The sequence below is a fragment of the Lontra canadensis genome, unplaced genomic scaffold (genome assembly GCF_010015895.1).
Source record: "Lontra canadensis isolate GAN:19392208 unplaced genomic scaffold, GSC_riverotter_1.0 scaffold25, whole genome shotgun sequence".
NCBI classification, from domain to species: domain Eukaryota; kingdom Metazoa; phylum Chordata; class Mammalia; order Carnivora; family Mustelidae; genus Lontra; species Lontra canadensis.
This window is the reverse complement of record NW_022631019.1, coordinates 21,004,420-21,075,152: the sequence shown is the minus strand read 5'-3', so window position 1 is coordinate 21,075,152 and position 70,733 is coordinate 21,004,420. Positions and strand designations below refer to the sequence as shown.

Here is a 70,733-nt window from a genome sequence, read left to right as displayed (position 1 = left end):
CCACATATGCGCAAGCGCAAGTCGAACTTGCTCGAGAGTCCAGGGGTTCCCGGCCCCTGCAGTATCCACGTGGGGAATGAGGCAGCTAGTGCCCGGGACCGAGGTGAGGCCCTTTCCACCCAGAGGACGCCCAGGTAGGAGGCTGAGATTTGAAAGCCTCAAGGAAAACCGAGGCTTCTGCCAGCTGACTGCCCACTAATGCACTTCGTGACCTTGGGTAAGCCACTCAGCTTCTCTGGGCCACAGTTTCCCCATCTACTAACTTGATGGTCTCTAGGTGCCATTCACACCCTGACATTCGTGGAGGCCTTACCTCTCCTGGCAATTGTGTAAGGCCTGAAAGCTAGAATGTTATGGCCACGCCAAGATTTCACCTGTCTTTTGCATTTAAGGACCTTCCAGTTCCACCTCGGCACCCTCAAAATCATAAAGGCCTAGCTTCCAAGATCTGCGCCCCAGCTGAATTTAGGGTTGCTCTGACAGTTGCCTGATGTGCCTTTATTTCCTTTCAGAAGTTTCAGAGGCCCCTTGACCCTTCGTACTCCCTGCCAGGCTGGACTCTGAAAAGGCTGGGACCCCACACAGCAGAATGAAGGCTCATGTTTTAAGCACGGTCCCTATACGGTAAAAAAGGTTCTGATATTCCCATTCTAGAGATGAAGACACTCAGGCAGAGAGGTTTAGACCTGCCAGGATAAGAAGCCAGGCCATCTGACATCAGAACCTGCCTATGCCAGCTTCACTGTCTCCTGGTATCTGATCCCAGCCCCCTCCCATCCACAGCTCAGCCTCTAGAAACAGACACCTGGGGTTCAGTTCCCAGCCTCCAGCCCTCCCTCACTGTTTGGACTTCTCTGTGTCTGTTTCTAACCCCATAAAAGGGGATAATGATAGTTCTACCTCCTAAGAGTTACTGTAAGAATTAAATCAGTTAAGATATGTAAAAGGTCTTAGAACAGTGCCTAGTTCATAGCGAGAGCTACATAAGTGTTCATTATTACTGCTATTCAGAGACTAAAATATGGACTGAGAGGTGTGGAGCAGGCTGACCTAATAATATGTTTGTTAAGCTCTCAATTGTTGTCAGCACTGAGCTGAGCACATTGCATGAATTATCTGTTTGAAACATCCTAAGCAAACCACTTGAGGACTACCTGACTACCCTGTCTAAAACAGCCTCCACCCACATACCCTTGCCCTGCCTTTTTTTTTTTTTTTAAGATTTTATTGTTAAGTAATCTCTGCACCCAATATGGGGCTCAAACTCACAACCTCAGGACCAAGAGTCACATGCTCTACCAACTTAGCCAGCCAAGCACCAACCCCCTTTTATTTTGAGATTTTATTTTTACCTTGCCCTGCTTTAATTTGCTTCATAGTCCTCACTTCTACCTGAATTTCTATATATTTATTTATTGCTCCTCTCAATACATTGTTGCATTTTAGATCCACTAAATGACAAGCTCGAGAGGACAGGGATTTTGCCCCTCTTATTCATCTTCCAAAACAGTGCAGCATTGGTGGTATAGTGGTGAGCATAGCTGCCTTCCATCTTCCAGAACAATGCATACTCAATAAATGTTTGTTGGGCAAGTGAACAAATTATCCCCATTTTACATATAAGGAAGCTGAAGCTTAGTAAGGTCAGGTCAGGTCATTCTGTATACTTGACATGAAGCATCTACTCTTGAATATTCTGGTTCCCTGCCTCAGGTTTTCCAATTAAGCCATACATTTGATTCAGGGAGCTCCATCCTACCGTGTCTGTGCCTCACAGGCTTCCTCCATATCAGACCTGGAAATCTGGTACCATGAAGGATAAATCCTGAAGATCAGTCACTGCCCTGACCACTTTGTTATCCAGCAAATTTAGATTCATAAAAACCAATAGTCTCTATCCCATGAAGTGCAGCCAAAGACACATCATATTTAAAAAGTCTTGCTTGCGGGGCACCTGGGTGGCTCAGTGGGTTGAGCCTCTGCCTTCGGCTCAGGTCATGATCCTAGGGCATCGGGCTCTCTGCTCAGCAGGGAGCCTGCTTCTCCCTCTCTCTCTGCCTGCCTCTCTGCCTACTTATGATCACTCTCTCTGTGTCAAATAAATAAATAAAATCTTTAAAAAAATAAAAATTAAAAAAGTTAAAAGCCTTGTTTGCATGAATGGAGTACGTAGTACTTAGCAATCATCACCCTGAAAAAAAGTAGCGGTCTCAGACTAAGAAAAAAATAGCTAAACTAAGGCAGGTATAAACCACTCCTAATCAGAGTGCTCAGCAACACCACACCAAAAACTGTTGGCCCAGGCTTTTACAATCACAAAGACCTGAATTCCAGTCTTTGCTTTCAATTCTTAGCCTGGAGATGAAAGGGCTTTGTAAACTCTAAAGTACTATGCATATATGACTGGTTTTGTTATTAAGTTACACACTGTCACCTGTGAGGCAAAGTGCTCTACCCAGAGTGTAGCTGGACCCACCACATAGTAGGGAGTGGGGGGATAAGTAATGCCCAGTCTGAAGGCAGAGAAGCTTCCCAAACTACCAGTAGTCATGTGCCCAGCTGCCCTCTCAGAAGAGGACTCTGCATACAGACATCCAGTTCCAGTTCCCGCTGCAGAAGGCAGCCCCTGGGTCCCAAGGGTAAAGATCCCAAACACCATCCCTGAGGCTAATTTTCTAGGCAGAAACTCAGCTCCCTGCCTGCTTCATGCTCACATCTGGGTGGCGGTTGTACCATACTCCAAGCCCCAGGTTGGGGTCTCCAGGGGCCATCTCTATCCCGCCTGCCAGCTGAGCCCTCCACTGCCTCCTCCAAGACCCCTCCTGTTCCTTCCTGGGGAATACAGGCTCTGCTAGCTGCCTGTCAGCCCCTGGAGCGGTCAAGGGCACTAAGAAAAAAAAAAAAAGAAGAAAGAAAGAAAGGAAAGAAAAAAGACGGCTTGAAAGGGTCCTAATCCTTTCCTATTACAAACTGAGCTCAAACACCAGCTGCACAGAAGAGGGTGAAATTAGGTGGTGACCAGGGGGGGAAGGCCAGGGATGGTAGCTGGGGCCTCCGATGACCTGGAAGAGATGAGGTTGGGAGACAGCGGGGGTAGAGAGGGGGAAACAGTTGGAGCCTGAACCATTCCCAAATCTGGGACGTGGGCGGATTAGGGACACAGCTGGCCTTACGCCCCAGTGATGGGGCTCATGGAAAACATTTGTCTGTTGTGCAGGGTGGCAAGAGATGAAGAGGGTTTTGAAAAGCTGGGCCCGCCAGCAAAGTGTTCTGAACAGTCACTATTGAATAAAAATCAATCTTTGTAACAGAAGTACATGAAGATTAGAATTGTCTTTCCAACCTGCCCATGGTCATGAAGCTGCAGCCATTTTAGACCTTTTAAACACAAATGATAAACAGGCTATGATAAGGAAAATTACTATTCATACAATGGTATGTCCTTCTAGGCAATTATTTTTAGTAGTAGTACTTGAATTGTTCACAGAAAATATAGTTAAATAAGGGCCGCCTGGCTGGCTCGGTCAATGGAGCATGCGACTCTTGGTCTCAGGGTTGTGAGTTTGAGCCCCAGGTTGGGTGTAGCGATTACTTAACAATAAAAAAAAAAAAGAAAATATAGTTAAATAAGAGAAAAAGATTTAAATCATCCTAAAATCATCAATCAGAAATAACTACCACCAATATTTTGGAGGTGGACTTCCCTTCTAATACCTTCTCTTATACGTACACTTTTTTTATGTATATTAAATTTAGTCATACAAAATTGCTGATCGTATAAGTTAAAAATGGTCAAGCAACAGATACTGTGTATAGTTCAACCTGATGCTTTTTTCAAACTTAAATCATACTGTTTTGGAACTGAGTTTTTCCACCTAATAATATATTGTGACATTTGCATCACCATTTTTAGTAGTGCCCTCAAGCGGATATACCATAATTTAGTTAACCTAGATGTCCAATATTTAGGTTTACTGTTCCATCTTTATCTTGTTTACTCAACAAACATCCTTTTATCTAAGCATACCTATGATTACTTTTTTTAGGATGCACTGATTGCAGTGTTGTTGGTTTTTTTTTTTTTTTCAATTATTGCACACAAGGCTGCCTGTTCTGGTCATTTCTGAGATAAAGGCCAAAGAAATCAGCATATGCAGTGATTTTATACAATACCTTGTCTTTGTATTTGAAAACACAGAGCATGCTTTGACCTCTGCAACACAATGCACTTTGCTTGCAAAATTGCATTGAGCTGGGTCCTAAAGCACACTAAGACCAAAAAATGTGACTGAAATACATACTTTGGAGTTGGCAAGTGATGTCCTTTCTGCTGTGAAGACACTCCAAGAAACGAGGAGCAGAAGGGAAGGAAGTTGAAACTGTAAGAGGACCGCATAGACGGTAGCTAAGACACTCCTCTAGGCCTCTAGATTCACAAAATGTTAAAACTGGATAGGCCCTTGGAGATCATCAAGCCCAAGCTGCAAACTCTTAAAAAGATTGGGAAATGGGTGCAGAAACCGGAAGGGACTTGTGCAAGGTCACATAGCAGAGAGTGGCAGAGCCCAAACTTGAACGCAAGTCTTCTGAACCACACTACTGGAGGCGGCGTCTGTTCCCTGCCTTCCCTGTGAGCCCGCTTACATCTCCCTTTCAAAGCTGCAGGCCAACCTAAATTCTACAGCCAGAAAAACCTAGAAATGTCTAGGCTGGAAGAGCCAGTTATTAGAGATAACTTAAGGGCCAAGTTATTAGAGATAACTTGTTAATAAGAATAATGACAATGGCATTTATTAGGTATTTACTAAATGCAGGGTACACACTAAGTACTTTATATGCATTTATTGTGTTAAGCCTCATAAAGATCCTACAAAGTAATATTACCTTCAACTGCAGTTGAAAAACCAGAGCCCAGAAATGTGAGGTGATTTGCCCAACATCACACAGCTTAAACCAGGTCTGTCTGATACCACTGTCCTCTGCGACTTTCACATCACTCTCAGAAAAGCAGTTTAGAAATGATCTGAATGAGCAACCCCAACCTCTGTCCCAAGACCCCAGGGAAAGGCTGTTGTGGCTGCTTCTGACTATAGCCCTAGGACATTCAAAGAGGGGACACAAGGATCTGGCCTGCCATGACCCTCCCAAACCCCCTTCTCTCGCCAGCTGGAGTGAGCCTAATGACTCTGATCCAGCAAAGCCTCCAGATCACTCAAGCTTAACCCATTAATTCTCTCTCCCCAGGTATCCTCTAGGTCTAGAGGGTTTCCCAAGAAACATGGGGAGAGTCTCAGTGCCAGCAGCTAGCTGAGCCCTTTCTAAAACTGGAAAAGTCAGCCTGGCCCCACCCTCACCAAGGAGAGGCAGAGGAGGAGCCACAGGGAAGCAGGTGGGAGGACTGAGCTCTTCCTCCATACAAGAGGCACTGGGGGTCTTGAATGAACATGATGAGTCCTCAACAATAAGCCATTGGTAATGGTAATGGTAATGGTAATGAATCATTACCATCATCCCAATAAATGGGTGATGGCAAGAAGAGGTCAAAGGAATGTGGGCTTTTGAGGCACCTGGGCTCAAATCAAAGTTCCACCACTGAGATGCTGTGTGAGTCTACCCCAAGTCCCTTCTCCTCTCTTCCTTGTCTATACTATGTGGAAAACATGTGCTAAACACTGCGTTACCAGGGACTTTTTATATACAGCACGTCAGGAAACCTTCACAATAGTCCCTTGACTATAACTCCCATTTTACACATGAGGAAGCAAAACACTTACCCAGGATCACCCAGCTAGTAAGTGTCCAAGTTCAGATGCAAATCCACATCTGCCGGGCTTTACTGCTAGCACTCTTCTTACGGTTTACAGATTGCCTGCATTTCCACAGTGGTCATTGTACTCATACCAGCAAAGATGTACAGTGTACTCGCTAGGTGCCTCGGTACCTCACTTGCCTTTTATTTAATTTTCACAACAACCCCATGGAGTGGGTACTATTTAAACCTCATTTTACAGCTTTGGGGCTGAAGTCAGAGAGATGAGGCAGTTTACCCAGGGTCATGTAGCTTGGGAGGGGTATAGTTGAGAAGCCGAGCTTGTCTGACTCCAGAACCCTCTCCTTTGCCCACTACACTAACCCACCTCTCTTTCCAAGGAGGCCAAGTAAGTGTCTCTATCTCTGAAAGAGGAGAGAGCCAAGGACTAGCAAGAGGTAGTGAGTTGTCCATGGCAGCCCAACAATTGAGCAGCTAAGCAGGGACTGAAACCCAGGCCCTCGAGTCTTAAACCCAGGGTTACTTCCCCCACCCATACTACTGAATCCTGGGCATCAGAAAATGTCCTTGTCAACTGGATATTTGGAAACCTTATACCTAGGTCCCCCAGGGGGACTGGGGAACGCCTCCCATACCAGGCCAGGCAGAGAGTGCTGAGGGTATGGAGGAGAAACTTGGCAGGATACTACCTGGGGAAGACAGTGGTTGAGGTGGTTACCCAGGTGTCTGGAGCTTTGGAAACCTCTGCCTTTGTCTGTCTAAGCCATGCACCCCTAGCTGGGAAGGGGGTAGTTACAGAGGAAGCTGCACACGAGGCCTGGGTTTCCCCGGCTGGCACAGCTCTCTGCTGTGATTTCTGCTGAAAAACAAAAAGTTCAATCCTCTGGGCCTACTTGCTAATTACCAGTAATGACATAATAACCATTGTGGGCCCAACAGCCAAACAGCCCCAACTAGAAATTCTGCATAGCTCAGGCTCAGGAACAAAAGATTTGGGCACTCCAACTGAAACTGATGCCCTGGCAGAAAATATCAGAAGCAAAAGGGCTTTAGGGTTGACCCAGCCAAAGTATTATCTGGCCAATGGAGAGGATGATGGCTCCTCATACAATTACTTATTGAGAATTATTTATCTGCATCGTATAATGCCAGACCCAGAGAGAAGCTGCTTCATTTTTTTCATTAAGTCACTCCACAAATATTTATTTAGCACCTATTATGAGCCAAACACTCTTCTAGGTACAGGGGATGTAACACTGAACAAGACAGACAAAAATCACTGTCACCACCAAGCTTACCATCCCAATGGTGGGGGATAAATGATAAACAAATGTTCACTAAAATACAGTATGTCAAAGAATGATAAGTGCTTAAAAAAAAAATGATAGGTGCTATGGAGAGAGAAAAAAAAAAAAAATTGGCCTGGAGGGAAGATGGGGAATGGTCATATTGTGGCAGGAAAGGGTGTTACCATTTTAAGTTAGATAGGAAGGGCCTTACTGAGAAGGTGGACATTTAAACAAAAAAAAAAAAATTAAGGACATGAGAGAGCAAGTCACGAAAGTATTTGGGGGTAGAGAGTTCCAAGCTGAGTGAACAGCAAGTGCAAGAGCCCTGGGGTGGAGGTATGCCTGGTGTATTCAAGGACTTGCCTGAGATCATAGACCCAGTCATTAACAGAGCTGGGAGAGGAAAGGAATCATACGCAGACTGATGACCCGCTGTGTACCTGAACTCTCTTAAGCCTTAGGACAACTCGGGAGGTAAACATTATGCTCACCATCTCACCATTTCCCAGGTGAGAGGGTGAGACCCAAAGAAGAGAAGTAACTGATCCACATCACACAGCTGGAATGGGCAGCCTGCTGGGGCCTCCCTGCTTCTCTTCTCTGTGTCCTCCCCATGCAAATCCTAAGTATCTGTTGAGCGAATAAATGAATGAACGAATGAATTTCTCAAGCCCTGCCCTCTCAATGACCTGTTTGCAGGCCAGCCTTCTAGTCTTTACTAATTATAGAATAATAACTACCACAATAACTCCAATGTGCCAGCTGTGGCCTGAGGATTTTACCCAAATTGCCTAACTTAGCCCCCCTCAGGTAATCGTAAGAGAAGGTGCTAATATTTTTCCCATTTTATTAGTAAGAAAACTAATGCTCACAGAGGTAGAACTCCCTAGGGATCCCACAGTTGGTAAATGGTGAAGCTGGGATTTAAACTGAGGTCTGTCGGCTCCCAAATCCCTTCTTTTAATCCTGTAATATTAGTAGAAACCTCTGACATCAGTCCATCGCTTTCCTTTTATAAACCAGAAAACAGAGGCTCAGCTAGGGCAGACTAAGAGCTGGGGGAGGGGTGTGGCCCTCCAGCCCCCAGTCTGGCATCCCTGCTACTCCACCCCAGGGGGGCCGTGGACCAGGTTTTCTCTTCTAGGCCTGCCTATTTCAGCACCTCCGCAGAAGTCTTCGTGTGTTGCCCCAGCTCCCAGAGGAGAGTTCCAGGGAGCTCAGCCTCCACCTCCGCCCCTCTGCCTAGGCCTGGGTAATGCAAGTCCCTTTCGACTCTGCCTTCCCAAAGAGCTTGCAAGTGGCATGAACCAGAGGTGGGCGGAAGAGAAACTCTGTCCTCCTCCTGTGGTTCCTGGAAGAGAGACGATGCAGGCTAGGTGCCAGGAGCGTAGGATGGGCTGGGGGCAGGGGCCAAAACCAGGCCAAGGGTGAGGATAGGGTGTCCCAGCCAACCAGAGAGGGGAGCAGGGAGGAGGGTAAAAGATGAAACCGGTTCACTGGGTGTCGTTTGTTCAACAAGAAACTGTATCAAGTCCCTAGACTGGGAAGACGCAGGAAGAAGGTTCTTAGAGGCAGCATTTATAACAGCATTAATGATACGGACCAACCACTAAGCCCCACAGTGCTCAGCACCGGACTAAGTGCTCTAACTACATCATTGCCAGTCCTCAGCAATATCAGCCCCATTTTTTTTTAAGATATTATTTATTTATTTGAGAGAAAGACAATGAGAGAGAGCATGAGCAAGGAGAAGGTCAGAGGGAGAAGCAGACTCCCCATGGAGTTGGAAGCCCGATGTGGGACTCAATCCCGGGACTCCGGGATCATGACCTGAGCCGAAGGCAGTCGTCCAACCAACTGAGCCACCCAGGCGTCCCAATATCAGCCCCATTTTACAGCAGAGGAAACCGAGGCTCGGAAAAGTGAAGGGACAGCCAAGGTCCCTGCATCATACCCATTCGTAGGGTAGTGCCAAAAGGGTCTGGAGACCTGGGTTCCTGCTGTGTGACCTTATGCCATGAGCCAGCCACTCTGATTTGAGGCTCCTGCATCTGTACCACAAGGGACTTGGTCAGCAGTCCCTACTGTAAACTCCAGGAGGCTCAGAGATCCATTTCTGCCCAGACTATGGGGCCTCCAACAGATACGGGACATCATACTTACTCTTCTCCCTGTCACCCAGAAGAAAATAAAAAAAAAAAAAGGCCCAGCTATTTGCTTCCAGGGGAAAAAAATAAAGCCACAGATTTTCAAAATATTTGTCCCTGTTTCAAGGCTGCTGCTGGCTTTGGCCTCCAGCCTGGAAGGGGCCCCGGGGCTGGGGGAGTTGGGGGGAGCCCAGGCCTTAAGACTGAGAGTCTTTGGGCCCGAGGCCAAGGGGGACAAGGGGCAGATGGGGGCGAGCTGGGCAGTGGGCCAGGACCCCTCTGGAGATTTGGGCTTGTTTCTTAATCCTTTCCTCCCTTTGTTGACCAGCCGGCTGTCAGGAGAGGCGGGGGAAGCAAGCGGGTGGGGCCAAAGAGACTGCGGAATCCAAATACTAAGAACTGAACTGGAGCCCCTTTTTATGGTTGTCCATTACATGGAGACACTGGACAAGGCCACTGGGGGGATTATCCCATTGAAACCACCACCCCTGCCTGGGTGGAGAGCCTGCTGTCCCCATTTTACTGAGGAGAAAAGTGGTGCAGAGAGGGCAGTGACGAGAGCCAGGCACACAGCTCACAAGTGGTAGACCTGGCAGGGAGCCCAGGTTGTTGACTCCCCAGAGAGGCAGCCACTGGGACTGACTAGAGATGGGGAATAGGGTGGATAGGGCCCTAAGCAGTCCTAGGAGAGCAGGGAGTTATGAGGATGATCACCTCCAACATGACCGTCCCCAAAACCCTGAAAGATCTGGGCCCTGCTGCCCTGCCCAGCCTCCTCTCCCATCACGGCCTTACCAGCTGTACCAAACCATAGTACATATGGACGTGCCCTGAGCACATTATGGGCATTTAAGCCTTCACACATACTGTTCGACATGCTTATGAAGCTGTTCCCTCCACTGCCCACCTAGAGAGCCCTTATTCATCCTTCAAATCCCAGTTCAAATATCTGATGCCCAGAAAGAGTTAACCACCCACTCAGCTGGGCTCACGCAGAAGTGCTTCATGCTTCCTGAGTGGCGGGAACCCCCTCAGAACCCAGCACAAAGTCAATGCTCAATAAATATTTGTTGTCCCTAGACATTGCATTTTATCACTGAATCTGTGAGGCAAGCAAAACAGGTTTTCTTGTCCTCTCTCTTGAGGCACAGAAAAGGAGGGCAGGAGAGAGGGAGTGACTTCCCAAAGTCACGCATTCGGTGACACTGGTGGAGCTAGAAGCCAGGCCTTCTCTGCCCCACAAGCCCCTGCCTGGCCCCTGGCCTCAAAGAGCTCTCTCATCCCTGCTGCACCAGCCAGGGTCACCACAAGTGACACCCAAGGCAGGAGTGGGGGGCATGGGCCCTGGTGGCCTGAGGTCTTGCCCCAGTATCCAGCTCAGATGTTACTGCTGCCTGGGGAAACTGAGGCAGAAGGTGACAAAGACTGACAAGTGGCTTTACCCCCCAATCCAGCTCCAGATCTGGCTTCTCCTGGACATGTGCCTCAGCCAGAGACCCCAGCGGGCCCCGGAACCCCACAGACCCTAAGACCTCACTCTCACCGCTTGCGTCTCCTGCCTCCCCTCTGCAGTCCAGGATCACATCCTGCTGGCTCAGGTCCTAAACCTCACATCCACCCAGTACTCCCCATCTCATGGCTCCATCCAGGCTGCCTCTCAGTGTCGCTCTCCTGCAGAGTTGCCCCTGACTCTCCCCTCCCATTCATCCTCCACACCAAACCATCCTCCCAAAATATAAGCCTGACCACATCGTTCCCCTATTTTGGGGAACCCAGGGGAAGCCCCTGATGGCTCCTCACGGGCTCTGGGATGAGTCCCCCTAGCTCTCCTGAGCCTGTCTCTCTAGCTGCATCCTGAACGCCGGTCATGACTCTGTACCTTGGCAAAACAGTTCCTTCCACTAAGAATGCCCTTTCTCCTGGGCTTTGCCTAAGGAGATAGTCCCAGTTCACACTTCAGTGCCTTGATCAAAGGTGGAGGTGTTAGTTCTGTGTCCTCCCCACCCAGCTAGACTCTGAACTGGGGCAAGATGGGGAGGCAGAGACCCCACAGATTCATTTCGGTGCCCCATGCCCAGCACAGGGCCTGGCAGGGGTCAGGGGGTGGGTATGAGGGAAAGCGGATGGCTAGGAAAGGGAGGTACCTTCTTACTTCCAAGAGGCCTCCTCTGTCCCTTTACCCTAATGATGTCTTTCAGAACCTGTCAGACTAGCTTGCTACCTGCCTGTCCCCAGCAGGCCCCTCCCAGACCCGGTCTCCATTGTCCCAAGAGGGGCTATCTTTGTAAACCTAAAAGAACACTCAAAACTATGATAATAACAATAATTACTATCATTGGGTACCCATCACGTACCTCATTGAATTATTTAATCCTCATAAGAACTCCAAGAGGTACACAGGTTCTTTTATTATGCCCATTTTATAGATAAGGAAGCTAAGACTCCAAGAGGTTAAATATTTTGCCCAGGGTCACAGAACTAGTAAGCAATAGATTAAGAATTCAAAGCCAGGTCTGACTCTCAACCAATATGCGATGGGGCCTTCTCCTGCTTCCTGTTGTTCCTTCTCTTCGAGACTCTTTGAGCACCAGCCTGGGGGGGTGGGTGGTAAACGGGGTGTGTGTGTGTGTGTGTGTGTGTGTGTGTGTGTGTGTGCGCGCACAGGAAACAGTCCTGTAGCCCTCACCTGCCCTTTGCTGAGCCCTGGAGATAGAGCAGACTCAGGCACCATCTCTGCCCCCTTGGGGGAGATAAGAGAGTTTTACACTAAGAATTAGGGCCCTGGGGTGAGCAGACTTGGGTCTGAGCTCTGGGTCTACCCCTAAATAACTGTGTGACTCTGGGTAACTCACCTGATTTACTCAGTACCAGTTCCCATGCCTGGAAAGCAAGGACCATAATGCCTGGACTACCAAGGAGGACAAGATGAGATAATGCAGCTAAAAGAGTATATAAGGGCACTTGGGTGGTACAGTGGGTTAAACCTCTGCCTTCAGCTCAGGTCCTGATCTCAGGGTCCTGGGATCGAGCCCCACATCGCATCGGGCTCTCTGCTCAGCAGGAGCCTGCTTCCCTCCACCTCTCTGCCTCTCTCTCTGCCTACTTGTGATCTCTCTCACTCTCTGTCAAATAAATAAATAAAATCTTTAAAAAAAAAATCACACATCTTCCAAACTTGAAAAAAAAAACTAATAAAAGAGCATATAACAACCCAGCCAGCACACAAGACACATCCGATAACAATAACACATATGGTGAATAGGTACTCCCGGGATCCCGAGGCCAAGAATCTCCAGGCCCCTCCCTTGAAGCCTTCTCAGCCAGACCCAAAAGTAATAGTGATAATAATGCTTGATCCACCCATTTGCTTGTTAAATAAATCTTCCAGGGAAGTGTCCTTCAGTGACCGTATGTTGGAGGTGAGGCAACCGAGGCCCAGAGAAGGTAGGTTACTGAATCAAGTCTGCCAGCAAAAGACTGGGACTTCCACCTCCACTGAGCTGTGGCCGCACTGGGCAGAGCCCAGTCCTTAGCCCAGGGCCCTAGCCAGGCTGCTGGAGAGTCTGGGGCTCCTGACTCCCGGATTCTAGTCCCAACTGGGTGGGAAGTTAAAATAGGAGAAAGGAGCCAAAAAGAGGGACACTTAACTTGGCCCCCTCCCAGAATGAGCTCAGGACTGGGAGGAAACCAACAATTACCAAGTGGGGCCCTGCACCGGGCACTTTGCACTGGCTCCTTCCCACAGCCTGTGGGAGAGATGTTATGATAGGCATGTTGCAGACAAGGTCTCCAAGACAAAGAAGTCAATGGCTTGTCCGAGGTCACACAGTGAGGAAAGTGGCAGTACTGGGAGGCAGAGTCCCTCCTCAACCCTCCCACCTTCAGCCCCAGACCTCCCCAGGTGCCCCTCTCTCCTGGGGAAACCTAGAGGCCCCAAAGCTCCCTCCCCATCTCTAAGCAGAGGCCCTGAGTCGCTGGTTGGATGGGTGTGGTACTCAGCCCCACCCTCCGTTCAGAGGACCCAGAGCTCACTTAACAGAGCCCTCCCCCTGAGGAACTCCCAGTCTAGTGAGCAAAGAGAGAACGCCTGTTCTCTGAGCCCCTCTGATGGTGGTCACTTTGTGTCACTGATCCCTTTAACCCAACACAAAGCACAGTGATGGGGCATAGGGACAGGGAATAAATAAATACATTCGCTCATTCAGAAATGTTCAGAGTTGCTACTACACGCCCCTGTATCCTAGGTGCTGGAGATACAGCAGAGAACAGACACACAAAATCCCTGGCCTCCTGGGGCTTACGTGAAGAAAAGAACAAACATCCTGTGTCAGGCATATGCTGAGATTCCCATGTTAGAGAGGCGAAACCGACCTACGAAGAGCCCCCCAGCTACAAGGAGCGGAATACGGATTCCTGACCAGTCTGGCCCCAGAGACCTTCGCATTGGTCCCCTGTCTCAAAAATCACCACCCAGTGTGCTAAGGATGTGGGAAGAAGTCAGCTGGTTATGGTAGGATCCAAACATCACAGAATGCCCTCCTTCAGTTCTTACCCCCCCACACACCCACCGCTAGGCTCCCTGGACCCCTCCCAGTGACCTCAGTGATGCAGGACAGGCATTCAAATCAAGGTCACGGCCCGTGAGGCAGTCATTTAGGCAAACCAGTACTCACCCAGCAGCAGCCAGTGGGGTCATCCAGCCCATCGGGGAGAAGCGGGGGAGCCATCACCGCAGGGACACATGGATGGAAGCAAAGGACAGCAGTGAGACATGAGCACAACCAACAAGGACACTATCTAGGGCCCCTCTTCATCCCGGGCAGGGGGAAACATCCTGCCCAGCCCCTGCCTCCCAGGCTTGGCTAGGGCAGACACCCTTTTAGCGGGCAATCTGATCACGTGATAGCATACCCAGGGCTCCTCCCAGACCCAGCCCCTGGGAGGCCGGGGGAACCCTGCAGACAAATATTCACTGAGTGCCTACTGTGTGCTACGTGTTGGGTCTTCTGTCTGTTCACGTCTGTCTTCTTCAGATGGTGTCCCCTGCCCGCACAGAGAACAGGGAGGGGGCAGGCGTGTGACTCTTGCCTGAGTTACAACTGTGACGAGTGCTTCAATGAGGAAGCTTATGAACCCAGGTTCAAACCCTGGCTCTTACTCACTAGCGTTGTGACCTGGGGCCTGTCTTCCTAATGTCTCTGCGCCTCAAATTAGTCATCTGTAAAATGGGGATATTTTAGTGCCCACCTCCAGGGTTGTCAGGAGGATTAAATGAAATAATATGTAGAAAACATTTTGCACAATGCTTGGCACAGGGTAAACTGTGCCAATAAACTGGTCATAACTGGCAGCTGCGGTCATTACAAGGAGCTGTAGGCCTGGGTTCTGGAGGGACCTGGTGGGGGTCAGGCTACCACCTACCTGACAAGGCAGGGATTAAAACTCTGGGCCCAGTGCCCGGCCCGTGTAACCTGTCAGTAAATGGTGGTGGTACTCTTGGGCTGTTCTCCAGCTCATCCCCGGGGTACAGCCTCTCAACCGAGGGGCTGTCAGAAGTGCCCTCTCCCCACAAACACGCATCCAGAATTGCAACTTTGGACTGAAAAATAACCAGCATTCCCACCTGATACTACAACTGTCTCACCTCCTTTGACCTTCACAATGACCCAGGAAGTGGACAAAGGCAAAATTCTTACTACTCCCATTTTACAGATGAGGACAGTGAGGTGAAAGGACTCCTCTCTGTGTGCACGTGGCTGTGTCCCTTCAGATCTCCAAGCCTAGTTAAGTGGAGCAGCCAGGATTCCAACAGACATCTGCCTGAATTTTGTTCTCCGGGCCTTCCCTTGGTTTTTTTTTTTTTTTTTCCCCCAGTGCCTGTACTACTAGCAGGACAGCCCCAGACAAGACTCTGAACCTCTCCAGCACCAGTCCTTTCATCTGAAATACTTATCTAATGGTCAGCCCAGGATCCAAGCTGTTTCTGACCCAAATTCTTCTTCCACGGGCTCAGCTGCTGCTACCCTGACCCTCCCTCTAACCTTTTACCTCATTACCAACTTCAGCCACAAATCCATTGGCCAAGCAATGTCTGCACTCAACTACTAAAACCCGCATTTTATAGATGGAAAAACTGAGGTCCAAAAGTGAGCCATACATCCAAGGTCCCCTTTCAGTACCCAGATCATTTCCTTGGGCAGTCAGGTAGGGCTGACTGAGGAAACCCCAAGTAAGGCCCTGACCTGCTCTTCCTCCCCCACATACACCAGGCCTGTGGGTGCCTGCACAGTCTGACCCCCAGCTCCCCAGAATAAATATCCCAGAGCTCCGAGCTCACCCAGTAAGGGCCAGGCAGGTTCCAGAGGTAAAGTGGGGGGTATCGTGGGAGCCGCAGGACATACCAGGTGGTTACTTTCCCTTTCAGCTGAGTCTTCTGGGCTTTGGGGTCAGACAGAGCTTGGTTCAAATCCCAGCCCAGCCACTTCCCAGCTATGTCACTCTGGTCAAGTAGAATCACTTCCCTAAATTCCTGAGAAACAGGAATAATACCTAGTCCCTCATGGGATTATAAGGATATTAGTTAATGCTGCATATTAAAGGCTTAGCATAGAGCACAGTGCATAGTAAATGTGGCTCTAATTATGATTAGAGAACACGGGCCAAGAACAGGACATGAGGGCCCATCACACTCCACCTTGCCCTTGCCCCATTCTTCCCCCTTCCCTTCATGGCAGGTAAACCAGGTCCTGGAGGCTCTAATGATGGGTGCTGAAAGACCCTTCGAGGCTCTAGGCTCATCTGACCTTCTCATTTCACAGAAAGAGAAACTGAGGCCCAGGAAGAAAAGCGATGGGCCCACAGACTATACGGGAGTAGAACACTGCCCCCTTTACTAAATAAACATCAGAATCCCAGGCCCCAGGAAAAACCTGCCTGCCCCACCCCCACCAGGGGACTATCATAAAGATCCATTCTACAAGCCTCCAACCAATATCAGGCCTCCATGACCTTTATGGGGAGCCCTTTGTGGGTACCCCTGTTGACCTCTGCGGCTAGCAGACCTATACATGGTGCTCAGGAAGGGCTTAGCGACAAACCCATGCAGTTCCTCTTCGGCTCCACAGAGCAGCTCTGCTCAGGCTCCCCTCAACCCCACCCCAGGTGGCTCCTTCCAGCTCCCTTCCTCACTGCTTCCCTGGCCTCTGTCTCACCCCGCAGTCTGGGTCCCATCAGCTGGGCACAACCGCAGCCAGCAGAGCTGGGGGCCTCCGGAGGCCTGTACAGCGTCAGCATCTTCCCAGCCAGGCTGGGATAGTCCTGCCCAGCAAAGCCAGCCAGGCTCCTGGCCAGGGTCCACTCTGCAGAGTGGGTGCTGGCCCTGCCCTTCCAGGGGCCCCACCCCCACCCGTCTAGCGGGTGTGGCGGCCTGGGCTTCCTGGGAGCTTCTACAGGCACCTGCAACCTATAGGAGGGAGGCCAGCCTGGTCTAGGCTGTGCAGGGATGGGCTGATTGGGAGACAGACGGGTGTGCCACCGCTTCTCCTCACTGACTATCGCCACCCCCGTGCAGGTGTTCCAACTGCCCCTCACATTGCTGGGTCCTGGCAGGCTCTGCCTGGCTCCTAATACACAGGGGAAACCTCAGGGCATTCTCACCCCGTTCCCTTCTTAAAATACTCCCACTGGCCTGCTTCCAGGCCAGCTATCATTCTGGTCACTGCACACTTATTACCTCATCTGATTCTGCTAATGCCTGTCAGGTCTGGATTATGGACTGAGGAAGAGCTGCGGACTCAGAGAGGGGGAGTGACTCATGCAAGGTCACACAGCAAAGTGCCAGGGCCAAGATTTAAACCCAGTTCTGCTGCAGGCAAAGCCTGCAGGGCACCCAAAGTTCCCTTTCCTTCCCCCTCTCTGTTCCCTAAAGCTTCTGGATCCCCTTCCTCCCAAACCTTCCACCCTTCTCTGCCAAGTCTCTCCTTCCACAGTCCCAGTCAGAATTAATCTTTCCCACCTCGTGGCTGCTGTTAACTGCTTGTTCACCCAATCCCAACAGCAGCAGGGCACAGGAGTTATCTCGGAGGTGTCTGTCTCACTGGCACTCAGAGGGGCCTTGATGGCAGGGGGCGACCCCAGTACATGCTCCTCAGACCTGAGGAGGTCACCTCTATCTCCACCCTCCCTCTACCCCCACACAAATGTCCTCTGACCTCCTCCTGTTGATCCCCTCCCCATCCCCAGCCTCCTGCCCAGGCCTGTAACTGGGGTGAAGGTAGGGAGCCTGCTGAAACCTCAGGGGCTGGGTGCCAATGCTCTGGCCCCTCCCGCTCCCCTTCAGTCGCTGAGTATCTGACCCAGACCTGACACCAGGCGGCTCTCACAGGGACTCCCAGCTGCCTTAAGCACCAGGCCTGTTCAGGCATTCCCCAAGCCTCTTCCTTCTGGAGAAAAGGGTTCCAGAAGCAGAGAAGGGGCTGCCTTCAGCCCTAGTCCGTGAACTTGAGGGGTCACATTGAGCCGATCCTACCCCGGGGAAGCTGTGGGCCTTGAAATAACACCCTCTCCTCACCAACCCTCAGGAATAGTCCTACCCTCCCCCCTTCTAGGGCAAGCTTAGGCTGGGGTCTGTTTGGACAAGTCCCCACCTCCAATTTGCTAAAGGGGAGAACTCAGGTTCTACCAAAAAGAGGTGAGGTCCTCTGGAAAGTGTAGGTTAGGACGAGAACACTCCCGAGGAAAGACTGAGGATGAGAGAGACAGGACCGCAGAGAGAGGAGAGATGAGGGACACGGGGAATCGGGGAATGAGAGCAAGCAGGAATCTGAGACCGATATACAGGGGAGACCAGAGACCGAGGAAAGTCCCCCGAGACCAAGACTAGAAGGGAGCGTGCCGGGCTGGGGCGGCGACAGGAGGGCAACCCAGCTCACGGGTCCCTCAGTTCCGAAACTCAAAGTCAGTTACGTAAGGGCCGGGAGCGGGGTTCCAGGCCCGGGGGGCCCCCCTCCCGCTGCGCGCCGCCCGCTCTCCCGCTCCGGCCAGCGCTGCGGCGGGCCGGGCAGGAGCCTACGGCCGGACAGGGCGGGGCTGGTGGGGGGGCACCTGGGGACGCAGCACTCTGCAGAGACCCGCCCGCGGAGACCGAACCCAGGACCCCCGCCCCACACAGGCCGGGACCGCCAGGGACCGCCAGCCGCAAGCGTCCAGCCGCGGACCCGAGTTCCCGAACCCCTCTCCTCTCGCCCGCGCCCCTCCCCGCACCCTGAACTTCCAGACGTCCAGGCCCCTGTGGACCCCAGTTCGGACCTTGGAAACCGGGACCCTTAAAGCCCCCTTCCCTGACCCTTAGACCCCGGTCTCGCCCCTACCGGGACCGCACAGGCCCTTGGGAGTAGGTCCATCTGTCCCTCACCCCGTTCCTCCCGGGGACCCGGGATCGCCCCCAGAGAGTCCAGGCTCACCTGGGCCAGACGGGGCGGGGACCTGGCCGGGCCGGGCCGGGCCGCGTTCTCGCTCTGCGCCGCTCTCGCCCTTTAAGAGGTTCCTGCCACTTTGCCCCGCCGGGGGCCTCCACCTGCACTGACAGGGCAACTCTGGAGTGAGGCCCCGCCCCCGTCCCGGGAGGCTTCCTGATTGGCAAAGGCAACTGCCAATCGGCGGGGCGGAGAAGAGGACGGTGCGGAGAAGTGCGAGCGTCGCAACCGGGAAAGGGCTGGGGCTGCAGGTGCGGTCTCCGAGCTCTGAGCGGCCCCGTGTTGACCCGAGGGTCAGGGGAGGATTGGGTAGGGAGCTCGTGGATTGGGTGGTGTGGTGTCTGACGTCACACGGTAAAAGTATGATGCAACTTGCCACGTGGTGCTGCTCCTAACCTAAGGGCTGGAAGGGTGGTAGGAAAGTTGGTTCTAGTGACCCATGGTGAGACTCATCTGCATCACCTGCCCCTCCCCATTTAGTCCTGTGTGACCCTGAGCAAGTCAGTTCCACGAATCTGAGTTTCCTCAACTATAAATCTTACAACACTTTCCTGAGAATTAGTGATACATGTTAAGTCCCAGGCGCAGGTTTGGTACACAATAGGTGCCCTTCAGTAAATATGGTTATTGTTCCTCCCATCCCCATCTTGCCACTCTTGTCACAGACTTTCTCCCTTCTATGGTCCATCCCACCAACACTGGAAGGGGCTTACATCATCATTGGTCCAAACCCCCTCCCCTTGCTACCTAATTTTGGGGCAAATGGCGGGGGGTGGGGGGGGGGGACTGAGGCCCAGTAAAGGCAAGTGACTTCTGGGAGTTCAGTGGTCTTCCCTATTAGATGGGTCCTGGAGTCAAACTGCCTGTGTCTCAATCCCCAGCGTTGCCCTTGATTTGAACAAGCCAGGTCCTCTGCTGTAAAATGGAGTCAATAAAAGTACTTTACTCGTGGCACCTGGGTGGCTCAGTTGGTTCAGCGTTTGACTCTCGGTTGCTCTCAGGGTCGTGGGTTTGAAGCCGGCGTGAAGCCCCTGCGTGGGGCTCCCGGCTCTAGGTGAGTCTGCTTGAAATTCTCTCCCTTGTCCCTTGTCTCTCTCTCAAATAAATAAACAGATCTTTAAAAAAAAAAAAAAAAAAAGTCTTCTCCTCAAGGATTGTTGTGAGAATTTAATGAAACGATCCATGTAAAGTTTTAAGAACAGTGTCAGTCTCAAAACCTCCAAAAAGTGTTAGGACTTATGATTATTGATGTTAATATTATACAAGGTCATAAATTAATGTATTGCCCCCACCAAATTCACTGCAACTTCCAAATCAGGTCTTGTTTTAGACTTCAGGACCGGGGTACCTTCCCTCAAGAAGCTCACAGTCTAGCAGAGGGTCTGACTGAGCCCCTAGATCTAGGGGATGCTTCCTGATACGCGGTACGGGGGGGGGGGGTGCTTCACAGCACCAGAGAAGCTTTAGTTCCTTTAACCAGAAATCTAGACACTTGAGACCCCTCGGTCCCTAACCGTGTAGACTACATGGGGAAAGCGGTCACACGCATGCAGTCTCCCAAGCCTACTGACACACCTTTCACCTGCTTCCAGTTTCACCTGCCCACCAGGTAATAATGGCCAGGGGCTAAGTGCTCAGGCTTTGGAAGCAGTTGAGTCTGGGCTCTGCGTTTTACAACACTTTGTGCCTTTGGGTAAGTCACTTTCCCTCGGGGGTAAAATGGGAGTAATAATGGCCCAAACTTCATATAGAGCTGTTGCGAAAATTAAATCAGAGAATGAAAATACATATGCAAATACCCAGTAATGCATCCAGTGTTATTTTTTAATTGCTCCCACATGTATTCAGGCAACCCAGGAGAGAGCAGGCTGTGAATGCCTAGACTCAGTGACTGCAAAGGGGTTTCCTCTCTCCATCCCCGCGCTCTGACGCTCCGCCCCTGTCAAGGGGGCGGGGCGAGGAGAATCCCCGCGGAGTCACTGGAGGCTCCCGCGAAGCCCGGCCGTAGGCCCCGCCCCTCCCCGATTGGGGAGGGCTCGAAGCTCCAGCTTCTAGGGACGAGCTGCCGTGCGGGTGACTCAGCAGCACCCGCGCCTGCCCCGGCCTGATAAGTGTGTGTGTGTGTGTGTGTGTGTGTCGGTGAATGTGTGTGTTGGGGTGGCCAGGGAGGGCTCCGCGTTTCTGAGTTTGTGCATGCGGAGTACCTGTGGGGTTGTGTTTGTGATCTTGATTTTGTGTGTGAGTCTTCTCTGTGTGTGTGCATGTGTGTGTGGGGGGGGGGTCGGGGCGTGCATCTGTGTCATGGTGTGCCCCTGTTGGTAAGTTTGCATAAAGGGCGTGACTCTGTGTGACCCTCTTTGTGTCTTATATACATGTTCCCCCCTTCTATGCCCACGCCCCCTCCCCAATCCCCTGGGGACCTAGAGAGCGCTGTCCTGCTCCAGGGGCCTCTCTGCCTAGGCAGTCTCTGTGTTTCTTGTTGAGGTGACTTCTGCACTTATGTGGGTGAACCTGGCCTTGTCGGTCACTGGCCTGGGGAGTGGGGGGTGAGGAGAAGAGAGTTGGGTGCTGTCACTGCCTGGACTTCAGCACCACCAACCCGCACCCCCCCTCACCGTCCCAGTACCTCTGCCTCTGAAGCTGTCACCTCCCTTCCCAGAGTGTAGGGAGTAGTTTGTTACCTGAGCAGCTACCTGTGGGGGAGACCTCTGGAAGGGATGACTCGCATTTGGTAATTGCTGTTATTTTATTCTCTCATTTGACCTCGCTGAATCCTTAACGGCCAAGAGAATTCTAAAGAGGGTCTGAGACCTGAGAGAATGGAATTGACAACCCAAGGTCATGCAGCTGAAGAGCAATGGAAGCCGTGAAGGTGACAGACAGAGGGCAGATCTCCTCCCTAAGCTGAGCACCCAGTTTGCCTGGAGCCTGTGGGACGCTGATAAGCTTCTGGGGCAGGGGAAGGAACCTGTTTATGTGCCCCTCCTCCTCTGAGTTTCCTGGGCCTCCGGCCAACTCCTTATCCTGCCAGTGCCTGAACAGGGCCACCAGCTTGGATTGGGTGATTGGGTCTTGAGTTGGGTGATAAAAAGAGGCAGGGGGATGAGCTGGGGGCTAGGGTGAGGGGCCAAGGCCAATGTGGGAGCATCTGTTACTTCAAAACTTTACTGAGCACCTTCTTAGAAACAGGCCAATACACTGCTCTGTCTAAAAGGGGAAGAGAGTCACAAGACCAGGCCTCATGGAATGGTGGAGACGCAAGCTCAGGCTTGAACCAAGGGGTGTGGCTGGATCTGCTGCCGGTTTCAGTCATGACTCCACCATGTAAGGCAGGGCGTGGGACCTGGCCAGTCCTATTTCTCCCCTAGCCTGTCTCCGTGTCAGTCAAATGAGGTAATGGTGCAACCCTGCCTGCTTTCCTGACTCCAAGACACGGAAAGGCAAAGCCATTTGTAAACAGAGTTGTTCTCCAGACATAATGGACGGTCCTGGTGTGATCTGTGGCCTCCTATGAGAAAGGCCTTAAAGAAACAGTATACCCCAAGCCCAGAGAGGAAAAAGGGTCCCAACTGGGGGATTAGAGAAGGCTGCCTGGAGGAGGTGGCCTACCAGCTAGACTTTTAAGGGTGAGTTTACTAGGTGGAAATGGAAGAGGGTGTTCCAGGTGGAGAAACAGCCTGTAATAGGGCCTGGATGGTGAAGTTGTGCCCTGGGAACAAAAGCTGGTTTGGTATATTTGGCCCAGAGTGAATGCCACGTTCAGATGGGGGCAGATGCGGGGGATGGTGGCAGACTTGAGGATAGCCAGGAGGCCTTTAAGGTAAAGACAGCCATGTCCTGGCTGGGTGTGGCAATCCTTTGATGGGGGGAAGCTGAGAGGAGAAGGAGAATTGGCAGTCCTTGGCTCAAGGACCCCCACTCCTACCCCAGGACAATCCATCTGAAGCCTGGGCCAGAGGCAGAGCCCCAGGGTGACATCAAGGTGGCCACGAGGCTGCAGAGTTCCCCTTCCAAGAGAAGGATGGAGGAAAAGCCGGTAGATGCCCTGGTCCGGGGAGGGACCCAGGCATGGACGCAGAGGGTGCTCACCAATGAACACATAAGGGCTCTGGAAGGCCCTGCTGCCTATGAGTTCCTCTGGGTTTGCTCAAGTGTGGGAAGGGGGCCGCTCCCGCCGGGAGAGAAGGCTCCATTTCCAGAAGCCCCCATTGAACCAGCTGTGGTTGCTAATGATTCGCTTATTATGTATCTGCTAGGAGCTTTACTAACCTGTACCCACGAGATATCCCTATTATATGGTTGAGTCAAACAAAGCTTGGAGAGGCAAAGTGTTTGCTCACGAGTACACAGCCAATAAGTGACGAGGCCAGAACTGCCTGTTTCCTGAGACAGCAGGAAAGAGCTAAAGAAGGTGTTTGGGACCCACTGAGATTCTGGCTCTTCGAGGCCCGGAGCTGTGGGGCCTCCGGGGAAAAGGAAGCACGGTGTCTGCTGCCACCTCGTGGTCCTAGAGCCACTGGGACAGAGGCACAGAGCCCAGCTCTCTGGGCTTCCTGAGGGGGCAGCTGCTCTGGGCAGCACAGAGTCAGCAGGGAGTTAGTGAAAGGGGGGGCTGGCTGCTCAGGTGGGACCGTCCTGGATTCTGAGACCCTAGGCAAGTCTATCCTCCTTGTTTCTCAATTCTCAGTGCCTTCAGGACTCAGGGAGGTCATTTTTACTCCTATGGAGACCTTCCACAGCCTTTATCTATCTTTGAAACTGAGAAAACGGAGGATCCTGGTAGATTCAGGCTTGTGGGGCCTAAAGCTTATCTAGGGGCCTCTTTAACAAAAAGAGTGAAAGGGCACCTGGCTGGCTCGGTCAGTAGAGCATGCAACTCTTGATCTCAGGGTTGTGAGTTCAAGGTCCATGTAGGGCATAGAGCTTACTTAGGGGGGGAAAAAAAAAGAAGAATGAAGGGTTAAAAATAGAAAATGCCTGTAGCCATTCAAAGCTGTAGGATATGAGTGGGAAGGAAAGGAAGTCAGAGTGGGAAGATCTCAGCCAATGAAAGTTAATATATTTTACATTTGCAAATTTTACAGAAATATATGACCCTGTGAACCCAAAGTCAGGATCCTTCTAGGGCGTATGGTAGTGTGAAGTTTTGACTGATGTCTAAGCCTCCCAGTGAGTCTGGTATAAGGTCCCCTATGGGAGATTTGGGGATTCAGAAGCCGGTGCAGGATCTGGGTTCATGACCCCCTCCCACCCCTACACTGCCCCAGGCAGCCTTCCCTGCCCGCCCTTACCTTCCTGGGCAGTGCCAGCACTGTGTGGTCAGTACCAAGCTGTTGGCTGAGTCCCTGCTGTGCCATCAGTCTGATGTCACCCACATGTGGTCACCAGGTGGACACATCCTGAGCCCCTCCTCTTGTAGCCAGGCCTGCGGGATGGGGGTGGGAAGACAACAAGAGGACTCAGACCCAATCCCAGCTCTCTTCTAGCTCATCATCTGGGTATCAAGTAAGATCTGGACCGAGTCTTAAAACTTTTAGGCCTGGGGCGCCTGGGTGGCTCAGTGGGTTAAGCCTCTGCCTTCAGCTCAGGTCATGATCTCGGGGTCCTGGGATCGAGCCCCGCATCAGGCTCTCTGCTTTGTGGGGAGCCTGCTTCCCCCAGCTCTCTCTGCCTGCCTCTCTGCCTACTTGTGATCTCTCTCTCTGTCTGTCAAATAAATAAAATCTTTACCAAAAAAAAAAAAAAACCTTTTAGGCCTAACAATAACTTAGAGATCAACTAGTCCAAGTGATTGTCGGGCTCACTTAACCACAGAAGCCCAAAGAGGGAAACAGAGGGAAGCAGGGCTCTTCTGAGTAAAGCAGTGGGCATGAGGGGATGTGTGGGGTGTCCTCTGCTTGGCCTCCCCCCCGGCCTTCCCCTGTTTGGCCTCCACCAGCCCTTCTAAGGAACCATGAGTTGGAGAAACTGTTGATGTTCAAGCTCTTTGCTTTAACCGAGGCCCAAGAGTAAGAGATTTGACTGAGGTCACAAAACAAGTTCATGGCCGATTCAGATGTAGGTCTGCCTGACTGTAGGTTCAAGGCTGTCTTTGCTCCATCTCCATACTGGACAGTTAGGGTGGGAATCATCCCTTCCCACCCCGACTCATATCCCCTGCTGTCACTCTGGATTCCCATCCACTCAGCACAGCTGGCAAAGAGAAGTTCAGAGGGGTCCCGGGGCCCCGGGGTAGGAGAGCAAGGAAGGGGCCCTTTTGGAGCTGCAACATTGGATTGAGGGCAGAGACTAGACTTTCCTCTGCTTGTGCACTGCTCGTCCTCAGTCTGAGCCCAGAGCCTGCCACACTGTGAATAAATACTAGCTGAAGGAATGAATTTGAAGCCATAGGGGAACCTTCCTGAGCAGAGAAACCATCCCTCCAGGTAGACTTCATCCACCTCTGGGCACTTCTCCTGGTCCTCTAGGGATGAGATCTGAGCTGGACCTCTCCAGCTTAGTAAAGATTTTCAGCTTTGCTGTATCTTCCTTTTCTTTCTCTTCAGAGCAACAGAGGACACTAAGTGTGTCCCAAAGTGTGACTTTGGGCAAGTCATTTGCCCTGAGCCTCCATCTCCTGATATGTTAAAAATACCTTACTTTAGGGGCACCTGGGTGGCTCAGTGGGTTAAGCCTCTGCCTTCGGCTGGGGTCATGATCTCAGGATCCTGGGATCGAGCCCCGCATTGGGCTCTCTGCTCAGCAGGGAGCCTGCTTCCCCCTCTCTCTCTGCCTGCCTCCCTGTCAAATAAATAAATAAAATGTTAAAAAAAAAAAACAAACCCCACCTTACATTAAACAACCTCCCCTGGAGGGGTTGGGGGGGGGACCAAAACCTTCGTGTCTTGAATTATTCACTTGTAATAGTTGTTATGATTTCGCATGTGCCAGGTGCTGCATAAAGCATCTGGGATTGAGAAAAGAGGTGACAGTGGTAAAGGACAGCAGAGCCTGACACATAAAGGGTGGTCACTGATCGTTCCCCGCCCAGCCCACACTCACCCAGTCTCTTCCAACAGATTGTCTCCCTCGTTCAAGGGCGTCTTTCAGGAACAAGTTCCAGTCCACAGCTTCCGTGGAGATGGAGGGGGCCGGAGTGGTGGATGAACCCCCCCCCCCCCCCGCCCGCCCACCGCCACAGCAGTCCAGGAAAAGTGAACTAAATAAGGGTGCTGGTGCAAGATATGGACAGTAGGTGGCAGCAGCGTCTATGAAATGAGCCTGTCCTGCCCCTTTCCGAGGTTTCTCCCAGGACGAGCTGTTTGGCTGTCTCACGGATGCGAACATGGGTGTATAAATGAGTGTGTGCCTCGGTAGGAGGTGTGTGTATAAGGAATTGTGTGTGCGAGGAGGATGTCTGTGCAGTCTGGTGTGTATGTGTGGCCTCCAGGTCTGTGGGTCTATTTGCATGTGACTGTGTTGTATGCATGGACCCCCCACTCAAGGAAACCTCTCTTAACTTTTTGGTCCTGGATTCCTGGAACATCTGGTGTGCGCACGGTGGCACACAGTGCATATGTCATTTCAGAGAGCTCTGAGGTCACCTGTGCCGCCCCTCCCCACCCCCCCCCAGGGCTTCCCCTGGATGAGGAAGAACACTCACAAATCAATAGAATGGCGAAACATGGATGATGTTTTTACCCGTTCTTTCCAAACTTACCAGGTTTCTCAGTTTTTATAATGAGTATTCTGTAATAACTGTAGACATTATGGGGGGAAACTCCTGTGTTCCTTTTCAGGGGCCTTTCCTCTCCCCTTGGGGAGTGACAGGGTTCCCATGTGTCTGAGAAGGCTGTGGGGGCCCACATAGCAGTTGTGGGAGGTCTAAACAGGGCAAGGATCAGAACAGAGCAATCAGAGAAGGCTTTCTGGAGGCAGAGGGAATGGAGCTGACCTGGAAGGGTGACAAAGTTGGCACAGGACTGCTGTCTGTCCTGCCTGCTGCACTTCTCTTAGAACTGCCCATCCTTGGGCCGAGCCTCAGCAGTCCTCTTCCTGAAGAGCAGCCTTGTCTCCCTCTGATGGAATTTGGAGGTTGCAGGCAGACAAGATTGAACTTAGATTCCTAGAATCCCCTACTGGGAAGGAGCATGAGAGGTCATCTGGATTTTTCAAGCAACTGGGAGCTATCGAAGGTTAAAGGCAGACTGTGTTTCCCCATCACTAATACTTTGTCCTGCTTACCATGTACAGCTGTTGCCTCACTGGGTCCTCAGAAGAGTCCTGGTAAGTTAGCTATAATAATTACAAGATTTTACAGACGAGAAAGGGATGCCCGCCATGGTCAAGGAGATATGCTTTTCTTCAAAGCAGACACAAAGGTGAATGAAAAAATCTCCTCTGTGCACACTTCCATGAACACCGAGGTGCTCTCACACATGCTGTGCAATCTCTCTCTCTCTCTCACTCACACACACACACACACACACACACATACACACACACCCTTCAGAGCTGTTCTTCCCAGCCTCAGGGGGAGTAAGCTCTGGGCAGAGCTGCCAGACCTCCGGGAAGTCTTCACCTGAGCACCCCCTGTGAGGAAGGTGAGGCCAGGTGGTCAAGCCCCCTCCCCACCCTGGGCAGTCAGGCCCCCTGCCCCCAACCCCACCCAGTCAGTCTGCACCTGAGGGGGGCTGGGATCCCAGTCCAGGTGAGGGCAGCCACAGCAGGTCCCAGGATGGGCAGCCGCAGGGGCAGAAAGAGGCTAAGAGTCTCTGAAGGGAGGTTGCTTCAGAAGGGGAGGAGCAGCTCCAGGCTCTGGAGCTCTCCTAAAGACCTGGTCACACCTGCTGGGAAGGCAGATCCTGGGTCAGGAACTTCCCTTCCAGAGAATTACTTATGAATCATGAGGACCAGCAACCACTGAGGAGGGGCGCACAGAGGGGGGTGGAGGTCTCTTGGGACATCCATCCCCACACCCAGGGCTTCCCTGAATGCTCCCAGAGAAGGTTTAGGGCTTCTGTCACCAAAAGAAGGGTCACTGTGGGGCAGAAGCATGGAACAGAGATGGGAGTAAGGTGGAGGGGAAAAGGAGGGGGAGTTAGTGGGAGCCCCAACAGGTACATAGGGTGGGCGGGGTTCTGGAGGACAAGGGACTGATATTGGGGGTGGGCCACAGAGAAGGAGGAGCCATTCGGAGGGTTAGAGGAGTGGGGGCTTCTAGAAGCCAGCTTTGGTTTGGGGCATGCTCTAGGAAGTGGCTACACTTGATATGAGTATGTCTCCCATCAGATGCGTTTGTTTTTTAAGATTTTATTTTTTAAGTAATCTCTATACCCAATGTGGGCCTCAAATTTATAGCCCTGAGATCAAGAATCGCAGGCTCTACAGACTGAGCCAGCCAGGAACCCCCAGGTAGGGTTCTTAAGGACAGTGTTGCCTCTCCCTCTGAGACAGTCCCAATGGTAGAGCTAGTCTACCCACCCAGTAAGAGCAGGCAGGTCTGTATCATGCCCCAGACTAGCCCCCCACCATGAGGAGACCACAGAAGATAAGCACAAGAAACAACCAGAGATGTGGACACCGAGAATAGTGTTTTTCTTTATTGGGAAAACAGAAGGTTGGTCCTTGGTACCAAGATGGGACCTGGGATAGGCAAAAATTCAGGTGTTTGAGTCAAGCTTTGTTTTGACATGCTTGCCTCCCTCATCCCAAAAGTAGGGCAGCTCCAATTACAAATACCAGACCCCTAGGCACCCTTTCCTCGGCCTCTGGGCAAATGCCCAGTGCGTCTTACCGGAGATGTCTGTTGCTGGGATCAAGGAACATGAGGGAAAGATCTCTGTTCTCTCCCAGGATGGCAAAGCCCTTGGAACCCATCAACTCCTACCTCTGTCCCTCCATTGGGCAGCAACCCAGAGAGGGACAGAGACCTGCCCAAAGTAACACAGCAACAAAGTGAAGGACAGAGTCAAGCCCATATTCCATCTCCTGGCTTGGGATTCATTCCAAGAGGAGATTCTGGAAGGTGAGCTCCAGCAGGTGGATGTTACCTGCATCACCACCTACCAAGGGACTCCACCCCCATGACCCAAAGGTTCTGGCCAGAAGGCCCAGGCCAGTGCCACCCAGGGATCTTTCCTCCCAGACTGTGCCCCTCTCTTGGTGCCAGGAAGGGCAGGCTTGGTGAGGACAAAAGGTGACAGCTATGTATAAAGTACTTTCAGAGAAGATGTCCTCTTGAAAATTCCTTCTCCAGGGTACACTGTCCCATCTTCTGAAACTCAAGGAGATGGTTACAAAACAAAGTCCTTGCTCCTGACCCGCCTACAGTATTAAGAGATGTGGGTCAGAGCAGGTATAACCTAAAATGCTCAATCGCATTAAAAGCTCCACATTTCAGCCATTTACTCTGCACCAGGCACTTCATCATCCGCTCAGTTGAATGATGACTGTGGGCCAGACGCAGTACCATTTGCTGGGAACATTTGTGACACCAAAACAGACAAGCCTCTTTGTAAATCTTCACAACTTATTGTGATTGTTGTCCTCCACGACCGAGAAAAGGGGCTCCCAGAGAGAAGTGACTGGACCAAGGTCATACAACACAGTCCTAGCAGGCAGATAAAAAATTATAGAACAAGCAAGACTTCCAAGGGAGGGAGGGAGTGGATGGGGAGAGGGCCCCGCTAAGGCCACAGCGATTCCTTGGGAGGTGTCTGACACCAAGATGATGAGGCATAGAACCCAGCCCCGGGAAGGCTCAGTCCCGGACTATGAGCTGGACACAGGAGTCTCCCTGATGCCCTCTGTGTCATCAGTTTCCTCGTGGGAGGCAGGAGGAGAAGAGCAAAGTGGACTTGACAGATCTAAGATGTGATCCTAGCTGGCCCAGCCATGGACATGCTCTGTGGTCTTGGACAGGCCATTCCCCTGAGCCTTGGGTTCCTCATCGATAAAGTAGGGGTAATAACTATAATAGTGCCTGCCTCAGAGTCATGCTGCAAAGATTAAGTAAATTACCATGTAAAGGGCTTAGAACAAAGGGAGGTGCTGTGTATCACATACTAGTATTATTATAGTGGGGCTCATGGCCAGCACCAGGGATGGGACTGGAACCTGGGCAACCCCCAGCTCTAGCGCTTGACCAGGTCAGGATAAGCGATGCCTCTCCCCAGCCCCTCAGGGCCCCATTCTGAACTCCCCAGCCACCTGCCGCCAGATCCTCACCCCAGTCTCCTCTGGTCTCCCAGCATCTGTAAGCTCGGAGCTGGGCTCCCTCCCTAGAGCTGTCCGCACTATGTGCTCAGTGCCCAGGAATGAAGTGAAGGAGTATATAATTATAAATACATAAATGAGAAGAGAAAGTTGTGTATAGTGTTTCGTGTGTGAGTGCCAGGACCATGACCTTGGGGGTGGGGGGAGCATTACTTCCTAGGGGCTCTGAAGCCTCTGAGCTGGTTCCCAGCCTGGATCTGTAGTAGGTCCAGTGGGAGAAGGCAGCCAGAGGCCAGCTGAGGCTCTGCCATTGAAAATAGATGGGCTGGCCTTTGGGCAGAGGTCTAGTGGGGGACTAGCCTGGACTGTGGCTCCTCCAAGTTCTCTCCAGACAGTAGTGGTTTTCTCCACCTTGAGGAACATTTCAAATTCCAAGCTAAGCAGGTCTCCTTAGCTCCCCACTATCGTCACAGAATAATTCTGTATTCACTGGCCTACTAGGTGCCAGGCACTTTGGTAGGAACCTCAATTGCCATATCTCTAGCCTTCAGATGGGATTCTTGGAGGTGAAATGACTTGCCTGAGCTCCCACTGCTAGCAAGTGGCCAAGAACCCAGCAAAATCAGGACACTTATCAGAGACGAAACCTCAGAGACTGACCCATTCCCTTGTCTTAGATCTAAGAGAAAAGAAAAGCTCAGAGAGGGCAACTCCCTTGCCTAGGTCACACAGCTGGTTAGCATCAGTGCTGAGTTTTGAATCCAGATTTGGGGCTTCCCAAGCCATGTAGGAAACTGAACTTGAAGGCTCTGCTTTATTCTCATCACCCTGCTGCCCTCCCCACCACCAACCTCTCTTATATGACACTTGACATTATCCATCACTCCCTCCCCGCTGGGAACGCCCTCCTCCTCCAGTTTCTATGGCAGCACATTCTCCCCAACCTCCTCCTGCTTCTCCAGCAGCGTCTCATTCTCCGCGCTGTGACTCCTGAGCCTAGAAAGCAGGGGGATCCTCAGGCTGGGTCCCCGGGCTCTTCTCTCTGTATTGCTGTCCCTGAAAGTTCATCTGCCTTTCCCTCTGGGCCTCCAGTTCTGACCTCGTGCTGCAGCAGAGCTCCTAATGACAACTATTTGCCGTGTGCTGAGAGCTGACCTATGATCTGGACCCCATCTGTAAATGAAGTCATTAAGTCCTCACAGCAAGCCCATGAAGGAAGTCCGTTCTACAGATGAGGAAACTGAGGCACAGTGAGGGAAACCCAAATCTGACTCCAGCTTTCACCGCTACTTCTGTCATCACAAGAAAAGACAGGTAATTGTAGGACATTTTGAAACTGGAGGCAAAAGCTTGCCTCCACCTCCTGGAGAGAGAGGAGTGGAAACCTGGGGAGGGGGTGTGTGGAATCAGAACCTACTTCATGGTTCTGAGAGCCCTGTGATGATCTAGAATTACACTGTCAATTTGGAGCTTTAAAATGTGTCACACACAGTACGTTTTGAAATGTGAAGGTTTGGAGAGCTTCAGGAGGAACAAAAGTTCATGGAAAATTGCCCTTTTCCTTCAGATTTTTCCTGGTTTTAAGTCTTCAAAAATCCTCATTCCAGAGTTCCAGCAATTAAGGCTCTTCTGTATCAGTGATCCCTGGAATTTACCAGGAACTCAGAGCCTGAAGGCCTACTGACCTGAGCCTGCTCCACCACAGGCTCTGTGACTTAGGGGTGAGTGGCTTGACCTCTGAGCCTGTGGTCTAAAATAAGGGTAACAGTACCTCCCCTGAGCTGTCACGAGGCTCGGATGGGACGATGTGCATGAAGCGCTTAGCGCAGAGCCTGACACTCGAAATTGCGCAGTTAAGCCCCAAACTCCAGATGCACACAGCTTTTTTCGGGTTTGCCAAGCACCTCAACATTTCCATTCTCTTGCACACACTGTTCCCTCTTCTTGGTGGCCAACCCCTACACATCCTTTAAGCCCCTCTCTTTCCCACCTCTTCTAGAATTTCTACGAATGTGTCTTAGTAGAAAGCTAGAAAACACTTCCCCAAGACACCCTCCCTGGGGCTTCCTGTCATTGCACACATCACACGCAGATGATGCTCTGTTGACACCTTGTCTCCCAGCCTGGGCATGAACTTTCTGAGGGCCGGGCTGTATCTGACTTATTTCCGAGTCCCAGTCCCTGGGGTGCACAGCCTGGCATCAAGTTGATTTCGGTACAAATTCGCTTTACCTTAAATGCATGTGGTTTGGACCCAGACTCTGTGGACCCCGGGACACATTTATGTATGAGAAGTAGTAAAAACCAGTCAGATTTGTTATAGCCATGGGAGACGGCAGGGCGCAGATCCAGAACAGCCTTGAGGGAGAGTTGAAGGGGACAGAGTCCTTGTGGAGAGAATCAATAGGCCTGGATCCAATGTCACCTTCTTCAGAAGTCTTCCCCAGTCCCTAAATTGTCCCCAATCTCTGACATCTCCCCAAGGCAGGGGGTCCCACATGAAGAGGAGTGTCCACGAGGGTCCCCCACCTTGCTGATACACCCCCCTCCCACTCAGACTCAGAAGTCTCCAGGGGCACTGGGCACTGCCCTGCATCTTCCAAAGTGCTACTGAAGCCATTGCCTGGAGGAAGCAAATTCCCAGGTTCGGGGGTTTTCTGGGGTTCACACCCCAAAAGGGGAGCTGTGCTTCGTCTACTAAGGGTATCCCTGCCCCTAATGTGCCCAACACCCATCCTGGTGCCTAAGCCCTCAACCTCCTGAACGCTAGTTCAGCCCCTGCTGGAGTGACAGTCTCCCAGACAAGAGAAAGGCTTTTGTTCCAAGGAAATGACTGTCAAAGGGAGAAGAGGTATCTTTTTTTTTTTTTTTCCATTTGAGACAAAGACGTCAGTTTCTCTCCATCTGTCCCAAAAAGGGAAGAAAATTAATTTGTTTCTACAAGGATGTCAGCTCACTGCTTCAATAGGGAGTCAGGGGTGTGGGACTGAGGCAGTGTCTGTGGCGGGGAGGGGGCGGGGAGAGGAGGTGAAGTATGGGGGAGGCACAGGGAACAAGGACAGACCCTGATAGGAAAGCAAAGATCTGGGAGTGCCTGAATAAAATGCCAAACACATGAAGAGAAAAACTCCTATCAGTTAGGAAAGCCTTCTTCCTCCCAGTTCCTTCAGAGACAAGCTCCTGTGTGGGCAGTTCCAGCTGCCTGTAAACACCGGACACCTTGGACACGTCCAGGTGTTGGGAGAAGGAGGAGGATCTCCTGGAGGTTCTTCTTGGGAGACCCAAGATGGGCAGGAAGAAAAGTCCACACTGGTCCTTCAGATGCCCCCACCCAGTCCCAGTTGCCACTTACCATGCATGGGGCTCTTGCTAGCATTGTCTTCTGTCCTCCAGTACCTGGGCAAAGAAGTCAGGCCCCTGGGGACCCCCCAAAGCGTCTGCCCTCCAGCTTGAGGACCTACTGTCTAAACAGAAGTTCCCCAGCCTCGCCTCTGCCTCTGCCCACCCCCAACCCTTGGCACAGAGGCCGCCTGGCAGCTCGGGTTTTGGAGCTGCCAGACCTCCCTCCTCCTTCTGAGCCCCATAGGACCTAGGGCTGGGGACCCTACCCCAGCTGAGGGCCTGTCCTGCTATCCTAGCCTGAAGGTGCTGGTCCTGCTCCATTGTCCTGTCCCAAGCCCCACTGGCACAAAGTGCGGGGGACATGACGTCCATGCTGAGGCCATTCCAAGAAAATGACTGTCAAGGACAGAAAATGCGTACTGTTTCTCTCTCTCTCTCTCTTTTATTTTCTATTTATGACGACAGTCCAATTGGACCTGGACCTCAGCAACCCCGCCTCTGGCTACAACTCGGGGCTGGGACTCTACCCCAAGGTTGAGGCCGCCATCCCCTGCACACATCCTATCTCGTGGCCCTAGCCTACCTCGTGGCCCTTTCTTGAGCTGTCGCCGCTTGGCTGACCTGTCCCTCCCTCTCGACCCACAAAAGAGGCCCACCACCACCAGAGAGAGACTCAGTCTTGCAGCCCTGTTTTCAAGCCTCGGTCTCCACCAAGGCCCCCTGGGTCCTGGGTCCTTGGCTTTTTCAGGTCCCAGGCCAGCAAGGCCGGCCCTGGCTAGAACCTGAGGCTGTCCCAAGGTTGAGGCTGGCCCGCCGCACAGGTTCCGTCCAGCGGTCCGGTCCCAGAGCCACAGGCCCCGCTCCCCCAGAGTCGCTAGTTCCCGGCACCCGACCCAAAACCGCCGACCGCGCCGGCCGCCCAGAGGCCCCGCCTCCCGGCCCCAGCCACGCTCCCGCTCGACCCCCTTCTCCAAAACAGGGGCGCCCTTCGGCCCCACTCCGCGTCGCGGCCCCGCCCCCTGCGGGCCCCGGGTGCCGGCCAGGTCACCCCGGAGGGGCGCTAGGCGGGCCGGGCCGGCGCGGTTTAGGCGGCGGCGCCCCCGCCGGGACCGTCGGACGGGGTGCAGGCGGTGACCCGTTCCCGGGCCGTGGTCTCGCGGGCGCGGCTGAAGCTGCCGGGCTCCGGGCGGCCGCAGGGCGTGCGGCAGAGCTGGCGGAAGCAGCGCTTGAAGTTCTCGTCGAGGAAGGCGTAGAGCACGGGGTTGAGGCTGCTATTGGCGTAGCCGAGCGCGATGCACAGGTGCAGCGCGGCCACCACCAGCGGGTCGCGGCGGTCGATGTCCACCAGCGTCCAGACGATGACGAAGATGTGGATGGGCGCCCAGCACACCACGAAGGCGCCCACCACCACCAGCACCATGCGCGTGATGCGCCGCAGGCTGCGGTCCTTCTCCTTGGAGCCCGACAGCAGGCGCACACTGCGCAGGCGCAGCAGCATCAGGCCGTAGCACACGGTGATGATGAGGATGGGCACGACGAAGGCGAAGAGGAACACGCAGATCTTGGTCACGGTATCCCAGTACCAGCTGGGACTGGGGAACTGGAGCATGCACACCACGGCCCCGTCTACAGGGGAAGCAAGGAAAGACAGCAGGTGAGGGGCGCGGGGGCCGAAGCGACCCCGTCTGCTCGCCACCGTTCTTGGCTTGGTCAAGTCCCACACCTCCTCCTGTCCTTTGTTCAGGGTGATTCTTCTGCCCGGAATGTCCTCCTACACTTCCGTACTTGGTGAACTCCTACTCATCCTTAAAGACCCCAGCGGGATTGGCTGTAATCTAGGAGGTCTCCCTTCTATATTTTCTTCCATTCTCTTTAGCAGCCTCTACATCCATGGACCACAGTAATGATATGATTTAGCCCAAACCCACCAAATGCCAGTCATTGTGAGGCCTCAAAACACCCTACTCATTTTCAGACTAGCTCCAATGAGGACAACACTGCTCAGACAGATCTAGAGAGTATGATGAGTTAAGGGCAGAACTTGGGCCCTACCAACTTTGTGGTGTGACCCTTGGCAAACTGTTCAGCCTCCAGGAGAACTTCCATAAAGTGGGACTAATAAGAGTATCTAAACCTCACAGGGTTGTGAGGATTCCATGGGCTCAGGCATGTGAAACATTTAGCACAGTGGGGGGGGCAGTCAAGCTCTTGGTGCACTCACAGGAAAGGGGGGCAGATACATTTAGGAGTCCAGAAGTCAGGGCTAGGGTCAGGGAGACAAAGCCAAGCTTAATGGCAAGAAGAACTTGCTGACTGCGGAATTTGTCCAGAGGTGCACCCAGGATGGAATGAGCTCCCTGTTCCTGGAGTGTGGGTGTGGGCTGGACGAGCACCTTAGGGATGTTTCTGGTTTCAGACACAGGCCTGAAACTGACCTGGGGAACTCCCAAGGTCCCTTGGAACCTTGGGTTTTGAGGAGCCAGGCAGTGAACTTGGCGCCTGAGAGTTGTAGGAAGGGTACTGCGGATCCACACAGTGGGTCCTCCAGACAGCAGGATGGCAGGACTCCCAGGGCTGACTGAGTCCAAGGACTTTCTTGAGCAGATGGCAGAACAAGGTTCAGAGAGGAACAGCATTTGTCCAAGGTCACACAGCAAGTTACATACAGAACCAAGAAGTGCTGAGTTGGGGAGCACAAATGTGCAGGGGATGGAGCGTGCAGTGAGGAGGCCCATCTGGTCTGGCCCCCAGCAAGGCTGCAGTTAATGGTCCATAAACTGAAGGCTGACAGTGAGGAACGGGGCCCAGCTGCTGAGTCAAGACCAACTGCACAGCAGCTGTGTGAGGGCACCTGGGGCTCTGCCTCTGCAGGGGTTAAGGGTGGTCAAAACGCCTCCACCCAGGCCTACTCCCCTTCCATCCACAGCACCGACCCTCTGCAAACCTCCACCTCAGCGGCCAACAGGAGTAAGAGGCAGCATGAGGGCAATAGGTCAAATTCGAGGGTTGTAGGTCAAATTCCACCAAATGCCTGTTTGTGATCCTAAGTAAACCACCTGACCTCTCTGATTCTGGATGTTCTTACGGTCAAATAAAGGTAGGAGTCCCTTGTCCTAAGTATTTTACACATATAGTCTCCTTTAAACTTCTCAACACCCCATGATACTGTGTGGCTCAGAGAGGTCAATGGCCTGTGTCACTGGCACCCTGCTATATGACCTGTCCCGCTTCCTTATGTCAAGCTGGGACCATGTAACCAGCCATCACTAGGAAACGATGGGCCATAACATTTCAAGCTGGCCATGCTCTCTCATCACTCCTTCTCCGTACTCATTTGCTGGCCAAATGCCAGCAGGGGAGGATTCCAAAGCCACCACGTGGCGCCTGGTTCCCTGAAGAACTGTGGAATCGAGCTCCTCCTCCAGCTCACGTTCGATGGTAATGTGAGGAATAAACCTCTGTACCGTTCAGCACTGAACTCCGGAGATGGCTTGTTACAGCTGCTGCCCTGACTGACACGAGCAGCTACTATGTTAGTGACCATTCTCACTCTGAGGACACGCACCTGTCACTCTCTGCAGGCTCTTCTCTAGGGCCTTGCCTTGGTCAGCTGGGCCAGTGGTTTTCACATTGGGGTGGAAGGGAATTTGGGCTGAGACTGCAGATCTTACAGCCTCCACGGCTCACTGGTCAGGGACACTCTCGCCCTAGTGGTCTCTATCTCCCTTTAAGTCAGTCATCCCCACACACTCCTGGCCAGGGGCTGCACGCCCACAGCCCGCCTCTCCACAACCCCATTCATACATTTCCTTTGACCAGCAACCCATCTGCCCGATGCTGAAATCATTTATCCTCACAACAACTGTTCACACTCCATTGGCTGACTCCCCACACTCTGACTGGCCGGCCGGTCACACTTTCCACTGTTCGGGAACGCACACCTCCCGCAGGGGCCCCCCATGCTGAACCCGGGGGGTCAGTGGCCTGTTCCACAGCTTCCGCACTCACTCACCCCGGGGGCGGGTCACAGCCATGACCATGATGGGGACACCCACACCTGAGGCCAGGACCCAGATGCAGATGTTGATCAGCTTGGCCTTGGCAGGCGTGCGGAAGTCCAGGGCCTTGACAGGGTGGCAGACGGCAATGTAGCGGTCGACGCTCATCATGGTGAGGGTGAAGATGCTGGTGAACATGTTGTAGTAGTCGATGGAGAGCACAGCCTTACAGAGCAGCTCCCCAAAGGGCCATGTCTCCATCAGGTACTTAGCACTCTGGAAGGGCAACGTGCTGGTGGCCAGTGCATCCGCCAAGGCCAGGTTGAAGATGTAGATGTTGGTGGCTGTCTTCATCTTAGTGTACCTTCAAAACAAGCGTGTGTGTAATTGTTTCCATTTCACAGATTTCAGTTTCACTTAAGACTCAGGGAGTTGTGGGGGGCACCTGGGTGGCTCAGTGGATTAAAGTCTCTGCCTTCGGCTCAGGTCATGATCGAGCCTGGGATCGAGCCCCGCATCGGGCTCTCTGCTCAGCCAGGAGCGTGCTTCCTCCTCTCTCTCTCTCTGCCTCTCTGCCTACTTGTGATCTCTGTCAAATAAATAAATAAAATCTTTAAAAAATAAAAAATAAAATAAAAATTTAAAAAAATACTCAGGGAGAAGAAATGATTTGCCCAAGGTCATGCTAAAGGTGAGGGGCAGAGGTGGGACTAGAACCCGGAACCACCTGACTCCACATCACCCCTTTTTCACTATAACAGATGCAAAAGGATTTCTCTGACTGTGGCTGACTTTGGCAGAAGGTATTTTAGGAAAAGCCCTTCTTCTTCTGAGGGGTACTAAGCAACATGGTTTAAAAAAAAACCTGGGCTCCAGAGGAAAACAGGTCTAGGTTCTAACCCCGCTTCTACTAGTTATTAACTGAGGGACTAGGGGCCAGTAATGTGAACTCTCTAAATACCAGTATCTGTAACTGTAAAAAAAAAAAAAAAAAAAAAAGGGAGGGGTGGTGATGTGAAATGTAACGGGATGATCTTGTACTTAGCCCTGAAGCCAAAGCCCTGGCAAGTGCTCAGTATATGACAGTTACTATTCTTCATCTACGAAGGATGAAGCTGGGGACTGGACCAGAGTGACCTGAGCTCTGGCTTCTGCCACTGATATTTGGGAAATACGACTGGCCAGCTCTGAGGAAGGGACTCTGCCTAGCAGACTGGGTGAGGCCTCAGACCTCCAGGGGTGCCCTCTGTGGAGGGCCAGGGCTCCCAGTTCTTCCTGTGGTCCCATCCAGACCTTCTCATCCCCAGGCAGCTGGACTCACCCACACATCCAACCCAGGGCATGAGCCCAGGTATCCAAGCCAGATGTGTGCAACTGAGCCCCCCTCCACCTGAAACACCCCTCCATGCCCGACTCTGCGGCCTCCTGCACCACACTAGCCCCCTGCTGGGCCATCATGTCTGTCATGGTCCCCCTCTGTACTGGGCCTGCGCTGGGCAGCAGACAGCCTGGAAGAGGCTCCATACACGGAGACACACTGTCCCGGTGCAGCATGATCACCGCAGGAACATACAGGTATATCAAGGGGGGACAAGGACTGCTTTCATGTCCCTAGAGTGATGTGAGAAACCCAGAGAAGGGCTGCATGGGTGACTCCTCAAATTTCCGAGCAGGAGGAGCCCTGAGAGATTGAGGGAAAATGATTTTATGGAAGTGTGGTCCAAGGACTCCCTTCAGAATTCCTGGAATAGGAGACTCGTAGACCCCACCCCAGACCTACTAAATCTTACCAACATGGGGCTTGAACTCATGACCCCGAGATCAAAAGTCACATGCTCTACTGACAGAGCCATCCAGGCACCCTGGAAATCTTCATCTTTAACAAGCACCACCCCCAAATGACTCTTAAAGGCTCTAAAGTTTGAGAAGCACTATGTGGCCTAAAGCCCATAGAGAAAAGACAGGAAAACTGAAGCCCACGGAGGTGGTGACATGACTCACCCAAGGTCACACAGCGGCAGAGCCAAGGCAAGAACTTAGACCTCCTGACTCCTGGACCAGTGCTCTCTTCCCACTCTACCCCCAGGGTGGAACCACACCGCATGCCTCCACCGCTCTGGAAATCCCGTGCTACCAGGCCCAGGCTTGGGCCCCTGTGAGAGCTGATGATGGCACACCGAGTGCCTTCTATGTGTTCTGAATGATGGAATGAATCCACACCAGCTAGGGCTGCTCCTTCACGAGGGGACTGATATTTTTTTTTTTTTTTAAATTCTGATTCACGCATTGTCCTCCAGGGCCAGCATCTGTCCCACTCCCTCCCCAAATAGCTGTCATTTGTCCTGGGGCTGGTGAAGCAAAAAGTTTTGCTCGGCGACAGCAGAATTTCAAGTCTCGGGAAGTCTGTCTTCCGAGGGGTGCGGGATCACAGCTGTGTGGGAGGCGGTCTCAAGCCCACAGCTGACTCGTCTAATTTCGCTTCTTTTACGTGGAACAATTAGAGGCTGTTCTTTGCCTGCTATTTTGATTTGTGAGGATCCTTCAATTCCCCGAGGGGGCTGGGATGCTGGGAAGCGGGTGATGAAGCTGCTGTCGCTGGTCCAGGCGGCCTGAGAGGCACCGCACTGACGGCTGGGCAGAGCCCCAGAGGCGCCCCTCCTAAAAAGCCCACCCATCCCCCCGCCCCCAGCCAAAGGGCTGCCAGGCCTGGCTGGCCCTACTGGCCTCCTCAGACAAATCAGGCCGCTCTCCTGCTCTCAACCCACCAGTGGCTCCCTGAGGTTCTCTCCCTATTCCATGAATTGGTCCCAGAACTTTCCCCTTCATGGATGGACCCCGCCCCCGCCCCCCCACGATGGACTTCTTTGCTGTGCCTTGGCATATCAAGCCTGCTCCCACCTCAGGTCCTCCAGGCCGCTGTTCCTTCTGCCTGGAACCCCACATTTTGCATGGCTTGTTCCTTCTCTTAAGTCAGGGCTCTATTCAAATGTCACCTTCTCAGGGAGCCCACAGCTGGCCACCCTATGTAGAGTATCCCTCCCCCCCCAATCTCTCTGTCTCAAGTTGATGCATTTTTCTTTACAGCACAAGCCACCACCTGACTTTTACTTTTTTTCCTCCACATTTGCCTCTCTCGCCCATGTATGGTCCCCAAAGGCAGGGGGATCTGTCCCTCTTGTTCCCTGCTAAATGGCTGGGCATTTACCAATAGCGCCTGGAAAACGGCAGGCCCTTGAGAGACACTTGTTAGAACCAGGTCTTAGTCCGGGGGCCTCATCAGCTCTCCCGGAGACCACGCAGCCCCCTCTCTCCCCAACAATTCATCATCCAGGTAAGTCAGGGGGCCCACTACAAAAGTACATTTGCTCAGGACACTCTACTGCTTCCAGTTCTTCCACGGCTCCCCACCGCCATCTGGATGAAAATCAGACTCCTCAGACTGGCAATCCATCCGGGTGGCCTCGTTCCCACAGGGCCTTCCATGCCCAGCCACATCCATAGTTCCTCAGATGTCCAGTCTAGCATGCCCTCCCTGCTATGGACAGTCACTGTAATGGTTTGGTGGGAATCCTTTCAACACACACACACACACACACACACACACACACACACACACACACACAGGATTTTATAAACTGTTATTTCTGCCAATGTAATACAATTATATTGTGTAAAAAAAAAAGTCATACAGTGTTATAATGAATACAGGTTACTCATTCCTCTTTCCTGCTCCCCAAAGGCCACCACTTTTAATATTTTTATTCTTCTGGTGATCATCTCCATAATTCTAAATAACATGATTCTATGGCTATTTCTTAATTTTCCTAATTTATCAGTTTCACACAGTATGTGTTGAAGTTTGTATCAGGTAAGCCAGGCTACATGGCAGTAAAAAATTAGCCCAAAATCTCAGTGGCTTCACACTATAAAGGTTTCTTTCTCATCCTTGCAGAGTCCATGCAGCATCTCTGGGACTATATCCCATGAGGCAATGCCAGCCCCGTTTCAATCTTGTGGTTCTGCCATCTTAACCCAAGGCCTCCTTGATCACCACAGGGGGAGAAGAGACAGTTGCAGGATCATCTCAGCTTCCTTCTAGCAGCAACACAGCATTTCCGCCTAAAGCTTAGGGACCGGACTGGCCATGGCGCCGCTCCCAACTATAAGGGGTTAAGAAGTACAGTCTTCTATGTGCCCCGAAGCAAGGAGGACCAGGTATCAGTGAACACTAGTAATGTCTTCCACAATCCCCCCCAAAACAGTAGATGAGTATTAACTCTTATACTACCCAGCTCCACTTCCTTTTTCCATACTTTCATATAGTTTAATTGCAACTGCCAAGTTCTTAAATTTGGGGGTTAGGGGCGCCTGGGTGGCTCAGTGGGTTAAAGCCTCTATCTTCGGCTCAGGTCATGATCCCAGAGTCCTGGGATCGAGCCCCACATGGGACTCTCTGCTCAGCGGGGAGCCTGCTTCTCCCTCTCTCTCTCCCTGCCTCTCTGCCTACTTGTGATCTCTGTCAAATAAATAAAATCTTTTTTTAAAAATAAATAAATAAATAAATTTCTTTTAGAGTTTACCTTCTTATGACTTTATATTGTCCATTGCTGAACCAAATGGTATACTATCATTACACTTATTTTCTGTACATATGTTTGTTTTTCCTGGAGTTAATAGTTGCCTTTTTTCCTCATTTGCTTAGTTCTATGTACATATTGCTAAATCTCTTCAAACATTCTAGCAGATCTGTAAAATGCTTTTTCCACATAGTCACAGAAGCTATCAGCTCCCTTTGTTTTCCTAGTGCTTCACCTCCTGGAGCCTTCCTCCTCCCTTTCAGTTTGGGACTGGTTGCTTTCTAGGCCACCTGCATACCAGTTCTACTATGTTGAAGAGTCTGCTTCCGGGTTTGCAAGTCTTTTCTCTCTTGGTCTATGCCCTCATTTTGGTGAAACACATCCTCTAGTCACTTCCTAAGGAAGGGCACATAGGAAGTAAAATTTTTATATCTTTGCATGTCTGAGAATGTCTTTATTCTATGCTCACTTCTAATTTCCTTGACTATATATGGAATAGTATGTTGGAAATAATTTTCCACCAGAATTTTTAAGGCATGGCTCCCTCATCTAGCTGTCAGTGCTGCCACTGAGCTATCTGAAACCATTCTGATTCCTGATGATGTATATATAATCCGTTCTCCCTACCTCCAAAACTTTCAGGATCTTCTCTTTATCCCTGGTATTCTGGCATTTTCTGATGATATGCCTTAGGATGGTTCTTTTTCATTTGTACTGGGCCCTCTCATTCTGAAGATTCATGTCCTTCAGTGTAAAATATCCTCACTTCATTTCTTTGATAATTAACTCCCCTCTGCTTTCTCTGGAATCCCTAGAAAATTGTCAGTCAGATATTGGGTTTCTTGATTGATCCTTTAATTTTCTTATCTTTTCCATTTTCCATCTCTTTGTCTTTTTGGTACATCCTCTGGGAAATTTCCTTTTCATTACCTCTCAACCTTTCTATTGACTTTTTTATTTTATATTGGCTCTCACATTTTATTTTCCCAGTGTCATTTCTTTCTTTTTTATATAGCATTTATTGCATCTTATTTCATGAATACAATATCTTCTCTTGTTTCTCTGAGGATACTAATAATTTTTGCTTTGTATTTTTTTCTGCTTTCTGCATTATCTATTTGCTTCAAACATTTCTGTTTGTTTGCTTGCCCCCCCTTTTATCCTAGAGACTTCCTTCAAACATCTAGTGATATGCGACTAAACGTTGATTTTTTAAAAAAGATTTTATTTATTTGAGAGAGTGAGAGAGAGAGAGAGAGAAAGCATGAGAAGGGGGAGGGCGAGAGGGAGAAGCACACTCCCCGATGCAGGGCTTCATCCCAGCCCAATCCCTGAGCTGAAGGCAGATGCTTAACTGACTGAGCCACCCAGGTGCCCCATACAGGTTGATCTTTAAGTAAAGCACTAAATAAGTAAATGGCAGCCCTGTGTGTGTGTGTGTGTGTGTGTGTGTGTGTGTGTGTCTGTGCACATGTGCACACATCAGTATGGGGGTCCTGTCAACTGGTGAGCCTCACTGTAGGGGAACTGGGCCAAAACTAAGCTTTTATACAGGGGAACATGCAAATATCAGTCCCAGCATGTGTTTTCTCTGGGGCCTTGAGAAAGAATTCTCCAACCTCCTGCTTAGGGAGCACACTTCCAGCTGTCAGGATTATGGTAGCAGAGCTGGAGGAGGGGTCTGTGGACGCTCCCCCACCGCACTTTCCATTTGGTATCTCACTCTGACCCTTTCTGTGTCTGCTGCTCAGAGTTCTTCCAGGTTAACTTCTTGAGAGAAAAACCCTTAACCTCTTGCAGAATAGAGGGTTAGTCACCTGATTGTGCAGCATAACAAGGGTGGGGGGGGCCCTAAGGGTCTCAATGCTCCCTCTACAGATAATCCATCTTCTGCCCCTATTTTCAGTTCCACACCTCACCCCTGCTCAGCCTGTTACTCTCCTTCAAATTGCTTTTCATCATCCAAATATGTGTTGACATCTCTTAAGGAACATAACCTGAGGCACAAGAGAGGGAAGTAATTTGCCCAAGGTCACGTGACCAGTAAGTAGCAGAGCTGGTATTTAATTCAGGCTGTCTAGTGCCAACATGTGGTAATGACTTTGCTGTACTGCCCCTCAGTGCATGTTACCTCCCTTCCTGTCCCCACCCTGTCCCATAGTTAGTGAAAAAGTGAAGGAATGTGAATTTATTATTTGTTCACGCTTCCAGCAGGTATTAATCAAGTATCTGGTATGTGCCAGGTGCTGAGTAAGGAATATAGGTTTGAAGATGACAGTCTAGGTTCTGGAAATTTATGGTCTTAGGGAGGGATCAGACTTTGAACAAACTGCTACACTAATTAATATAGAGTCACCCACTATTACTGCTCTACCATATAAAAAAGAACTGGGTAAAGTGATGGACATTACCCAGCAAGAGTGAGAGGGAGGCTTGTGGAAGGAATCCGGCTTATATCGGAAGGTCAACGATGGCTTTTCTGAGGATGTGTGCTATGAACTGAATTATAAGAAGAGACATCTAGAAACTTGCTCCTCTCTCCCTCTCCCTCCCCCTCTCTCTCTTCTTGCCAAGTGAGGACAGAGCAAGAAAGTGGCAATCTAGAAGGCAGAAGGAGAGCTCTCATTAGAAATTGACCATGCTGGCACCTTGATCTTCTATATTTAGCCTCCAGAACTGTGAGAAGATGAATTTCTGTTGTTTAAGCCACTCAGTGTATGGTATTTTTTTATGGTGTTTGAGCTAAGACAAGGTGACATTTCTACCAGGTTGGAAAGAATGAGGAAGAGCCAGCCATGTGAAGTTAAGGAGGTAGAGTACTTCAGGCAGAAAGAACAGCATGTGCAAAGACCCTGTGACAGAAAAGAGCTTAATGAGCTGCAGGGATGGTCAGACATTAAGTGTGACTAAGTGGCAGTAAGTCTGAGAAGCAGCAACAGAAGATGCAGCAGGGAGAAGTCAGCAAGGGTCAAATCATGCACAGCAAGAAGTCTGGATTTTATTCTGAGTGCAGCAGGAGGCCACTGGAGATTTTAAGCAAGGGAGTGATATGGTTTGATTTATGTGTGTTTCATAAAAGATCACTATGACTACTGTGTAGAAGCTAGATGAAGGGAAGAATGAGGCTGGGTGAGAGACTGAACTTTCTGGAAAGATAAATCATTTACTGCCCCACCCCTCAAAACCCTACTGTTGGTCTCTAATTGTTTTTTTCTATTTCAAAAAGTTGTAGATATGACCTTAGACCCTTGCCTTACACCATATAAAAAATTAACTCAAAATGGATGAAAAACCTAAATGTAAGAGGTAAGACTATAAAGCTCATAGAAGAAAACATTGGAGGAAAAGCTACATGACATTGGATTTGGCAATAATTTCTTGGATGTGACACCAAAAGCACAGGTAAACAAAAGAAAAACAGATAAACTGGACTATGTCAAAATTAAACAATTTGGTCAGCTGCCTGGACAGCTCAGTTGGGTTGATTGAGCAGCTGACTCTTGATTTCAGCTTGCGTCATGATCTGGAGGTCCTGGGATTGAGCCCTGTGTTGGGCTCCCTGCTAAGTAGGGAGACTGCTTCAGGATTCCCTCTCTCCCTCTGCTCCTGACCGTAAAATAAATAAATAAATCTTTTAAATTTTTCTTTCTTTCTTTCTTTATTTGACAGAGAGAAAGAGAGAGAGCACACAAGCAGGGGGGAGTAGCAGAGGGAAAGGGAGAAGCAGACTCCTTGCTGAGCAAAGAGGCAGACACTTAACTCACTGAGCCACCCAGGCATCCCAATAAATCTTTTTTAAAAAATTATACAATTTGGTGCATCAAAGGACACCATCAACAGAGTAAAAAGATCACACAGAATGGGAGAAAATATTTGCAAATCACATATCCAATAAGGGATTAATATGCAGCATATAAAAAGAACTTCTAAGGGTGCCTGGGTGGCTCAGTCGGTAAGCGTCTGCCTTTGGCTCAGGTCAGGATCCCAGGGTTCTAGGACTGAGCCCCACATCACACTCCCAGCCCAGCAGGAAGCCGGCTTCTTCCTCTCCTGCTCCCCCTGCTTGTGTTCCCTCTCTCACGTGTCTCTCTCTGTCAAATAAATAAATAAAATCTTCAAAAAGAAAAAAAAAAAGAATTTCTACAACTCAGTACTAAAGAAAGCAAACAACTGGATTTAAAAATGGGCAAAGGACTTAAATAGACATCTCTCTGAAGATATAAAAATGGCCAATAAGCACATGAAAAGAAGCCCAACATCTTAGTCATCAGGAAAATCAAAGCCCCAATGAGATACCACCTGACTCCTATTAGGATGACTACTATCAAAAACAACAACAACAACAGACCAGGGGCACCTGATGGCTCGGTCAGTGAAGCATCTGACTCTTGACTTTGGCTCAGGTACATGATCTCAGGGTGGAGGGATCGAGTCCTGCATCAGGCTCCACATTCAGTGGGGAGTCTGCTTGGGATTTTCTTTCTCCTTTTCCCTCTGACCCACGCCAATGCTCTTATGGTAGTGCATGTGCTCTCTCTAAGAAATAAATAAATCTTAAAAAAAAAAACAACAACAACAGAAAATAACAAGTGTTGAGAAGGATGTGGAGAAATTGGTACACTGTTGGTGGGAATATGAAACGGTGCAGCCACTGTGGAAAACAGCATAGCAATTCCTCAAAAAACTGAAAACAGAATGTCATAAGGTCCAGCAACCCCACTGCTGGGTACATACCCAGAAGCACAAACAGCAGGGTCTCCAAGAAGTGTCTGCAGACATTCAAACCAGCACTTTTCATAAGAGCCAAAAGGTGGGAGCCACTCAAGTGTCTACTGACAAATGAATGGATAAACAAGACATGGCCTAGGCATACAACAGAATGTTAACTCGGCCTTGAAAAGGAAGGAAATTCTGACACCTGGTACAATAGGTGTGAACCTCAAGGACACTGGACCACGTGAAGTAAGCCAGTGACGAAAGACCAAAAACCTGTGTGACCCCACTTATAATGAGGTACATAGAGCAGTCCGATTCACAGAGGCAGAAAGTGGAATGGGGGTTTATCAGGAGCTGGTGGAAGAGAGAATGGGGAATTGTTATTTAATGGGGACAGAGTTTCAGCTGGGGAAGATGAAGTAAGTTCTAGAGAGGGATGGTGGTGACAGCTGCACAGCAGTGTGAATGTGCTTCATGTGCTTAAAAATGGTGAAAATGGTAAATTCTGTTGTATTTTACAATTAAAAAATAAAAGACGTGACTAACGTGCCATCACTGTGTGTGTTCCCTAAGTTGAAGAGTGTGGTGTGGGAATCCTTTAGGGCCCTCTAGATCTTGGCTCCACAACATACTGGACTGTGTGATCTTGCGTAAATGACTTCACCTCTCTGAACCTGCTTCCTCATTGGCAATTTCAATGTAATTGGCTTTTTAGGAACAACATGTGTGAAAGTGTCTGGCTTACTGGCTGGCATGTAGACAAGAACAGGCAGCCCTTTTGGGCTTTTATCCCCTGATATCGTTCTGCTTTTCTCTCCTAGGGTTCCCACTGGATCCATTCCTGGGGGTGAGGACAGCAAGCCTGATGAACTTCTACTGACTCTGAGAAGCCTTGGGAAATCCTTTGCTTTTTTTTCTAAGTCAGAATCCTCCATTAGGTCATCTTGAATTCCGCAGCTGCAAGGGAACCTGCTCCCAACCACATGTCTCAGCCCTAGGGGAGGCTTCCTGCAGAAGCAGCACCGAGTGGCCGGCCGTGCTCATGTCACAGCTTTAGGCCCATCCCCTCGTCTGTCAGACAAGCCCCACTGGCAGGGGGGAGCATCCCCACTTCACCCTGACCGAGAGGGGGTGTGCTCTGTGTCTGAAGCACGTCACGTCCCAGGAGCACTCCAGGGCCTCCGAAGAGCTGTGCTTCTCGGCTGACAAGTAAGACCCTAGTAGAATTTTCTCCCCCCAGCAAAGCCAGGGCACTCGGTTAGAGCAGTGGCAGGTGCTGGGAAGGCTAAACCATTCCCTCCCTGGTGCAAGGCCTGCCTGGGACAGGTCTGATGGCTAAGGGTGGGTTGTTTGTGTTCTTTAAGCGATATTCTCCGAGGAGCATTTCCTCCGTCGGCCAGGCATTGTGCCGGAAACCGTGAATGCACGAATGTGTTTCATCCCCATGGCAAGCCTGGTTGCTACCGCGTCCTCACTGTCCCCACAGCACAGCGGAGCTGGGGATAGCTGGTGCACCTGGAGACACACGGCTGGGGAGTGCCAGTGATGGGATGCCAACTCAGATCAGGTCCCTGGAGTCCACGGCCCCCTGCTGCCTGCACTAGGTCAGCAAACTGTGGCCCTGGGGCAGGGCCTGGTCTGGAGGCCAAGGCCAAGTGGAGCAAACATCTGGACCGGCACATCTGGATGCAGGTGGGCTCTGTGGCCTTCTTGTTTCTCACACGTTCCTCCACCCTGCTATGGTTCGGGGGTTTGCAGACAATCTGTTCACAGTCCAGGTGGGGCTGGGGAGAGACAGGCCTACAAACATCAGAAAAATGTCACAGGCACCGTGACAAGGCATGAGGGAAAGAGGTCAATTCAGAACAAAACATACACCTCTGGTCACAACGGGGTGGCAACCGGTGTTCATGGACAACAACTCCGTGCCAGGTCTTTCCCAGGCATGAGTTCACGTACTCCTTACGCCTGAGACATGCCATGCTGGCACAGGGAAAACATTTTTCTTCATTTCCTCCTCCCAGGACCCACACAGAGTAGAGAGAATTTATGATTCCCCAGTAACAGGGAGCAATAAAGGGACTCGCCCAAGGTTGCAGAGTCAGAAGGAGGCTTAGTGGAGATTCAAACTGAGTGCTTTCCCCCAGAGCCTTCCTCTTGACTTCCATTTCAGCTTCTCCCCTGTGGACCCAAAATGCTCTGTGCACCCCTCACATATTCTCTTTGACAGTTAAGATTTAAGATCCCCGAAGGCATGGTGTGTGTCTTGCTCCCCACTAGGCACCTAGAACCTACAGCAGTCCCTTGCACAAATAATAATGTGCTCAACACCCTTGGTAAATGACTAAATGTCACTAGCACCTTCCACACTGGACTGGGACATCCTTTGGGCAGGAACCATGTCCCCTCCATGTTGTATCCCAGGATCAGCATGGGGCCAGGTCAGAGGAGACACGGTTTACTGGAGGACATCCAGTGGGACAGAGGAGTCCAGGGGTCTGATCCTGGAAAGTAACCAGCCCCAGACTGAAGACCTCGGACTGGGACAATTCTTCCTCCCTCCCTCCTCCTTCCCTCCTCAACCCAAAAAAATACAGGTCCGCCAAAGGACGCCTGAGCCTGACCCCGCTTGGCCTGAGATGGAAGCGACTCAGTTGTGCCGTGGCCAAAGGAAATGTCAAATCATTTATCCAAAGTAGCTCATCTGTTTCTAATGAAGCCGAGGGTATGTTTTCCACTCAGACACCACAGCCCATGAGGATCAAAGTAGGGGCAAGAGACCTGAAGACAAAACCAAGAACGGCAACAAGGTAAGAGCACTAACCCTCAGCCTGACTGACCTTGTGGCACCTCGGGGACAAAGCGAACAAAATGGATTCGGGCTCAATCAAAACTCGTTTGGTTCCAAACAGCATGGATTGCTGGCGTATTTCGAATTCCCTTGGTTCCAACCCCTTTCTAAGATCTCAGAAATAATAGCTGCTCACTATAAAATGTTCAAACAGGGGCACCTGGGTGGCTCAGTGAGTTAAGCCTCTGCCTTCAGCTCAGGTCATGATCTCAGAGTCCTGGGATCAAGCCCCACATTGGGCTCTCTGCTCAGCGGGGAGCCTGCTTCCCCCCTCTTTTTGCCTACTTGTGATCTCTGTCAAATAAATGAATAATTTCTTTAAAAAAAAAACAGTTCAAACAACATAGAATCATTTAATAAAGAAAAATTAAAATCACTGTTAAAATTCCAGACCACTGTTACAGATAAGATGCACACACTTATACTATTTTACATAAACGGGACCTTGCTTTAGTACTGTTTTATAACCTGTTTCTCTCTCTCGAAAATATGCTGTGACCATCTCTCTATGTCCATAGATACAAGTTAATATAATTTTTGGTGCCTGCCTGTGATTCTAATCCAGAGGTCAACAGACGTTTTCTGTAAAAGGCCAGAGGATAAATATGTTAGGCTTTCAGGCCACAGAGGATCTCTGCGGCACCGTCTCGCTTTCTCCTTTACAACCTTTTCAAAGTACAAAAACTATCTATAGCTCAAGGACCACACAACAGATTTTTGGGCCGGATCTAGCCTCACCTGTGGACACTGAAGCTCCTACATGAAATTACTTAATAAATCCCCCGTTGAAAGACATGTAGGTTGTTTCCACGTCTTCGCTATTACAAAAAACCCTGTGGTAAACACTCCTGTGCACACAGATACCTGTGCATCTCCTAGGGGAAAGTTCCTGGAAGCCCAGAGCTAGAAAGCAACTTCACAGTGAAGGCCTTCCCTCTAAGACCCTCCAGACAAATGGCTATGCAGTTTCTGCTTGAGTATTTCCAGAGACAGGGGACTCACCCCCTGCAGGCACAATCCACTGTGTTGTTAGGACCACACACAGAGGAAGCAAGTTTTCTCTTTTTGAGCCAAGGGCTGCCTCTTTCTCACCTGGCACGATTCCCCCTGATTCTACTCACAGAATCACAGTGTCTAACCCTTCTTCCTTCCACGTGTTGGAAAATGGCAGATGTTAAATTCCACACCTTATGCAGCTGTGGCGAGGCCAGAGTGAACACAAGGAAGTGCTCGGGCCACATTGGCCGTTATGGCTGCTTGGTTAGCTGCCTGCTCAGGGCCACGTGGCCATTCCTCGGCATCCTCATCTTGGGTTGTGCTGGCACAGTCCTGAGTGTGATAATCTGAGGACAGAGGATCACCCTCTTGGGTTAACAGAGAGCCAAAGACGATGGAGGTCAACCATGTGATGGGTACACAGACAGTGCTCAGGCCTGGCCTTCTCCCATCTCTCCAGGCAAGTAAGTGAGGCCAAATCCATCTTCTTTGGGATCTAGAACCTCGAATCTGTTCACATGGACCAATACCCCAGGCAGCAGGGCCGGCGTCCGTGGACAGGTGTTCAGATTTGTGCCCATATCCAGATGCGGTCTTCAGTGTTTCCGAGCTCACCGCTCACTGCCAATGCAAATACCAGCTTAAACTGCACCACCGTGTCACACATGTCCCTGAGCTGGCCTCCTTAGCTCACAACTGTGTTCATCTCCTTCTCCTTCTAAACCGCTCCAGAAATTCCCCATCCCCTGCATGTCCACACTGTGGACTAGGGATTTGGCAGATACCATCACCACCAAGCCTTCAATAAGCATGGTTAGCTGGATGGTGGCCCCGAGAAGGACAAGTTTAAATCCCAACCCCTAGTGCCTGTGAATGTACTGACTTTACTTGGAAAAAGGGTCTTTGCAGACGTGTTTAAGTTAAATCTTGGGATGAGACCATCCTGGATTGTCTGGGTGGGCTCTAACACAGGGGACCAGTGTCCTTGTAAAAGACAAACAGGCAGAAGGGGAGACAAGGAGGTGGCCAGGTGACGACAGGTACAGACTGGAGGGGCGCAGCCACATGGCACGACAGACAAGGAGCTGCCAGAAGCTGGAGGAGGCAAGGAAGGCCTCTTCCCATGTGCCTGAGGAAGGAGCGTGACCCTGCAGACACTCTGAGGACTCCTGGTCTCTATAGCTGTGACAAGATACATCTCTATTATTTTAAGCTCATGCTAGTGTGTGAGGGCAGCCCTAGGAAACTAGTACAGGAACGATGCAGCCCAGGAGCACAGCCTCTGACACCAGATACACCTTGACTAAAGCCCCAGCCCTGCCTCTAATTAACTGTACAAACTTGAGCAAGTTCTAACTTTTCCCAAGCCTCGGTCTACTCCTCTGTGAACCAGGTATAATGATCGTACCACATGAAGGTGTGGTGAGAACCTCATTTGTCCCTGCCTATGATTTCACGCTGCTCATATCATAGTGGTTTCTCTTGTCCAGAGGAGGAAAAAGGGGTATGACATGCCTTGAGCTGTCCTGGGAGTCCCGGGCTCCCTCCTGACTCCTGTGCTGGCCTTTGGTAACCTGCCACCACTGGGATGGGACTCAGAGCCCTGTGCTGGAACTTGAGCCTTGGTCTGTAATACTGAGGTCCAACCTGCTCTCCCACTTTACAGATTGGGAAACTGAGGCCCGGAAAGGGAAGGATAGTTGCATGAGGTGACTCAGGGTGTCAGTTCCCTGACTCCTGAGAGGCCAAGTTCTTTCTTCTCTACCAAGCTGTCCTTCTAGAAGCTAACTCTCAGATGAGGGCTCAAGGCAGCTGGGGCCAAAGGGAAAAGGGGAGCTCCTGTCCAAGGCTTTAGAATTCCTGATGAGGGCGGCTCTTAGTAGATGCCTACAGCCTAGGTCCCTGCGTCCAGTGATTAACCAGTGTGGGGCAGGTCCACGATGGGACCGTCCCCATCACTGTCATCACCTTCACCATCTCTATCATGGCAGCTATGGCAACTTGGTGCTTACACGGGCCTGACGTCTTCTACTGAATTCTACCATAACATTCATGTAGATTAGCTCATTTAATTACTCCAACGACCCTATGAAATCGCTACTATTATTATCATCCTTATACAGTAGAGGGAGTGTACGGAAACTTGGGAAGTGTCCTGGGTTGAATAGGTGTCCCCAAAATTCACATCGACCTGGAACTTCTGATGTGACCATATCTGGAAACAGGGTCTCTGCAGACATAATTAAGATGAGGTCATACTAGATCGGGGTAGGCCCTAACTCCACGATGACTGTTGTCCCTATAAGAAGAAACACAGAGACACACGGAGGGAACATGGCCATGGGAAAACAGCAGCAACAAGTGCAGAGATGCATTTGCAAGCCTAAGGGATGCCAGGGACTGCCAGCACCAACCAGAAGTGAGGCGAGGAAGGAGTCTTCCCAAGAGCCTTTGCAGGGAACCTGCCATGTTTGATTTCATGAACTTTGGGCCTCCTGAACTGTGAAGCATACATTTCTGTCATTGCAAGCCACCCAGTTTATGGTCATTTGTGACGGGAGCCCTAAGACATGAATACAGAGGGGTGAAACATCTTGCTAGCCATGGCCTCAAACACAGAAGCAATCCAGGTCTGTTCAAATCACTCCACTCCCCAGTTCTCCCAACAAAAAAACTTTTTTCCCATCAGGAACATAGAATGTGAGGACTGAAAGGAAAGGTGGCGGGTGAGACTGTTTACGGAGCACTTACTAAGTGCCATCTGTACTAGCTGTGCTGCTACATGAGTGCTACGAGTGTGTCTGTAGCCCACTGAATCTGCATAGGGTGTGAGCTTTAGCCCCATTCTACAGGTAAGGAATGTTGAGGCTCGAGGGCGGAAGTAACTCACCAAAAGTCCCAAGGGTAGGAGTGGTGGGGCTGGGCCTTGGGTCCCTCGGACTCCAGAACCTACAACCTAACCTCTACCGCATCTTCTTCTCCCTGTGTATCGAGTTCAATCCCTTTGTTTTACAAAGGAGGAAGCCAAGGCACAGCGACAGCACCAGTCACAGATGCTGTGCCCACTGTGGCGAATAAAGAGCTTAAACAAAGCATCTGCCAGCCAACCAGCTGGGGTCTAGTTGGGGGCACCCTCTATTTGTATACAGAGGGTGACTGCTCTTCCCACTAGGGAAACGTGCCCGCCGGGCAGCAAGGGCTGCAAGCTTTGTCCCTGCCCACCATTTAACAGGAGTGGCAAGTCGCCAGAAATTAATTAGCTATCTCAGTTTTGGCACAGCCTGGGGAAGGAAAGTGGTTAATGATAACAAGGCATGTCATAGAGAAGATTAAAGGCTGGAACATGGAAATAAAGGGCCCTGAGTTGAACATGAGTGGGGGGCCGGGGTGGCCACGTCACGCTCAGCAGTAAACAGGGCAGATGCCTGGGCTGTTCAGCTCAAGGACCACAACATGCACGTGGAAGCCAGGGAGGAGAAGCTCTTCTCCATCGCCTTGGCTCTGCTTCTGGCTTAAGAGTGGCTGGGCCAGGGAATGGGGCCCCAAGAAAGCAGAGTTCCTCAAGTGTAGCATGTCAGCCCACGGGTCTCCGGAAATAGGACATGTCCCTCCTACAAACACCTACTGACCTTCTGCCTGAGTGTCAGACCCTAGGCTGGGGCTCCAGCTGTGAGCAAAGTCTATTCCCCGCCTGCTCCCCCCACACACACACCTGCTCCTCGGAAGAGAGAGGGAGAGATGAGCAATTGTGTGCTTGAAAAAGTATGTGCGCATTGGGGACACATTGGACACTGTGGCAACACGGCGGGGGCCTGGGGGCATCAGAGAAGGCTTCCCGGAGGAGGGGTTTGCAAAGCTGACAAGCAAAGGGTTACTCTAGAAAGAAGAGAGGCCCGAGGTTCCCGCACATCTTCCCTCTTGTCTTGTGGTTGAGGGATTTTTATTATAGATCCCAAGTACTCCATAGAGAGAACCTCATTAACAAAGTGTCAACTAGATATTTATGAAATAGTGACGTCTCCTTTGGGTCAGGCATGGAGCTAGGAAATAAGATAGAAGATGAACAGGACACAGATCCCACTCTCCAGGAGCAACCAGGGGAAAAGGGAAATCGAACACTGGAATGAGCAATTACATTACAACTAGAAAACACTGATTCAGGAACATGACCGTGTACTTGTGTGTGGCTCCCCTTGCTCTATGCGAGGCACAGGCAAAGGCACCTGATTTACACTGTTGCATTTCCTCCTCACAACAAATGACCATGCTAAGTGCTATCACTGCGTTTGGCACCTGAGGCTCAGGGAAGCAGAGAAACTTGCCCAAGGTCACACAGCCTGTAGGCTCTAGTACCAGGACTCATGCCCAAGTCTGTCTGATTCTGTGATGATTAATTTTATGTGTCAAGCTGGCTGGGCTCCAGTACCCAGTTATTTACTCAAACAGCAATCTCAGTGTTGCTGTGAAGATATTTTGTGGATGTGGTTAATACCTGCCATCAGTTGGCTTTAAGGAAGTTATCCTTGGTAATGAAGCTCAAACTTAAAGGGCAAAACTGAGGCTTCCCAGGGGGAGAAGAAATTCTGACTGTTGACTACAGAATCCGTTGTTGCCCAAGAGTTTCCAGCTGGCCAGCCTTGCCAGCCCCCACAACTGCATAAGTCAGTTCCCTGAAATATATCCTCATGGTTCTTTTTTTCTGGTAAGACCGTGTCTGATACAGACCTGAAAGGCCATGATCTAGGTTAACATGGATGCCAGGGAGCCACACACTGTCCTCACCAGAGAAGGGGCAAAGACACCAGCCCCTAGGAAAGTGTTGTAGAGATTGGGAGTTTCCAAGCAAGGTCCTCTGTGTGCAGCCTTGTGATATTACCAAAGCACACGCTCATTTTTGCCCTTGTCGGATTTGATGGATTCTTGATCATTTGAGTCCTTACCATCGTCAAGTGAAAATCCCACAATTCCATGTAAAAATACCACACGTAAGTTTGTCATTCTTAGTGACCACAGTATGAGGAATACGGGGATGATATAGTTTGCCTCACCTGTCCCCAGGCCCCAAGGGACACTCCTTGAGGACAACAGACAAAGCCAGCCCTGTGTAGAGCACATCATGTCTATTCTCTCCTCCGACTCACACCCACTGTGGGAAGTGGATACCTATATACTCCCATTTTGTTCACAGAAGGAAACTGACCCACAGGGCAGACGAGCTTGTCTAGGAGTACAGAGTGGACAGAACCAGGATCCAAAGTCAGGTGTGCCAAAACACCCAGGTATCTCCCCTCTGGGCCTTTGGCCATGCTAGGCCTTACTTATCACATATCCCTCTGCCTGACACACGAAAGTTTCACCTTTATTTATTAACAATTTATTATTTTAATAACGTTACAACTCGGTCTATCCTGCTCCACGGCCTCTCCTCATCCCGGGTGCTCTAAAAAAGTCATTTTTCACAGTTGGAATCAGAGGATGTCACGAATCCCACCCTCTTGACCATTGCTTCACAATCTCCTTGCACACACAGGCTCTGGGAGTCAGGGGAGGCTCAGTTCGCGGGCTGACTTCCATTTACCAACTGTGGCCCTGGGCAAGTGAATTCACTTCTCTGAGCCTCAGTGTCCTCTTCTGTCAAATGGAGAGAAACATGCTACCAGCTTCAGAGCATCGGGAGAATTAAAGGAGAGAATCTCTCGGCACAGAGCTAGCCACCCTGTCAGCACTCGAGAAAGTTGGCAGGGCTATTTTTGATGTAAAGTCCTGTGGAGTCAATATGCCACATTTCGCTGGAATGACAGTGCCTGCACAGGTGAGAGGAGTGTCTTAGGGCTACCTGCCCCTCCAGCAGGACAGCTCTCTCTGGTCACAGGCTGGGCTTGGTGTCCCTGCCCCACCTCTCCCAGGGAGGAACGGAAAATCACCAGATGGGGGGCACTTCCTAGCACTTCAGGAGCATGAGTTTTTGTAACCAAAGGAAACAGATTATCTCCATCTGTCCTGCAGGGGCATCTGGGCTGGCTGGAGAAGCCGTTTCTCTCCCTTGACTTCATCCTGTCCCAAGTTCCAGAGTGCTGGGAAACCAGCCAGAAGGCGCCATTATCACCAACAACTTCCTGTTCCGGGCCAGGCCCTGAGCTAGGGCCACACATCTTCTCCCTTTGCCTTCACCTTCACCGTTCCCTCTGCCTAAAACACTTCCTCTCAGTGGCAGGCCTCTTCTTGGTTGTCTCCTCCTCCCCGACCTCACCACATACAACCGCAGCCCCACCACTCTCTCTCATGGTCTCCTATGGCCTTGGCTTAACATCTACTCATTTACTGTCTATCTTTCCCCGCTAGAATGCTGGCTTCACAAGGGCAGGCACGGTATCTTGATCACTGTTGCACGCCCAGCCCCCAGAACGACGCCCGATATTAGGAGGAGCTGCTGAATGTATGTTTGCCACAACCCCGCGACGTAGGTTGTTTTCTATCATCCCCATCCTACAGATGAGAAAAACAGGCTCGGCAAGGTGAGCCCAAGGGTGGAGGCCAGCAAGAAGCAGAACTGGGTTTGAACCCTGATCTCTTTGCATCTGAAGGATGAGGCTGCCTCGCCAGATACTGGCTCTGTCCCAGGAATCTGGGACTTCTCTGGGCCTGTGAGATGTCAGTGCCGCCCCCCCACCCAGCACTGGGCTGCCCTGTACAGGAACCCACTCCCCATGCTCCTGGGTACAACTATTTCTAGCTACTCTTTGGCTCTCCCTTAGCCCAGGTAATCCCAAGCGTGGAAAGAGATGCAAAGAAGGGACAAGGGGTTAGGAAAGGCAAGTTCCAGTCCTGCCTTATCCACTAACTCAAGAGACACTGAACCTCTCCAAGCCTCAGTTCCCTCACTTTTCAATCACAGGGGCTAAATTTGACATACAGGTGGCAAAAGACAGGGCAATGGCTAAGAGTGTGGGCTCTGAGATCAGACGGTACTTTGAGCATGTAACAGAACTTCTCTGTGCCTCAAGTGTCCTCACCTATAAATGGGGCACCTCATATGGGTCTGTGAGGATGAAATGGGGTAATACTTCTATCTCTCTAAGCAGACTGCCTGGCAAAAAATAAGCGTTTAGTCAAGAGAATCATTATCCATGATTCAAAGCTCTACACCTTGGTGAAAAGGTCACCTTGGCAGGGGAGAAGAATGAGGTCATTTCCGCCTCTCCCTGTGTTGTATCCATTGGATGGGGCTTTTTGACCTCACAGGACTTTGAAGTTTGAGTTCTTTCAATGTATCAAGACTCAGAAAGCTCCAGAAGACAAGATTCTTCCCGTATACACCCACCCTGGCCAGAGACAAAGCTGTTGATTTCTGCAGCTGCACTGGGAGCTATACATCAATAGAACCCAACCCAGACACCCCATCCCACCCCATATCCCCCAGCTGGTAATAGGGCCGCTGCAGCCTGCATGATGGTAAATTGCTAATTTAAGCCAGGCTTTCGGCTCATGCCCACGATTATCCCTCTTCCTGTGCATGTTATGATGTTCTGGGTAGCCAATTGGATTTAGAGGTCCCAGGACTCTGAGGTTAATGAAATCATGCTTTGCCCTTTGCATAGCCTCCAGACAGGCATCATCTGCCAGGAAGGGGAAAAGGGGAATCTGAGATGACAGCATCTCTGAATCTCAGTGCTGGGGAAGGGAGCCTACAATTACGTTTATCTTTTCTCCACCCAAATCTCCAGTGCCCTGCCTCCACCCAGTGGTTTTCCAGGGTCCTTTTGCATACCTTCAGAGATGGGAAGCTCCCTACATTACACAGCAGCCCACACCCATTTGGACAGCTTTTAAAGATTTATTTATTTATTTTAGGGGCGCCTGGGTGGCTCAGTCGGTTAAGCGTCTGCCTTCCACTTAGATCATGATCCCAGGGTCCTGGGATTGACCCCCTCATCGAGCTCCCTGGTTGGCGGGAAGCCTGCTTCTCCCTCTGCTTATGGGTAAGCATGCACTCTCTCTCTCTCTGACAGATAAATAAAATCTTAAATAAATAAATATTATAAATAGATAAATAAAGAAATATTTATTTATTTATTTATTTGAGTGAGAGAGAGAGAGAGACAGAGTACATGTGAGAACACATGTCGGCGTGGGGGCAGAGAGAGGAAGAGAGAAATTGAAGCAGACTCCCTGCTGAGCACAGAGCCTGATGCAGGGGCTTGATCTCACAACCCTGAGATCATGATCTGAACTGAAACCAAGAGTCAGATGCCCAACAAACTGCACCACCTAAGAGCCCCTGGAGAGCTCTGACTGTTGGAAATTTCTTTGTATAAATAATAAGAGGCGTACACAAATCTAAGTGTTTGAGAATGTTCGAGATGCCATGTTTAGATCAGCATAATACTGGAAATAACATAAGTCCCCCCAATAGAACACATTCATACAATGCAGCCATCAAAAAATCATGTTTTCAAAGGATGTTTGAGAACATGACAACACACTCATGATATAATGTCAAGTGAAAAGCAGCTTACAAGGTATAATATATAACATGATCACTATTCCAATACTGTGATCCTGTTATCATTAAGACACACACACACACACACACACACACACACACACGGGCAAAAAGAGAGAGAGGGAGATGGGAAGGAAATACACCCAAATGACAACGCTTTTCTCTTTGTAGTGAGATTATGGGTAATGTATGTCTCTAGTTAAACTTCTCCATATTTTCTGAAATAACTGTGTTACCTTTACAGCAAAAGAAAATTTCTAATATTGAGCTAATAAAACTTCCCTATACAATCTACCCAATAATTCCAGTTCCTCTGGGGCTCAATAAACACTGATTGATGGGGCGCCTGGATGGCTCAGTCAGTTAAGCATCTGCCTTCAGCTCAGGTCATGATCTCAGTGCCCTGAAATTGAGCCCCAGGTGGTGTCAGGCTCCCTGCTCAGCAGGGAGTCTGCTTGTCCCTCTTCCTCTGCTCCTCCCACCCCTCCCGTAGCCCCCAACTCATGTTCTCTCAAATCAGTAAATAAAATCTTTTTAAAAATTAAAAATAAAAAAATAAAAGTAAATGCTAATCAAAAGAATGAGAAGCAAGCCCTTGAAACAGACATGATGGGGACGCCTGGGTGGCTCAGTAGCTAAGTATCTGCCTTTAGCTCAGGTCATGATCCCAGGACCCTGGAATTGAGCTCCACATCGGGCTCCTTGCTCAGTAGGGAGCCTGCTTTTTCCCTCTGCCTGCCACTCCTCCTGCTTGTACTCTCACTCTGTCAAACAAATAAATAAAATCTGGAAAGAAAGAAAGAGAGAGAGAGAGAGAGGGGAAGGAAGGAAGGAAGGAGGAAAGGGGAGGAAGGGAGGAAGGGAGGGAGGGGATGACGGAAAATGTTTACTGAGGGACGCCTGGGTAGCTCTGCCTTCAGCTCAGGTCATGATCCTGGGGTCCTAGGATCAAGTCTCACATTGGGCTCCCTGCTCAGTAGGGAGTCTCCTTCTCCTGCTATCCCTACCCCCTGCTTGTGCTCACTCTCTTTCTCTGTCAAATAGATAAATAAAATCTTTAGGGGAAAAAAAAAAAGAAAGAAAATGTTTACTGAAAACTTGCCAAATGCCTGCTTCTGTGCTGAAGTCCTTCATTCACATCATGCCTCATAAATTTCTCAAAACCACCCTGTGAAGTTCTAATGCTACTCCCATTTCACAGATGAGAAGACTGAGGCTCAGAGAGGTTGTCTGTGGCTAAGGCTCACTCTGCCAGGAAACAGCACAGCTGGGCCCGGATCCCAGGTCAGTCTGGCTCCGCGGTCCAGGCTGTCACCCACCGTCAGCAACGCAGAGGCCTCAGAGGTTTGCGGGCCGCAGTCTGCCCGCTCCTCCCTTCCTCTAACTGGACGTCACTAGCCCTCGCTCCATGAGCCTTGTGGACAAGTGGCGGAGGGGACATGGAGTAGGTTTGGAGTCGGAAAGACCTGAGTTGGCACCTTTTGGACCGTGACAGGCAGCTGCTCCCTCTGAGCCTTCCCATCCTCATCTATCCATGAGAGCCCACAGCCCCCACTGCAGGGCCATCGTGGGTATAGAGAAGCCTCTGGCCCATGGTGGTGGCTCAGGAGAGGCTTTTTGGTGCCCTTGGGGACTCTGGGCGTCCTCCAGTGTCTCTGTGAATCACACACACTCCCCAGGAAACGAACCTGATAACTGGGAAGCGCGGGAGGGGGGCAAGGCCAGGAAGTACTGGGGGATGCCAGCTGGGGCTACTGCTTGCTCTCCCTGCTCAGGCGGGGGGCCGGGGGGGGGGGGGGGGGGGGGGGCGGTGGTCATCTGGCCCAGCCTCCTGCCTTCTGGAAGGTGTAACAGCACTCCATTGTATGTATTTATTTATTTTTAAAAGGACATTGGTTTTTTTGTTTGTTATTTGTTTTTAGAGAAGGAGGGGAAGAGTGGCAGAGGGAGTGGGAGAGAGAGAGAATCCTATTCAGTCTCCACATCCAGCAAGGAGCCCAATGCGGGGCTCCATCTCCCAACCCTGAGATCGTGACCTGAGCCAAAATCAAGAGTCGGACACTTAACTGACTGAGCCCCCAGGTGCCCCAGCACTCCATTTTAGAAAGGGGAAACTGAGGCCAGGGTTTCAGTGACCCCGACAAAGTGGCACAGCTCTCTTCCATCACCCCGAGCCAGGCCTCGGATTCCCCCTCATTGAGGTCCTCCCCTCTGTCCCACCCCAGGCCCACCCACACCCCATTCATCCTTTTGAACACCATTCCACACAGTTTGCTCCAAAGTCCTCTTCCCCACGGTCTGTGGCTCAAAGCTCCCTCATTTCCCAGAACGGTCACCTTACCATGGGACCCAAGAGCCCATCCGGCCTCAGCTCCCATGGTCTGGACCAGCAACTCCTGCCTCAGTACAGCCGCAGGCCCCTGACACGAACATGACCATGCTGGCCTGACTCTGGGCCGCTCCTCTGCCCCCGGCCCCCTCGCCACCAGAATGGGCACACCAAAGCTCAGCGCTCGGCTGGTGCACCTGACAACCACACCGTGCTGAAGGCGATACCTGCTTGGTGTCAGGTTTTTGTCCCTGCAGCCTTCCCACTTGACAGCCACCCTGGCCGCTGGCATTCACCCAGCTCCGCCCCAGGGAGAAATCCCCTGCCCTCTGCCGCACTGGGAGATCCTGGGGACCTCTCTTTGCTCATGCTGTTCCCTTTGCCAGGAACGTCCCAACCTTCTCCAAGCAGTCAACTGCTCCTGCCCCTTCACGACGCAGCACAGCGGGGAGCCTGCCCCGGACCGCTGCAGCTCCAGGACGCCAGATACCAGGTGGTGTGAGAAGCCAGAGGCCGTGCCTAAGCTCCAGCTGCAGGTCTGGGCCCTGGGAGCTGAGGCCAGACAGGCCTGGCAGGGCTCAGCTTCAGCAAATGCATGTTGGATAAGCAGATGTGCAGACAATTCGGGAAGCAGGCAAGGGCCAAAGACAGAAAATGTAAACAATGAGGCCCAGGGGCGCTGCACTGCCTCCCGGCACAGAAGCAGGGTGCTGATTCGTCACGGCACCTGGCACACCCGAGGGCCTACTAGGTGCTGGGTGCTGTGGTGCAGACTTTACACACACGAGTTCCTCTAACCCTCTCCCAAATCTACCCTGATCACCCCGATGTGACAGAGGCAGACATGAGGCTCAGGGAGGGCAAGCCGTTCGCCCCAGGGCCCGCCGCCGGGATGTGGTCGAGCTGAGGTTAAGACCTGGCATCTCTCTATCTCCCCAGGCCTGGGGACCCTGGGTCCGTGGACTCCAACCCAGATAAGAGAGGGGAGGAAGGCAAGAAGCCAAGGGGCTCGGTCTGGGCCTCCAAAGAAAAATGGTGGGGACCCGGAGCTCCCAATCCTGCAAAGTTAACCCCTGAGCACCTGTCCCAGCAACCCCTGGCACCCCAGTAGTAGAGGGAGGGGACAGCCAGAGCTCCTCATTCATCTGCCATGACCCCAGCCCAGACCAGGCTGCGCGGCCCAGCCTCCCCTCCCGGCCTGTGAGGGAGGGGCTTGCGATGGGAGGGAAAACGTGCTGTTTGACCAATGTCGTCCTGTCACACGTGTCTGAGGCAGGTACTCTGATCCACACTTTATAAATGAAGAAACCGAGGTGCAGGGTGGCAGTCCAGCTCACTAAAGACCTTGGGAGGTAGCAGAGCCCACACCTAATCCGAGGAGAAGTCAGAAGAGAGAGGGGCCAAGGGAGAGACTGAGGGGCAGAGAAGCACAGGGCCTGAAACAGTCAAGAAGAGGCAGGCTGAGGCCAGTTACAGGCAGGGAGCAGGTGGGGGAGGGAAGGAGGGTCGGAGACACAGCAGGGTATGAGCCTGCTGAAACCAGGAAAGGGAGAGGTGTGGGCAGGGAGACAGGGCAGGCTACGGAACAGACAGGAGGCCATGCAGAAAAGCATCGACTCTGTTCTCCTACCTGGATTCTGGGGCAGGAAAACCAGGAAGTCCTGGGCCATGCAGAGGGAAGATATACGGGGTCACCTGTCAGAGATGGAGGTCTGCTAAGCCCTCCACACTCTGCCCTACCCAGTGGACCACCAATGAGAACTCTGAGATGCCAGCCCTTCTCAGGGCACTGACACCCAGAAGGAGGGCTTGTTAGGCATCTGCTCTGAGGACCCACAGGGTCACTGCTGTGGTGAACGCACGGCTGGCTGAACTCACACTGTGGGACTAAGTGGTGACACTCTGCCTGGGGACCAGATGTCCCCCAAATCCTGCTCATACTTCACAGATTCACAGAAGCCTTGGGGACCAGGGGCTGTTCGCTAAAAGCACAATTCCCAGAGGCCCCTCTCATGCATCCAGAAGGATGAGTGGGCTCCTCAAGAGGGTCCATGAAGTAGGTAGAGGGCTGGAGTGTGGGGGAGGCAGGAATGAAGGGTGCCTCACGATGGGGGATTCTGAGGTTCTTTTTTCTCAGCCCCTCATCTGTGTTAGGCTTCTCGTCAGAGGCTCTTCCCTCAGCTTCTTACTGAGCTACCCACTCCTCATCCTGCAGCTCCTCAGAAGTCTTCTTGGAGCTCCCTGACCAAGTGAGACCCCCCACACACACACTGTGGGCTCCCCAAGCATCCACCTACTCTTCCATTTCCCTCAGCACAAATTTAAGTTTGTTGGATGACTAGCTGATGATTGTCATTTCTCCCACCATGAGGGCGGAGATAGTGTATTTTTTTCCTCACCACTGTACCTCAGCATCTAACCCAGTGTATCCATAGAATTTTCTTGAATGAGTTCATTCTTTTCATTCCTTCACAGAGTGCCAATCCTTTTTCTCAGAGGAAGTAAATGGCTCAGCTGCAACCCTTCCGATCCTCACCTCAGCCTCGGACACGTTGTTGCTCTTCCCACTTTACAAGGGAAGAAATGAGTTTCAGAGAGGTGAAGTCACTAACCCAAACACACAGCAAGTAAGTGGCTTTGAACTCAGGATCGGAACCTAGATAAGTCTGGCTCCAGAGCCTGACCTCTGCCACCACACACTACCCTGCTTTCCCAACCCAAGGGTTTCTCTGGATCTTCCCTTGGAAACCTGCCCCTGCCCCCCAACTGCCCAAGCTCAGGACTGAAAAGCAGAATTCATTCTTTCAACCGTACATTCGTTCAACCAGTCAAGTGACTCACTTACCAAGCTTGGCATGGGGCTGTGCCAAGCCCTGCATGGGGTGCCAGGAAACCAGACAGATCAGGGGCTTCCCTCCATCCTGGGCTGCCCTCCTTCCACTGCTCTTGGGACTTTGCCAGCAGAAGCAGAGCACCAGGCAGCAGCCCTACCCTTAGCCTCACTGTCAGGATACAAGAGTTAAGTGCCAGCCCCATCATTAGTCCTCCCCCCAGGACAGCAGCCTAAAATACTTAGGCCAAATAATGTGTAGCTTCACAATCCTTTTGTTTCCATTGTTCTCAGATGACCTGAGACACAAGGAAGCACAGAATTTTGCTCCCTCCTTCCATGCAATTCTTTGACTCTCCCCTACCTCAGGCAGCTCTTGAAAAAGTTCTAGACTTGAAGTCCTAAAAACAGGGTTTTAGCTCCAGGTCTGGAGCTAGCTGTGGGCCCTCTGGAAAACAAGTCATCCTGCCTCTCTCTGAACCACAGATTCCATAGCTGCAAAATGGAGGTGATCATATTGAGGATGCTAATGCTTATCCCACCGGGTTATAGGTGAGGATTAAATCATTCAGACCCAGAGAGACAGTTATCACGTACACGATTGGCTCGGGAAACGTCTTAGCAACATGGAGACCTATGGGGGCTAGCTCTGCTGCTTGCAAGATGCATTTAACAATGGAATTTGGGGAAGGTTGGCTGGAAGCAGCCCTAGCAAACAGAGCCCAGAGCATTCCCCAAGTGGACTGTCAGAAGTGAGGGGCCTTTCCCTGGCTCACTGGGAGTGGGGGAGCTGTGCTCATCAGCCCAAAAGCCAGAGTCCCGGGAGAAGAGCTGGGAACGGGACAGAACACACTGACACAGCTCTCCCCATTCTTCAGCACCTAGAGCTCCCCAGAGAGGGCACATGCGCAGAACCTGCAACTCGGACTCTTAGCTATCCTCAGGCCCACCTTAGGACAAGTGCCTCTTTCACCCTCCCTTCTTTAAAAGGCACTAGATTCTAAGGGATCTGGAAAATTCCTTCTCGTCATAACACAGACACCTTCCATTTACTGGGTCCAGGCACCAGGCCAGCTGCATTTTATATGTTTGTTCCCTGACACTTTACAAAAACCCTGCTGAAGAAGGTTCGATTGTTACCCCATTCTATAGATAAACAAACTGAGGCTCAAAAGAGTAAGTTATGCACCCAAGTCACTGGAATTCATACTCAGGTTGGCCCCACTCTAAAGCCTGTACTACCTCCAAAGACAAAGTAGGGAGAATCAGTGACAAAACACACTGCAAAGATTCATCCTGCCTGTGCTTAGGGGAATCTTCCCACCATAGCTGGTAATAAGCCACTGAAAGCACAGGAAATCCTGTGTCCTCCACTCATCCTGGGCGGGCAACGGTGCCAATGCTCCCTCAATACCCCCACACTCATCCAGGGCTTCAGGGCACAACACTCTCTCCTGCAGAGACCCCAGACTCTGGAGTTCAGACTCCCACCTGAGGAGACTGGGTCTCTATTCTTCAGACAGGGAAACAGACAGATGAGGTGGATGGTGGGACAGGGGCCTGGTGTGCCCACTGTGATGGGCATCAGTGACTGAGCTGAGACCACAGTTTCATATCTAAGTCCAACCTTGGAGTCCACCGTCTGCCCTCCGCCCTGCTGGGTGGCACCACAGCCCAGAGAGGGGTTTAGGGCTCTGCCCTCAGTCAACCTGCATGGATGACCCATTTCCAAGTGTCAGTAAACACAAGGGCATCTTTGTTGTTATAAGGCTAGGAGTTTCCTTTCGATCCTTTTTGCCCATGTCTGAGCTGGCAGAACTGGGTCAGGAGGCTGCTTCCGGGCAAGCTGATGATGTTTTAGATTGTCTGAGAAAGTCCCGGCACTCTACATCGATATCAGAGAAGAGAATTTCGCTTCCTGAGGTGAAAAGCACAAACCCCACTCCCGTCTAGACAAACCAGTGCTGCCTCCAGCAGAAAGAAAAACCTGTCAGGGAAGAGGAGAGAGTGAGATGGGGCATCTGTGAGGGGGTGAGACTTGGCTGAATCACACCCAGGGCTCCAGGCCAGAAGGCCACTGAGGACGGAAGCAGGGGAGGGACTGGCTGGCCCATAGCCCTTGCCCACCGTATGCAGGAGCGACGGGCTCCTCCTCGGCGAATGCGCACACAGGTGCACAAACAGAAGGTTCCAAAGCCACTCCGGTGCTCTCCTCCCCCACGGGTTTCAGGGACTTGACAAAAAACAACACGGTCACATAGTCACAGTCTCATACAGAGAGTATCACCAACTGACGGCGTGGGATAAGCACACACCAACATAGGAACCCTAAGAGCCATAAGAACCCAACTGGGACTTGGTCAATGTGTCCACAGAGTGGTGCGGACCCGCCAGCCTTCTCCCATCCCCACACCTGCACGGACAGCTGGCTCCCCTGAGGCCCCCCTCCCAGGAGGCTTGTAGAGGTCCAAACCCTCAATTCCTGTGTACTGTCCCCAACACAGAATCACCCACTGTGAGAAACTAACTGTCGCCAAACTATCCCACATAGCCTCCCGCAAAAGCAAGGGAATGTGAACGAACGATCAAATGTTATTTAGACACACACACACACACACACACACACACACACACACAGTCACTCACACTCTCTCTCTCTCTCTCAATCTCTCCAGCGTCCTTCTCTCAATGGAAGTGGTCTCCTCGCTGGGCCCCGGGCTCCCCCTGCAGGAAGTGTGGAGGCGCGGGGAGCCCCGGGTCCGAGGTCAGGGACCCCGGTACGCAGTCCCCACTCTCACCCGGGGTGGGGAGTCGGGGGGTTAGCAGGCCGCAGCAGACTCACCGTACGATGCCGAACATGACCAGCACGTTGCCCAGCAGCCCCACAGCGCACACGGCCGAGTAGAGCGCGGTGATGGCGATGGCCAGGGCGAGGGACGAGGCGCTCCGGGTGGCCGGCGGCCCCGACGCATTGGCGCTGGGGAAGGCGCTGGGGAAGGCGTCCGAAGCGTTGGCGAGGAGCAGGGGCTGCAGCACGGCGTCGGCGGAGGGGGCCGGCTCCATGGCGGCCGGGCAGCGGGTGCCGCGTCCCTCCCCGCCGTGCGCCCTGGGCGCAGAGAACCGGTGCGAGCGACGCGCGAGGACTAGGGCCGCGCGGCCCCGACGCCACGGACTGCAGTGCCCCGGCCGCCCGGTCGGCCCCGAGTCCCCTCCGCGCGCCTGGCCGCCGGCCCCCCCCAGCGCCCGGCTGCTCTCCTCGCCCCGAGCGCTCTGAGCCCGAGCCGCTGCGGGATCCTTGGACGCGCCCGCCGCGCGCACCACGTGGCCCGGAGGCGGCCGCCAGTCTGCGCCCGCGACCGGGGGCGGACGCTGCACCACGGGCTTGGAGCTGGGCCGGAGAAGCTTCCCACTCCTCCCTAGGTATGCTCCTGCTCCGCGGGCTCGGGTGCACCCCGACCCCCGCTGGGAGTCACCTCCTCACCCCTTGCCGCTTTGGAGTCTGAAGGACCTGGATGTGAATCCCAGGTCTCGCTTCTACTCTAACGAACAGAGAGTGACCTTGGGCAAGTCAATTAATCTCTCTCAAGCTCATTTTCCTCCACTGTAAAATGCGGATCATCGCACCACCACACTCAGAAGGTTGTTGTGGAGATTAAGATGACCCTAGTAAAAAACTCAGCTCGGCGCCAGGCACAGTAGGTACTCTGTAAATGATTTTCCTGCACCCTATTCATTTGCTCAACAGATATTTTGGGATGTTGAATATAAGAGCTGGGTACTATTGGGGATCCATTCATTAGCACACAAACCGAGATAGGGAGCCTACCTCCTGGGGTTTACAGCTAGTCCTGAGATCACACTACAGAAGACAAAAGGAAGGAAAGCAAGGCAAAGCATTCCTGTGGGGGGGCCAACAAAACTCAGCGGTGAGCATGTGAAGTCTGGAGAGGAACTAAGTTTGTGAAGAAATAAGTAAAGGGCATTCTAGACAACGGAACCACATGTGCAAAGACCCTGTGGTCAGAAGAACAAAAAGGAGACCTAAGAATCACTCCAGCTGCTATAGGAGCACAGGGAAAAGGGGGGCACCTCCCACACCCCTGCCCTAACCTGACCAGCCGAGGCCCAGAGCCATCCTCCTTTTTGGGTTCCTATCCTTCCCAGAACATTCTCTCTACTAACCATTACTGTGTTCCAGGCACTCTCTCTACCAACCATTACTCTGTTCCAGGCACCGTGATAAGCACTTTACTCATGCATCAACACTTTGGAGTAGATTCTATTATTAGTGTCCCCATTTTACAGATGAGAAGTCTAGGCTAGGTACTATTTTATCCCCTATGATAATTATTTCTATCTGAGCTTGTTTCCTCCTTGGGAAGACTAGACCTGATCTATCCCTACACCCAGTAGAGGTCTAGGGTCACAGTGGGTACTCAGGAAATACTGGTTAAATGAATAAAGGTCCCAAGGGGGAATGGAATGGGACAACGCTGGGGTTCCCAAGCTCCAGACTCTTGGGAGATGCTCTTTGAGTGTTTGGGCAAGGGTCCTTCCCTTCACTCAGACCACTCGCCAGCTTGAGTCATCCACCTATGTGCAAGGCTCTTACCCTTTCCCAAAAAGAATAAAGCCAGAATTCCCAAGTTCACCCTCTTCTTCATTCTCTAGGCCTCTCCCAGCTGCTGTCTGAGCCCCTCCAACAGCTACAGCAGACTCTGACCCCAAGGCTTTCCCACTCAACCACCTAAGGACTCTTCGGATTGGCCATTTTTTTAAGGTTACTTTATTCTTTTTTTAAGTAAGCTCTACATCAACATGGGGCTTGAACTCATGACCCCAAGATCAAGAGTCGCATGCTCCACCAACTGAGCCATCCAGGTGCCCCAAGATAGACAATTTTGCTCGGTGGTCACAAGGGCTGCCAAAACAGTCCCTTGTCCCAAAGGGCCGGGTACTCTGGTGCCAAGGGGGAGAAATTGGGACAAAGAGGGCTACTTTTTTAGAGTTGTGTCCTCCTCCCTACCTTTCCAACAAGCCAAGTTTTTTTCACCTCAGGACTTTTGCACACTCTATTTCTTCTACTCAGAAGGCTCAGCCAATTCTCCAGGCTAAATGCTATCCATCCTTTAAGTTTCAGCTTAAATATTACTTCCTCCACGAAACCTTCACTGACTGCCCCCCCAACTAGAGTAGGTGCTCTTGATATTTTGTTATCATGGCATCATGTACCTCTTCTTTACAGAATTTCCACATATTTAATCAACTTTACAACAGGTCTTATGCATCTCTGTACCCTCACCTTAGTACAGTTCCTAGTGTTTGATGAGTAACTGAGTAAGAAGTTCAAGTCCAACTTTGGTGAGCAGCCATTTTTTTTTAATTTTATTTTTTATAAACATATATTTTTTTCCCCAGGGGTACAGGTCTGTGAATCGCCAGGTTTACACACTTCACAGCACTCACCATAGCACATACCCTCCCCAATGTCCATAACCCCACCCCCCCAACCCCCCTCCCACCAGCAACCCTCAGTTTGTTTTGTGAGATTAAGAGTCACTTATGGTTTGTCTCCCCAATCCCATCTTGCTTCATTTACTCTTCTCCCACCCCCTTAACCCCCTATGTTGTATCTCCTCTCCCTCCTATCAGGGAGATCATATGATAGTTGTCTTTCTCCGATTGACTTATTTCGCTAAGCATGATACCCTCTAGTTCCATCCACATCGTCACAAATGGCAAGATTTCATTTCTTTTGATGGCTGCATAGTATTCCATTGTGTATATATACCACATCTTCTTTATCCATTCGTCTGTTGATGGACATCTAGGTTCTTTCCATAGTTTGGCTATTGTAGACATTGCTGCTATAAACATTCGGGTGCACGTGCCCCTTCGGATCACTACGTTTGTATCTTTAGGGTAAATAACCAGCAGTGCAATTGCTGGGTCATAGGGTAGCTCTATTTTCAACATTTTGAGGAACCTCCATGCTGTTTTCCAGAGTGGTTGCACCAGCTTGCATTCCCACCAACAGTGTAGGAGGGTTCCCCTTTCTCCGCATCCTCGCCAGCATCTGTCATTTCCTGACTTGTTAATTTTAGCCATTCTGACTGGTGTGAGGTGGTATCTCATTGTGGTTTTGATTTGTATTTCCCTGATGCCCAGTGATATGGAGCACTTTTTCATGTGTCTGTTGGCCATCTGGATGTCTTCTTTGCAGAAATGTCTGTTCATGTCTTCTGCCCATTTCTTGATTGGATTATTTGTTCTTTGGGTGTTGAGTTTGCTAAGTTCTTTATAGATTCTGGACACTAGCCCTTTATCTGATATGTCGTTTGCAAATATCTTCTCCCATTCTGTCAGTTGTCTTTTGGTTTTGTTAACTGTTTCCTTTGCTGTGGTGAGCAGCCATTTTGATGAGGAAGACAGATATTGCTTAACAAAGGACTTAGGAGTCCTTTTAAGCAACTACCACCCTTTGTATAAATTCTGCAACCACATCTTACTTGGAACTGAAATGCTAGTTGCCAGCTCCACCCCTCTCTCCTTGGCTTTGGGCTATCACCAAGCAAGCCTACCCAACTCCTTGCCATTGCCCTCAGGGCCCTCCCAAGTCTGGTCCCAATCAGGGCATCCAGCTTCCCTCTTCTAACTCCATCCCCATACCCACCCTAATGGTGTGCTCCAGCCATACTGGGCTGAAGGGAGTTTTT

The 70,733-nt window shown here is 51.1% G+C and overlaps 2 protein-coding genes across 2 annotated transcripts in view; both read right to left on the bottom strand.

Annotated features, from left to right (window-relative positions):
- EPB41 (erythrocyte membrane protein band 4.1) overlaps positions 1-18,795 on the bottom strand; it is a 188,472-nt gene extending 169,677 nt beyond the window's left edge. The window contains exon 1 of the mRNA XM_032863960.1: positions 18,668-18,795. The gene's annotated coding sequence lies outside the window, so the exon portion shown is untranslated. The remainder of the gene's footprint in view (positions 1-18,667) is intronic.
- Positions 18,796-34,175: 15,380 nt separating this feature from the next.
- OPRD1 (opioid receptor delta 1) lies at positions 34,176-67,206 on the bottom strand. Its single transcript, XM_032863953.1, has 3 exons — positions 66,860-67,206; positions 37,230-37,579; positions 34,176-34,843 (listed from the first exon to the last, which is right to left on the bottom strand). Exons 1-3 carry the CDS (start codon positions 67,078-67,080, stop codon positions 34,302-34,304), a joined length of 1,113 nt encoding a protein of 370 aa, XP_032719844.1. The 5' UTR covers positions 67,081-67,206; the 3' UTR covers positions 34,176-34,301.
- Positions 67,207-70,733: the final 3,527 nt, after the last annotated feature.

Excerpts from the sequence above, each read along its gene's own strand:
- OPRD1 (XM_032863953.1), bottom strand. The coding sequence starts at position 67,080 with ATGGAGCCGGCCCCCTCCGCCGACGCCGTGCTGCAGCCCCTGCTCCTC. Across the intron at positions 37,580-66,859 it reads GTCATGTTCGGCATCGTACG|GTACACTAAGATGAAGACAG; the intron begins GTGAGTCTGCTG and ends CTTGTTTTGAAG. Across the intron at positions 34,844-37,229 it reads GGCTGTGACCCGCCCCCGGG|ACGGGGCCGTGGTGTGCATG; the intron begins GTGAGTGAGTGC and ends CTTCCCCTGTAG.